Source organism: Argentina silus (assembly GCF_951799395.1).
Source record: "Argentina silus genome assembly, chromosome: 22".
NCBI lineage: Eukaryota > Metazoa > Chordata > Actinopteri > Argentiniformes > Argentinidae > Argentina > Argentina silus.
This window is the reverse complement of record NC_139676.1, coordinates 8,939,081-9,009,127: the sequence shown is the minus strand read 5'-3', so window position 1 is coordinate 9,009,127 and position 70,047 is coordinate 8,939,081. Positions and strand designations below refer to the sequence as shown.

The 70,047-nt window shown below is 43.3% G+C and overlaps 5 protein-coding genes across 6 annotated transcripts; 4 read left to right on the top strand and 1 right to left on the bottom strand.

Annotated features, from left to right (window-relative positions):
• Positions 1-15,250: 15,250 nt before the first annotated feature.
• rbm20 (RNA binding motif protein 20) lies at positions 15,251-31,502 on the top strand (the record flags this gene model as incomplete). The annotated part of the gene is made up of 13 exons (XM_083694353.1): positions 15,251-16,099; positions 16,665-16,726; positions 17,164-17,273; positions 17,885-17,976; positions 24,395-24,538; positions 25,184-25,315; positions 25,436-25,518; positions 25,855-26,653; positions 26,861-26,950; positions 27,764-28,352; positions 28,566-28,673; positions 29,630-29,751; positions 31,434-31,502. Exons 1-13 carry the CDS (start codon positions 15,266-15,268, stop codon positions 31,500-31,502), a joined length of 3,234 nt encoding a protein of 1,077 aa, XP_083550479.1. The 5' UTR covers positions 15,251-15,265.
• A 2,093-nt stretch (positions 31,503-33,595) lies between these two features.
• On the top strand, positions 33,596-43,199 carry pdcd4b (programmed cell death 4b). 2 transcript variants are annotated; one of them, XM_083693939.1, is made up of 12 exons: positions 33,596-33,636; positions 34,275-34,384; positions 35,008-35,316; positions 37,428-37,522; positions 38,286-38,399; positions 38,908-39,129; positions 40,618-40,715; positions 40,976-41,090; positions 41,555-41,662; positions 41,850-41,960; positions 42,090-42,229; positions 42,512-43,199. In XM_083693939.1, exons 2-12 carry the CDS (start codon positions 34,342-34,344, stop codon positions 42,570-42,572), a joined length of 1,416 nt encoding a protein of 471 aa, XP_083550065.1. In that variant the 5' UTR covers positions 33,596-33,636; positions 34,275-34,341; the 3' UTR covers positions 42,573-43,199. The 2 variants fall into 2 exon arrangements, with proteins under 2 accessions (XP_083550065.1, XP_083550066.1); XM_083693940.1 differs by lacking the exon at positions 33,596-33,636 and having other exon boundaries at positions 34,317-34,384.
• A 792-nt stretch (positions 43,200-43,991) lies between these two features.
• On the bottom strand, positions 43,992-45,503 carry bbip1 (BBSome interacting protein 1). Its single transcript, XM_083693593.1, has 3 exons — positions 45,441-45,503; positions 45,016-45,081; positions 43,992-44,636 (listed from the first exon to the last, which is right to left on the bottom strand). The coding sequence occupies exons 2-3, from the start codon at positions 45,059-45,061 to the stop codon at positions 44,473-44,475; spliced, it is 210 nt and encodes a 69-aa protein (XP_083549719.1). The 5' UTR covers positions 45,062-45,081; positions 45,441-45,503; the 3' UTR covers positions 43,992-44,472.
• A 609-nt stretch (positions 45,504-46,112) lies between these two features.
• shoc2 (SHOC2 leucine rich repeat scaffold protein) lies at positions 46,113-56,482 on the top strand. Its single transcript, XM_083694237.1, has 9 exons — positions 46,113-46,176; positions 49,104-50,151; positions 50,315-50,452; positions 50,705-50,835; positions 51,343-51,531; positions 52,263-52,385; positions 52,870-53,007; positions 53,231-53,348; positions 54,262-56,482. Exons 2-9 carry the CDS (start codon positions 49,455-49,457, stop codon positions 54,468-54,470), a joined length of 1,743 nt encoding a protein of 580 aa, XP_083550363.1. The 5' UTR covers positions 46,113-46,176; positions 49,104-49,454; the 3' UTR covers positions 54,471-56,482.
• Positions 56,483-62,448: 5,966 nt separating this feature from the next.
• On the top strand, positions 62,449-64,809 carry adra2a (adrenoceptor alpha 2A). The gene is made up of 2 exons (XM_083693698.1): positions 62,449-62,712; positions 62,873-64,809. Exon 2 carries the CDS (start codon positions 63,070-63,072, stop codon positions 64,327-64,329), a length of 1,260 nt encoding a protein of 419 aa, XP_083549824.1. The 5' UTR covers positions 62,449-62,712; positions 62,873-63,069; the 3' UTR covers positions 64,330-64,809.
• The last annotated feature ends 5,238 nt before the right edge of the window (positions 64,810-70,047 follow it).

The window sequence follows — 70,047 nt, the reverse complement described above, 5'->3', positions numbered from 1 at the left end:
TCCTCTCCGGATTATCTTTCCTGTACTCAAAAACGAGGGACGCCTGCCAAACTCTCCATACCATATTAGCAAGTGAATTAACGGCCACTCCTATTCTAATTCGGTTTCTACAGGGAACCCAAAACTGAAGTTATTTCACAATGCGTTAGCCGGGCGTACACTATGTTAAGAATCCTATCTGTGACATGTTAGGCTGAGGCTACAGTGTCTGTTCGCAGGGACAGATGTTGTCGTTTCTCCGTACACAGGGATGTCATCTCCGTAACACATCGACTTTTTTTAGTCAAACTTTTTGACATCCGAATCATCAATTGTCATCAATGTCACTGATAGTGTATTAGTCACGGCGAGACTGTAATGCACTCAAACACGCCATAGGATTGTTCATGCAGTCAATTGCCTTCATTAGCATATCCCTAACATCAAGGTATGTTAACTCAAAGCGGCGTTCTCCCTGCGGGTGGTTTATTAATAAGTGAGCCATCGCAGGCAGGTACATTGGAACAGTTTGTGATTGTTCCCCAGCTGACATAGTTTGATCAGTGCCAAAGTGCAAAGACCTTTTATATCCTTGTGGCTTTTAATGTCTTTGTAATTCAAATAGCAGGCGGCTCAGAATGGCACATAGTTGGGTGTAGCAGCTAGCTGGTGAATCATGTGACTGGAGTGAGCCAAGTCACAAAGCCCACAATCTTGCATAACACTGAAACACTCTTCAACTCTATAGGGGGGATGACACAATCTTATATACATAGCTTGAATCGAAGCCCACTTAAACCTTGTGTTGTTGTTGTGGTGTTTTCTTTTTGATGTGATGGGTTATGAAATGAGGCAACCTTTCAGGTCACCTTCTTTGGACCTGAGTGTTTTGAAAACGGAGCTAATCTGGAATTTGCTATTTAAGGTTTGGGTCAGTCTCAATGGATTGACGCTGGCAATGTCTTATCTAAAGTGCGGTTTCAAGTGGACTCCTCAGAATAATGTGCTTTCAAGGACTATAATTCTCCATAACAACTGAGTCATCCGTGTTTTGAAAGACAAGTGTCTTCAAAACATACAGTTTATGATTTATGATTCAGATCACTTGGCTTGGGCGAGGGGTAGCTGTCTCACAGATGGTGGTGGCCATGCCTTGCATAGAAGCCTAATGAGATATCCCTCTGCCAAACTCTGCCTCTATCCCTCAGTTCCCTAATCACTGGAAACGCTCTCTCTCTCTCTCTCTCTCTCTCTCTCTCTCTCTCTCTCTCTCTCTCTCTCTCTCTCTCTCTCTCTCACTCACTCTCTGGAAACAAAACGCCAGACCGTCAGAGTGCTATTCCTGGAGGTTGCTATCACCCGCTATCACAGAGGAGGAGTGTCAGGGACGGGACGGGACAGAGAGAGAGAGAGAGAAAGAGAGAGAGAGAGAGAGAGAATGAGAGAACAGACAAGGTGAGTCCACACATGGGAAAACTATGAGCACCGGGCCGGGGTGGGAGGTAAGGCCTTTCCAGCCTCTCCTCTCCAACCTCCCTCTACCCTGCACCCCTCTCTCTGCTCCCCCGCCACTCAAGACGCAGCAGCCCTCCTTGAAAGCGACAGCCATGCCTCTCTCACGGACGCTGAGGGGGTGCAGAGCTGCGCTGTTGTGATTTAAAATCAGCCATGTTAATGGGGCTACCCAGACAGCCCGAAGGGAGGAGCAGGGGCCCAGGACAGTGTCTGACCCAAGCTAAACAGTCTTCTGTCTATTAATCTCAGGCTAATCAATTGGCCCAGTGGGAGAGGAGCGGGACAGGAAGAAGGAGGAGCTGCTGTTGGGTCTTGATGATAGGTGGCTTAAAGCAATTTGACTGTAATTGGACCCTTGTTGTGAATTTATTCCCGCTTGTCCCACGCCCGTGCCAAGTCGCTTCCTTCTTAATGTGTTTGTTTTCGTTGGTTGGAGGGTGTGTGTGTGTGAGTGTACGTGCATGTGTGTGAGTGTGTGTGTGTGTGTGTGTGTGTGTGTGTGTGTGTGCGTGTGTGCAGATACAGCTGTCAGCAAGTCCCTTGGTGAAGATAGAGGACCAGTAACGCTCTGGCCCCCCTGTGGATCGCAGACTTGCCAGTTCCCCACTCTTGATTGTTAACTGAAGATAAAAAAACACTTTAGCGCTTTAGTTGCAGATGCTAAACACACAGGCGACACATTCTTTATTGCTCATTATCTGGCATGCATTTTAGAGGTGATCAATAGGTGACAGAATGAGCACGGAAATACAAGTCCTTGTGCTGTATTGCTTTCTCATAGCGTATGGTAATTACCATGTACAGACTGTAATGACGTAATGCACATCTGTAACAACTTGGTAACGCTTCACTTAAAGCCTTCACTTAATGGTCATAATGCATTATAACCGTACACTGGTGTACCCCCTATAGATTCTGCTGAATGTCCAGCTGATGGACCTGCAGTACTGAACGTCTGTGTAACGTCTCGTCCTGTTTCTTAGTTTATGTTTGTCTTTGTTTCATGTTATTAATTTTTTTGTCTGTGTGATTGTCTAGCCCGCCCTGGTTGGCTTCACCTGTTCCTCATCATCCTTCCCTGTGTATTTAGTCTGTGTGTTCCCCTGTCTCTGTGCCAGTTCATCTTTGTACCTTTGTGTCATACGTCCCAGCAGTTCCTAGTGATAAGTATTCCTCGGTTTCTTGATCTCCGAGTGTGTTTTTGACTTTGCCTTTTTGCCTACCCCTTTTCGGATTATCTGCCTGCCTTTTTGAACTGCCTACCTTTTGAACTGCTTTGCCTGAGTACTCCAGTCATTACAGTCTGTAGAAATGTGGTAACGATTATAATGCATTATAAACTGTCACAACCACCATCTTACAATAACACAAGCATTTGTCCCGTGAATACGTACAATCCTCTATAGTCTCCCATTATTCTTTGGACTTTGACTTTGCATGTCTCGAGCCTGACCGCTTTGATTTCCTCAACAGCCAGTTGAGTGCTGTGATTGAGGATCAATCACCCATAAGCCAACATTGGGCCTTGATATGAAGCATTGTCAAGCCTTCCCTAGGCGATGATTAGGAGGGCATATCCAACCCATTCTGTCCAGTGGCTTTCAATGAGGATTCTCAGTTACACAAGGGGTTTTTCTTCTCATTTTCCTTTTTGCCAGCCAGCTGTTAAGAAATCACTCAGTTGTCTCCATTGTTGAGGTTAATTTGCGCTAATGGCCGTTCGACTGGCCTGCAATGCCGGTCGCTTCCCGCGATGGAGACATGTGGGGCCATATGGTTCTGGCATCCACTTATAATTACTGTCAAAATCACATCTTGTGGAAGGCAGTGTGTGTGTGTGTGTGTGTCTCTGTGTGTGTGTGTGTCTCTGTGTGTGTGTGTGTGTGTGTGTCTCTGTGTGTGTGTGTGTGTGTCTCTGTGTGTGTGTGTGTGTTTCTCTGTGTGTGTGTGTGTGTGTGTGTGTGTGTGTGTGTGTGTGTGGCTGTGTGTGGCTGTTTTACAGATTTGAGGAAGCCTCATTAATCTCCATTGCCTGGCTTAGTGTGTGAAAGGCTCAACATCACAACATGATATTTCATCAGCCCAACATGTTAGACAACCATACCAATTCCCTCGCATGCTCTTTTACCATGAAACAGGGTTGGTATCCAGCCCATCTTTGTTCAGGTCAGAAACTGCATTGCACTCGTATGGAGAAATCATGCATATCCAATTCAATTCTAGAGACAGATGCTGAGGAAGAAAGGGGCTTTCTACTCATACAGTAGCTGATATCAAGTGGGCTCAGTGGGTCACTGTCACCCCAGCCCAGTGGGCATAGTTTTCCATGTGTTGACTCTCTCTCTCTCTCTCTCTCTCTCTCTCTCTCTCTCTCTCCCATCTCACCCCACCCCTCCGCCATAACTGATGCACACAAGCCTTACAGTATCCTACATATTTGTGCCCTGAGAGAAGAGAGGTATCGCAGGGTAGAGAGAGACTGGAAGGCCTTACTTCCCACCCCAGCCCGGTGGGCATAGTTTTTCCATGTGTGGACAGCGGGAGGAGGGGAGAGGGGGAGAGTGGGGGAGGGCAGGAGAAGGTGGAGGGGAGCTGAGCTCTGATTGGCCAAGGAGGCACACGTTGTTGGGGTGTGACCGGGTGTGATTGGCATTCGCAGGCGCTGACAGATGGTGAAATGCTACGCTTGCCTTGGACTGAGATGGAGGGAGAGAGAGGGAAGGAGAGAGAGAGAAAGTGAAGAAGGGAGATAGGGAGGAAAGGAGGGGTGAGGGGAGAGGGGGGAGTTAGGGAGCTGCGTCACCCTGTACACTAAAAAAGCTCTGATGTTGCTGTCCACTGTCAGGGAAGACTTAAGCTCATTCAGAGGAGAGAATAAGTCAGTGGAAAATGGGATTCTTTGTTTGAAATGATTTTGGGATTTTTGAGACTGTGGAATTTAATAAGTGCTAGTATGGGCTTGTGATCTGTCAAAGGACAGCTCAGCCAATGAAAAATACATTTATTCTACGCCTGGGAACTCGCTATAAATATCTTTTACAGCGCAGCAGAAAATATGGCTTGTCAAGACTCTCGGCTGTCATGGCCGACACAATTCACCCGCCTATTGCCTCCAGTAACCTTAGCCAAAGAGCCTTGTGACGCTCATATGCACACTCCAATTCCAAACCAACCCTTGCCTGTACCCCTAGGGTACTTTATGTCGATCGGAAAGAATTGGATATATTAAGTATATTAATTACGACACACACACACACACACACACAGACACACACACACACACACACACACACACACAGACACACACACACACACACACACACACACACACACACACACACACACACACACCTATCTATCCTATCCTGTCCTATCCAATCCAATCCAATCCTTTCAGATGTTCAAAGTGCCAAGCATGTGAGGGACTAGGGGTTATTTCCAACTGGGGCTGCTGTGATGTAACCCAACAACTCCTAGTTAGTTTTAGACTTTAACTTTAGCCTCTGGGATCACGCCTCCTGCTGCTCCTTTCACAATGCCAGGGGGTCTCTAGTGACACACACACACGCACGCGCGCACACACACACACACACACACACACAGACACACACACACACACACACACACACACACACACACACACACACACTCACACACACACACAGCCTCTAGTATCCATCTTAATGTGCTCTCAGCACCCTGTTTGAGACACTGTCAGCAGGATACAGGTAACTGGCCTGAGGTAGTTATCCCTTGTCAGCACGGCCACGTCAAAACACAACCACACAGCATTCCATACGGCAGATACTGGACACACGGGGGATATGTATTGATACTGTGAAATATTCCCTGGGGAATTTGTGCTTCATTCTTGAGTGCTTTGACCGGTGCTCGAATAAGTAGACAGACAGAATGCTATTCTTTAGGGGTTTGGGGCATGGAAGCAGGATGCCATTACAAAAATACGCTACAGTACAAAGCTTACTTGCAGGGTTGCATTACCAGTTTCCATCCACCACAATTGATATTCGTCATGCAACTATGGAGTTTGCAGTCTATTAATTGTGTATAAAACCCCGGGGTCTACTTAGTAGGAACAGCTCAACACTAATTGCAGTATTTCCTCCTTTGTGCATATTTGTTGGAATGCTCTTAGGAGTCCACAGTTGTGGGCCAGCTGTCAACCCAGAATGTCCCATTTGACCTGCATGTTTCTCAGTGACCCTGATATACTAAGTTACACCTTCGTAACGGCTGAAATAAGATCACGGAGCTGCTGTGTGTGTGTGTGTGTGTGTGTGTGTGCGTGTGCGCGTGTGTGCGTGCGCGTGTGTGTGTGTGCGTGTGTGCGTGTGTGTGTGTGTGTGTGTGCGTGTGTGTGTTTGTGCGTGTGTGTGTGCGTGTGTGTGTTTGTGCGTGTGTGTGTGCGTGTGTGTGTGCGTGTGTGTGTGTGTGTGTGCATGCGTGCGTGCGTGTGTATCAAGGTTTATTTGACAGCAAAAGACATAAGAGGAGGTCATGATACTTTGATTGCCGCCCAGTAAAGTTTACTCTATTTTTTATATTACTTAATAAAAGACCACATTTAACCAACTGTATAACATAAATTTAGACCTTTTAAAAATGTCCTGGTGGGAATGTTCCCATCACCGCCGTGGGACGTGAATCAAACACCTCCAGCCGCAGCCCCTGGATCCATGGAGGCCAGGAGGGGCCAAACCCATGTGTCTGTGGCCAAGAAGCCTCACCCGTTCCTGGGGAACTATAAATCAAAGGGCCCCCTCAGCTGTGCCAAATACCACGCGATGCCACAGACCTAGGAGAACTGACGCAGGGCCCTCACCCATGCCTCACCCCTCGTCCCAGGCCACCTGATGACTAAGCAGACCTTTACTATGTGTTGGATTCGCTGAAAAGCTTAATTAGGGTTCAGGAATGTGATTGATTGGTTTTGACTGGCTGGGAAGAGTCAAGGGGCATCGCTGCCGGTGATGGATTTACTGTAGGTCTCGGATCAGTGTCTTGGTGGGTCATGGGTTCTTATGGGGTCATGTGGTATGAGTGTGTTTGTGTGTGTGGGTGTGTGTGGGCGTGCGTGTGGGCGTGCGTGCGTGTGTGCATGTGTGCATATAGGCAAGTGTGTGTGTGTGTGTGTGTGTGTGTGTGTGTGTGTGTTCATGTGCAGGCGTGTGTGTGTGTGTGTGTGTGTGTGTGTGTGTGTGAAGGGGTGTGATTACAGTATAGAAAGTTGTAGTTCATGGGTCTTCACAAAAAAACAAGACGCCTCTAACATACACCTAGTATTAGTAGACTTCTTTGAGGTAAAAATTATTTCTGAAACACAGTTCGAAGCTATACATTTGTAGTAATATAGTAGTTATATAGTCCACAAAAGTTTAATCATAGATTCCACATAGTCTGAGTGTGAAAATGACTAATCTTTTACTGGCAAATGTAATGTAATCTAAACAACACTTACCTTACTAAATGGTGTATGGGCAGACTTGAATGAGAGCACAGATCCATCTCAAAGTGTACAGTGCCCTCATATGGCTAATTCAGAATTCATTCGACTCCCTGGAGCCAGTTAGAAACACATGTAGCGCCATCTAGTGGGTTACAATAAGCCATGGTTTAAAAGTGTACTCACCAACATAAACTATCATGGTAAACTATCGTTGTGTCACTTTGATGAATGGGCAGAGGGTAGATTAAGATATCTTAATTTTAGCATATGTATTTAGAAAGTGAGAAGGTTGATTAACATACTTTATGGTATGTATGCATTTACATTGTTTTTCTCATAATTTCAGTCGGCCTAAAACATTCTTGAAATTAAATTTTCATAAATATAAAAACATCCAAAGTTTATTTTATAATGTCCTATACCCAGGGGCAATTCTTTACTACTAAAAATAAAACACAATTTCGGGCAGAGATTTTTTACGCTCAGCAGGTGGAGATGACCGGCGAACCTTCACCAGCGCCGCTTGTCCTGAGCCAAACTCGACCGAATAAACAACGGTGTAGCCCACCTAATTTAAGTTTGGCAAATTTTGGGCAACGTTTGGCCCCGTCGTGTCCATGCGCCTAAAAAAAGGAGGAGAAAGTCTCAGATGCAAGTTCTCTCAGAAGCAACTCTGTGCTTAATGGCAACAGATGGACGTACTGTAAATCTGTCGCATTGGCACAAAGGCACAACGGTGGGAATCGGATACTTCGATGCTTAGGTAAAAAGACCGCTTATTTATGGGCCATAGAAACCAAGGCGAATGAAATGTTACAGAATACCCACTCAACGGACAGACTACGGTTCAAATTAGAAATAATTCTTATTACAGAATACATGTGTCCATGCATGGTATTATAGCCTATTATTTCTGAAAACTATGTCAGATTTAGCGTAGGCCTAATGCCCCAAAATTGCATTCTTCTTCTTTTGCATCTAATTAAATGTTTTAATAAGGATTGTGCTTTATAATGATAATGCAAATTGCACAGTGTTGACATGATATGATGATATATATATATATATTTATATTCAATATGCTAATAATAACAATAATAATAATCATAATAGTTATAATAATAGCAATAACGATAACGATTATAATGATAATGACAATGATAATGATAATCTGGTGACTAAAAGGCAGAATGCAATTTACATCCTGTACTATTTTATGCTTGAGAATAGTCAATTCCTAACCCCTATGCAACCACTAGTATTTTAATATCTTAGAAATAGATTGGATAGGCTATCATAAAAGTTTTGTGTTTTAAAACTGTTGTTGATTGAATCGAAGCACTTTACAGAACAGTATTTTAGCATCTAACAAGGTTGCATAATGCTGCATAAAAGTTGGTTTATGAATGTATGAATTCACTTGATTTTATTTTGGATTTTTATTATTTATGTCCATTCAGTAAACATGTTTTAGTGAAATTCTATATGCTGATGATAATGCTAATAATGAACATTTTTACCAGTATTGTTGGAAAGTTAGTACCACAATGTTGCAGTTGTTAAGATAATATGAGGGGCATGTTACATGAAAAGGCAGGGACGTGCACATGGGTGGGGGGGGCGCTGCCACATACAAAGTGCCCTCTTCGAGTTACTTTTAAAGTCAGTTTTGTTAACAAGGAAAGGAAAAATCCACTTTTTTTTTTTTTCATCAAATCTCTTAAATATCCCTTATCATGTTTCCACCCTGTAGCAGCCGAATAAACAGCATCATGTTTATCTGTCAAATGATTTATGTTCCCACCAGAGTCATAAAAAGAAACATGATGTCTGTTTGCATTTATTAAAGTGCTGCTAAAGTTAATTATACTTTTATTATGAATATCTCTTCTGCCTGTGTTCCTGCCGAGGGGAATTTACATGGCTGAAATTCAAACCATGTTGGAGACTCAGTATGACAAAATTAGCGCATCAGCCTATCATTTTTGCCCCTGCACCTTAAAAATGTATGAAGGTGTAGGGGCAAACATCAGTGGTTGATATGCTCGTTTTATATTTATTCTTAAAAAAAAAACTTTCCGCTTGTGACATTTCATCACTGACATCCCTCCCATCCCCATCTGGTGGCAAATAACAGAGGAGGGCAGGGGCAACCTTACAGGGAAAGGGCAGCCGGCAGTAGGCAGTAGGCAGTGGTATGGAGGTGGTGGTGTTAGCATTAATGTTAGCGACAGTGCTAGTAGGCTGAGGGGCGAGGCACACCTCAGCCATTGGGCAGAGGTCATACTATAGTCTGTCGTGTATAACAGGAGTAGTAGTAGGGCATAACGTAGAGGTGGAGACTCCTCAGGGTCCACTTTCAGGTTGGTGTGACTTTTCTGTTCCCCCCCGTGGGGTGTTTTTGATACTAGAGATGTGTGTGTGTGTGTGTGTGTGTGTGTGTGTGTGTGTGTGTGTGTGTGTGTAGGCAGGATTATGGTTGTGCTTGATGTATAGCCAATTGAAGGGTTACCGTGTGTTATAAAGTTCTAAAGACCTGTTCCCTAACTGGTGTTTTTTTCGCCACCTTGTACCAATTTGTTACCTATCATAAAACTCTGTGGATTTGGCCTGTATGGGCTGTTGTTCTGTCTGAGTACCTTTCTTTGATCTCTTTGGAAGGGAAATTGTGTGTGGGAAGAACTGTGTAAAAGCTGGTTAAACTGTCAAAACGTACTTAATTTCAAGTACAGTATGGACCAACTGCAGAGCATTGTACTGGATTTATAATTTAGTTTGTTATAAGATTTGTTGAAGAGTGTTTTTTCTAGATTAACATTTGACTTTTGAAGTTTACTTTACTCCATGTCATATTGATTAATAAATTGTGTTATTATATATAGTGACAGTGTAACTATTCAACGTGGAGGGGTACATAAGCTTTATCATTGGCATATGCACTGAATTGCTGTAAGATTTATCACGATTTATCAAGATTTATCAAATAAGACTAACCTGGTAAAAGAAAGGTAAAGTACAAAAAATAAAAATAAAAAGATGATGATTACACACAAGTAACTTATTGATTATAAAAACTAAGTATGTAAAATAATAAAGCTGTCTCTGATCATATTACATTGTTCTCCACCGAGTGCTAACTAATTATTACTTAAAAGATTAATGTTAAGAAGTTATGGTGGTTTGATTTATTTGGACATTGATTTGTAGGCATTGTTTATAGACTTTCCTAATCTAATGATTTTGGTTTTACATATATTCATGTTCATGTTAATATTTACTAAAGAGTTATGTTAATATGTTTCCGCAAGAACAATTTACAAACTTTCTTTATTAGAAATAATTTTATTAGCATAAGTGCAAATCTAGACTGAATATGTTTTAGTTCTATATTTGTATTCCTAAACTGTATCTGTATGTTAAGGACACACTTGCTATATATATATATACAATATTTCACTAGAATTATATTTCGCAACTAAAGATAATCCTTGCCTGCAGTATGTCTTCAGTATGTCCGGCTAAGGCATTGGGGTAGTGTATGTTACCCATGTCTGTACAGTATACAGATACAGATACGGCATGACCACCCTACCATCATTTGTTATAGAATCAACACTTGTTGCTTTTCAGACACTCAACATAATATATTGGGGTGGTTATGGTTTCCTGCAGTCATTTGTCAGACTGGCAGTGACTGTCTGAAGGCTGGAGAGAAGGACTGTGATCCAGACAAATAGTTTTTCATACTGAGAAAGGAGCAGGGGAGCGGGCTGCAAATGGTGTCTGGTGGTGGTAGGTTCAGGGGAGGCTGGTGGAGGTATAAATCAGAGGACAGGCTTGTTGTAATGCATGGAATGGACTGAGGAACGGCATCAAACAGGTGTGTCCCCTGTGGTAGAGGGAGAGGATGGGTATAGGGAGAAGGAACGTCGGAATGAGAGGGTTACGATTTTTAGATTTTTGTTTATCAAGAAAATAGTTTTCACTTAGTTTCAGTTTGTTAAAACTATTTATTTCTCTTTTTTATATTGCACTTTTACACTACACAAATTGTTTGCGATCATTTTATTTGGACACTACCCTGAGAAACTAGGCACTGGAGTAAATTTGCTAATTGCACTGCAAGTATAACAATCTTTGGGGATTATGAAAATATTGTTTTGTTAGATACATGTTATTAAAGATAACTTTATTTGTCATAAACTAACTGTAAGTTCTCATTTCATTTGTAGCATAGGTTAATGAAAAGAAGCCAACAACATTGTGCTAATATTGTTATTTAGATACATGGTATTAAAGATAACTTTATTTCTTCATAAACTAACTTCCATAGCACAAGGAGTGGTATCGGAGTGGGCAATTACTAGGTTTTAAGTTGTATTCTTTTTTATTATTAGTAATTATTATATGTTTTTATAATTATTAAGCTTAATTTCATTTGTAGTATAGGTTATTCAATAAAAGCCCCAACTTTGTACTAAAATTGTTATTTCAGCTGACAGATTTGAATGAGAATGCCTTGGCTCCTAGTAAACCTCACCACAAACTCTTAATTCTAGGATCCATGAAGTACCACAAATACATGTTACTGTATCATACATTTATTTAATTAATAAATACTTTTCTTTAAACGAAAATTAACAAATTAAATATTTACCAATTGCTTATCATTAACTGAATAATGTTCTTTTTGTATATTATATAAAGCAGCATTGACTCTCATAATAATGTTTAAATGAGAAATCTTTATCAAAAGGAATATGTTTAAGCACAAACATCTTTGGCTATTTGCTATTTATGGGTATTGATGGGTATGTTATGAGTTACCTACATACTATATAATGTACGTTACATTACAATGCCAGCGAGCTGTTGTTCTCACACAACCCCCTAATTATCAAACATGCTGCCCCTCTCACTCCAGGTCCACACTAGTTAAATAAGACTGAACTATAAATAAGACTAAACTATAAATAAGACTAAACTATAAATAAGACGTGCATGAAATAGTGTTACATGAGAACTTGTCAAATACAAGCAGCCAAAATTAATTAGATTCATTATACTCACATTACCGATTAGATATTGTTAGATTTTGGAATGATTGTAATGTTATTTAAAAAACCCTCAATCAACTGTTAAAATGTACACAGTGTTCCAGCATGAGCCTTATTCCTTTTTCTTAGTTTTTAATAAACAATAACAAAACAATAATAATTTATGCCTTTAGCATTACATTGACAATTTTTAATTTAGCTGTTGTGCTAATACGTATGTACTTTTTGAAAATAGTACATTGATATAGTTATAGTTGTCGTTACAGTTTTTCTAAAACGGCAAACCTCCAACTCTATCAAGGGTAAAGCTAGACGTTCTGTCGACACATAAACTCGGCCATGACGTCATTTTCTGTGTGAGAAGCTTTTTCTGGTGTACAGGGAACAGGGTCTGGCATCTATTAAATGGTTAGAGGTACATAGCAGACACCAGACAGAACACTGATCTGTGTAAGATGCCTATGCACGAGACATTCTAAACTTAGGACATCAAAGCTGTGAAATATAAAGGGCCGAAATATTCTGAATGTTACACCAATTACACTGTCTTGCATAGAGCATATATTTTCTCTCTCTCTCTCTCTCTCTCTATATATATATATATATATATCACGATCTCTCAGCACTTTGATTGGTGTTAAACATGCCAGGAACTGCATCAGTATGACAGAGCAATCTGCTGTGCTGCTCAGCTCGAGAGGAACTGGCGTGGAGCGCAATCATTGGCCAATTTTGTGCCGTGTGACTGCTATACTGACAGTAGTTTGGAACCCGGGCCTCCAAGTGCGGCATCTAATTCCGCCTATAACACCCTTATAACACTCTGTTATAAAGACTGTTATAACACTTTGACCACCTGGCTTTTAATCAGTAAGTGACTGGGACATGCCACCTGGATCCAATCTGTTTTGTATCACGAGATTTTGTCAGAAGGGCCGAGCACGCAGTCAGCTGTCTGGGAGGCCATATTAGTATATTACGGGTTAGGGTTAGGTTGTGTGTCAGGTCAGGACAAGAGAGACGTATTTATAGATGTGAATCATCGCCTGGAGCATGTACATCTCCGTCAGCATGGTTGTTCTGATAAGAGTGTGTACAACAGGGAGCAAGCGGGCTGCCAAGTGTCCGTTGAAGCGGTTTTAACAGTATGCTTGCAAGCCTTACATACCTAAACCGTGAGTCTGAACACAGAGAGAGAGAGACAGACAGACAGAGAGAGAGAGAGAGAGAGAGAGAGAGAGAGAGCAGGTGTACATAATGTTCTTATGATATCGTATGATTATATAATTCAGTCATTGTGAATTCATGATTCATGAATTCAGTCTACATTTGAATGTGCTGTGTAGCCAGCAGATAATGACCCTGAGCAACTTAAAGCAGTGTACTGTCTAACAGAGTAAGGGTTAATTCAGTTTCCACTCGATGAATCCAATTCATTGACACAATTTACTGAATTGAAAACAGAATTGATCCCTGCAGCACATATGGATAACTTTAAATATGATCATATATTTATATATGGTCATCATGTGCATGCTTAACCACCTTTGATACTTGCCTCTATGGTTTTACTGAGTGACATGTCATAAACAGGACTGCCTGGTCCGTGTCTCGTCTGGTTGAGCAGGGGGGGTCATTGTGGTAGTCTGTTATTGCAGCTCTCTAAACCTATGGGACAGAAGGACAGGGCGGTTGTTTATGTGTTTTTACAGCTTGTAAGCCGTAAAGCAGGACTTTCAAAGATGGCCACAAGGCCAGTGGGTGTGGAGGTGTTGCCAGAAACAGGCAGTTAAAGGGGCAGCTGCTGTGGGGGTCCTAAAGCTCTAGTCTGTTTGCCACAGGCCTCCCATGCTTTAATATAGCAGATGCTGGTGCCATGATCGAAACTTTTATGTGTTATAAATGTGTTATTACAATGGTATGACAATGTTATAACGACGGCAACGATCATAATTCTGACATGCTTTTCAAAACAGAGCATGACAGTGCAGAATGGCTATCATTCATTTATTTTCGTGTAAAGTGTGGGGGATTGATTTCTTGGGAAAATATATATTTTTAGGAAATACCCAACATAACACGATATGTGGCATATCACCAGTTCATAGGGCAAATAAAAACTCTGTGAACATCAATCCCAGAATCAACTTTGCTGTAAGTCAGTATAACTGGTGTTCAATTTAGCAACAGCACTGACATGATGACTTTATGATGTGGTAATGTCGCTGTAAGACCATATGATAACTCCCCAAGGCAGTAGAACCACAGACAGCCAGGTGCTAATCCCAAAGATTCAGTTGCAGAAATTCACATTGGAAAATGACCCGGATCTTTTCATGTTCGTGGTGAAACCACAGCCATTTATCGAATCTTTTGACACATCTCAACCCCGGACGATACATATGTCAAAGCTGTTCCCTTGCATTAATCAGAATACCTGCATGTGTCTGAAATCCCTGAAAAAAAATCCCTGGGTCTGTGAAAAACAACATGGCGGAGTCAATTCGTGTCAAAAACAACATTCTCTTGGATCTCAGCCATGTCTTATCCAATTGGTCTCTCAGTTTGCACTGAGAGGGAAGGAAAGGGGAGGTGGTTCAGGTTAGGTGTCGGTGCTTCCATGGATGATGTGATTGATAGTAGATGGTACTAAGTTTAGCCAGCATGTGAGAGCATTCATCACAATATAAAAGGACAGCAGGCCAGTCAAATGAGGTCGCAGGCTACAGTACGTGGCTAAGTTGTGAACCGTTAATGTAGCTTGTCAAAAAGAAGCTAGTGCTAGCTAGTTTGTTCACCTATGCATGGTGGAGTCAAGTTATTAGGCTTCTCAGGCTGGTTTCTCTAAAGTGCAATAATTTATTAACCTGAAACCTGTTTTATAGCCTGAAGATGGTTTTATGACAACAAATATTCTTCCTTTTTTTCTTTTGTTTACAGTACCAGTGCATCCCTAACTTCTGTTCTTGTGTATTTACAGAACCAGTAATTGGAATTCATCTTTGTTTGTTTAATTTACAGTAACAGTGCGTCGGACACCCACGATAAGAAGGGTCTCCCGGTGTGCGCTCAGCTGAGTGGGGGTGGGCAGAACCCCCTTGTCCTGACCCCCGCCAGCCTCCAGCTCGCCCAGCTCCAGGCCCAGCTCACCCTCCACCGCCTCAAACTGGCCCATAGCGTTGTGGGGGGCAACACCAACGCAGCCACCGCCGCCAGTGTCCTCAACCAGGTCCTCTCCAATGTGGCCATGTCTCAGCCTCTCTTCAACCAGCTCCGGACCTCCGCCATGATGGGCAACCCACAGTCCGGCTTCCCCTCTGGTGCCATCAACTTCCCTCCTCCCAACACCGCCCTTGGGAACCTGGTGGGCGGAGGCTTCAACCAGAATCACAGTAATGTGACACTGAACCACTATGGAGGAGGTGTGGGGGGGCAGCAGCAGCAGCAGCAGCAGCAACAGCAGCAACAGCAGCAGCAGGTAGCCAATCAGAAAGGAGCAGAGTACGGCAAGAAGGCTGGATCAAACTATCCGTCGGATACAGACAGACGCGTCCAGTACGGTTTCCTGGGCGGGACCTCGGTGGGGTTGAGCAAAGTAGATGGGCAGTATGTGCCGATCAACACTCAGGCAAAGACTACGAACCATGCCGGGTTTCAGAGGGAGTTCTACGGACAGGACGGTCAACAGACTGGGTTTGGTGGTAACGACCAGAACCTGAACACTTTTTCATCCACTGGCCACAAGGAGCAATGGAAAAACCCAACAAACCATCCCCACACGGGGAAAGTGGATATGGCTTCCAATGTATCCACAGTGTGGAATGCGACTGGGCAGCCATTTCGTGCCAGAGGGGAACTGTACAACCCAGAGGAGCCGACATCTGAGCCCAAATTCAATCCCGGCGGCGGAGGCACCCAAGGGTTTGTGGGATATGCACAAACCCTGCAGGGGGGCGAGGAGACCCTGTCTGCGGGTTCCGTGCCCCTGCAGTCCCACCAGGTCAACGACTATCATGCCATGACACCCTCCCACCTGCCACACCAGTGCACCATCTGTGACAAAAAGGTCTACAATCTCAAGGTGGGTGAGCCTCCCTTGATGGCCACACAGGAAGTAGGGAGCACGTCACTTCCTGTAGAGAAACATTCAAACAAGCCCTGGTGATTCTTGGTGTTTATTGAATATATTGCTCCTGTATGCATAGTAAGGATGTTAGATATGTTTAAAAGTTAGATTTCATTAATGAACATATAAAGCGTACAGTAGCTTATCCCCTTCAGTTCTCTTCGTAGATCAGTGATTAAACCAGTCCTTAGTGATTAAACCAGTCCCACTAATTGGGGCCCTTAACTCAACACCTAATAGTTCATTTAGTGTGTGTGAAATGCCCTCTCCTTTGAACAGGTGTGAAAAATAGGTGTGTTTTATTGGAGCTGGCTGACAAAACAACATGGGGCCCACCACAGTTTTCGTTCCAGTTGTGGTTGCTCTCTGCTCCAAGTTGTTGCGCCTTTAATTGTACCCACCCATGAGCCCATCAGATGGGTATGTCAGGGGGTTCAGAGGAGAGAGAGGGGGGGGGGGGGGGTGGCTGTGTCAGTGAATCAGAGCTGACCGAGAGTGTGTGTTTGTGTGTGATTCTCAGGACTGGGACCAGCACGTGAAGGGAAAACTCCACCTGCAGAACCGTTCGCTGTACACAGAGGGGTGAGTTACGAGGGGGTGGAAATCGATTAGACAGCAAAAAAAAATCTCTGTGATCTAAAACCGTACCATCTGTCAAGAGGACGACAAGTGAAGACAAATGCGTAACACGTGTTTCAGTGTTGGTGTGAGTTGTTGAGGCTACGTCTCTCAGTCAGCTTCATGTGAAATCCCTTCCTAAAACAATTATCTTTTGACCTTGTTTTGAAACAGTGCTCCTCATACAGACCTATATTAACCTTAACTTAATGTTGTGCATTATGGCTGTATGTGGCTATTTTATACGCATAAGTTCATATCCCCTGTTGAGACATTTGATTTTACACTTATGTTCCATATACAGCCTTAATGGCTTCTGAATATGAGCTGTGTCACAAGATATAGTCAGACACGCAGGGCAGAGCAGTCGAAAGCTATAACCAGTCTTCTTTCATCCAAAGCCCTGCCGTGGCAGCCGGTGCAGTTCTCTACCCCGTCCCTGGGTCGTCGTCAGAAGGATGTCTTACCCCGGTGAATAACTCCATGGTTTACTCTGCAGCTGCCAATCAAGGTATGTCACCTTACCTCGGGTGCTCCGCACAGCCGTTGTTTGTCTTGAGAGCAGAAATATGTGTTCGAGAGTGATGTATGAGGGTGTGGGCTATTTTTATAGCTGAAGAGGGGTGCTCTTTTTGGATATTGCGAAGTACGGAACAGATCGGTCTAACTTGAGATTGTATGTTCTTATGAAGGCTTTGGATATTATTGTTACCAGTGTGCATTTGTATTTATTTAGTTTTTAAAGTTTTTTTTTTAAATGTTGAAATTGTATTTCTGGAGGATAATCATTTTTTTAAATAAACAAAATTATTAAGACTGGTTTTTTTTGTGCAGTGTTTCCCTTTAAATAAATTAAGTAGACCTACCCTTTAATTTTCGTACCAGGACCAATAATAAAGGGCTGTGTAATTTGGGAAAGTACTTTTAATTGTATGGTGTGCTTGTGAACTAAACCAGCCCTTTAAATCTACACCACATAGACAGAGCCCTGATACAAACCTAGCACGCATAATTAATAGAGCGTAATAACACACAACCAAGCCTGGGTAATTATTATCAATGTCTGTTTTTCCCATATAGCCAAGAACTAACACAAAGTTGAATTCCTGTGTTGTTTTCCAGATGTTTCCTCAGGACCGAATGCCTCGTATCTAGCAGCTGGAGCTATGAAAAATTACACCATGGCAGGCGCTGGATTTACCTCTGGGTCAAAGGTCGGTCGAATGTTTGTTTTTCACTTATAAAGATTAGGGAACGCTGTGCTGGCATAAATCAGCGTTTAATGACAGATTGTAGTCTGTGTGAGTGCGTGTGTGTGCGTGTGTGTGTGTGTGTGTGCGTGTGTGTGTGTGTGTGTGTGTGATATGATAGCACTCTTTGGGACTTTATGTATCTTCTCAGACCGAATTAAGCAGATGTTGAGCGTCTTTTCTTTCCCCCGCTTTCCTGGAAAGACGGAGGCATGTGAGATGAGGGGAGGGGGGGGGGGGGGGGGGGGGGGTGCGGCAACAGGCAACACATTTCTGCTATGTAGCATTTGTTTGAGTTTTTTTGATACTTTCATTTACTTTTATTAGATTCATTTGACAATGCACATCAATCAACATTTCTCTCAATGTACCAGATTTAGCCAGAAGGCAAATTTCATCTTTTTTGAGGGGGGAATTTCAATTCACATTTTCATTATTTTAGTTTTATAACTAAATGAAACATTGAGTGTTGCTGTTAACGTCCCCACATTTGTGTGCGTGTGGCGTTGCCAACAGTTACCAACAGTTGTTTTGGTTTTTACTACTGGCCTGGCACCCATTTGAATTTTGACTTGTTGGTTTTGAGGTTCAGATATTTCAGAGGAATAGCAGCAAAGAATTTCCGAGCTACCAGCAGTGTTGTGTCACTGCATGAGATTGGTTCAGACAAAACCCTTGTTGAGAGCTGTTGAGCCCCAACACCAGTTTTTGTTCCTGCTTGACAACTCTTTTCCATTGACACTGATACGCCGGCAAAGTGCCTAATTAAATGCTGGCTTGAAAATACATGTGTGTGACAGTACGAGGGAGTTCTCTTCGCTTCTCTTTAGCGATAAAACGGGTCTAATACGCATAACAGTACCTTAAGGGGAGATGTTGCACAGCTAGGAATAGCTTACCCCTTTTCTAGGTTGTTGGTTTTTTTAATCGAAATTTATGGATTTGTGTTTGTTTGTTTTGAGTTTTGAGCTAAAATTCTATCTTTTGTATGAATCGTAAACCTGTTTAATAAGTAGTAATTCGAGTATAAGAGTTGATTTTTTCGTGTTTATTTCATTTTACGGTAGTTGTTTTTGTTCATCATCCTTTTCAACAAGAATCAAATTCTTAGTTAATCTATCTCTGTGCTCTAACGTTGGCCAACAACCAGAGATTCAGTTTAATTTAATTGACATGTGCGTAAGGGTCATCCAATACGGTTGGTATGTCCCACGTGGTTGGTATGTCCCATACAGTTGGTACAGTCCATATGCTATGTGACAGAAGACCTTGGAAGGAGGTTTAGGTGTAAACGTATCACATGGGCTGTCATGAAGGTGTTCAAGAGGTCCTCTACATCACCGTAGAGGTGACAGGGGAAAACAGATTGACACTCACAGGTTACATTCAGGCAGCTGTGACACAACTTTGTGGATGGCACTATTGTGTTCAATGTTGTTGTCTACTTTACTACTGCTACTACTACTACTACTACTACTACTACTACTACTACTTTAACTAAAACTGTAAACTGACACATGGTGTAACCTTGTGCTGCACAAGATTGAGGAGTCCTTGACAAAGGCATACATTTGTTATTCGCTTTTTTCGATTTTGACAACCTTATTTCTGATAACAAATGGATTTATGTCAATGTATTCCCATGGGCCAATCAGATCAGCTTCCCCTGCCTTCCCTCAAATTCCTCCCTCCAAAACTGTTTTCTACTCAATGCCCTTGGACTTTGACATGGGGGGGGGGGGGGGAATAGCAGCTGTTGATGGTCCATCTATAATGGAGTCCGGACGCATGTAAAGCACACTCCAGATGAGGAGGAGGGGGTGAGTGGTCCAGAATGTGCCTGAGGAAAGGAGAAGAAAACCCACAAGGTGTCCAGCTTACACACGCCTTCAAGTGCACGCACACGACATACGCCAATGTACTAACACACACACACACGCACACACGCACACACACACACACGCACACACACACACGCACGCACACACACGCACACAGACATACACACATACACACACACACACACACACACACACACACACAGACATACACACACACACACACACACACACACACACACACACACACTCACACTCACAAGAGGCGTTGATAGAGGGGGATCAACTGATCCTGGGTATAAGCACCAACTGGACCTGTCTAGCCAGAGCTGAACGCCCCCATGGGGATGCCAACGCACTCTGTCTGTGGTTCATCCCACCACCCATAGGAGGGTGACGACGGAGTCTCGGGGAAGGCGGGAGAAGGGCTGGCACCGGCTCCTCTGTGATGTTCTGGGCAGAGCCTGTGGTGTGAGGTCTTACTTGGCGAGGTGTAGAGTGTCACCTCCGCGGCTCGTCAGGCTACTTCAGCTAAACATTTACCGGTGTCATTCGGCTACTATTTATCTCTATCGATAATTGAGGGAAGTATTTGCGCTGTTTTCTGTCCAGGTTTGCGTATTTTGGAGAAGTGGGAAAGATAATTTGAGAGAGTGATATCCATCTACACTACAGCGTGTGTGTGTGTAAGCGCGTATCAATGACAGGGCCCTGCTAGCATGTGTAGCTTAGTATTCTGATCCTAACTGACATACGAATTGAAGTATGTTTATATACTCTATAAAACTCTTCCACATTTCTTCCTTCGAAGATCATAGCAGCACCACTTGTTACTGCATCAACCATGTGTTCCATTATTTATTGTTACCAGGCAACAACTTTTGGATGGAGCGGATGATCATTTGAAGTGAAACTCCTCCAGAAACTTTACGCATCCATTTGACACTGTTATTTATGAGTGCTTTCATCGAAGCAGTGGGAAACATTGTGTCCATGCGCCAACGTTAGCCCCTATAAACACACGCCTATCTGAAAACAACAGATGGAACTTTTACAGTTTGGAGAAAAATGCAAGCCTTGTAGCCGCATGAATGTGCTGGACACACAGACACACACGCACACGCACATGCACACGCACACACACACAGACACACACACACACACACACACACAGACACACAGAGACACACACACACACACACACACACACACACACAGACACACACACACACACACACACACACAGACACACACACACACACACACACACACACACACACACACACACACACAGTAAAACACATACGCACAGCACATGGCCATACCTCACTCTGCCCTTGCAATAACCAATAAAGTCTTTTATGTTAAGAATAGTTCTTCTGATTTAAATGTATTATTTACTTGTGACTGCATGGCTCGGTAATATAGTTTTACACAGTAGTTCGACATGGTGAAAATACACAAACAGAAATAAACGTGGGATTACACTTAACAGCCATCCTAAACTAAACAAGAATTGAGCCCCCTAGTGCACTCACAGCTCCACGGGAGGCCTCGGGGGTCCAGGAGTTGAGTTTCTAACTGGGGGGGAATGGTAATGCGATCCCCGGGACTACCGTGCCCTCTTTGTAGGAACATGGGGAGAAACCGTGAAACCAGTGGTCATCAGCACCTCGGTCCAAGCAACAGGGATCCCGCTTTGAATAAACATACAGGAATGTCGCTTGGTGGGGGGCCAATCAGTTAAAGTTGAGTGTAGATCTAACTGTCCCTTGCCCCTCTGAAAGAACCCCTCTCACCTACCCACCCACCTGTCGGCTCAGACCCATTTGTCTCGACGAAACAGGCCTCTGTTTAAGGGTCTATATTTGTTTCTTTTTTCTCTGTATTTGTTTCTCAGACAAAGAGTGAAAGTATACGTTTGCTTGCAAGTTAATTTCTGGTCAATGTCAAAACATACACACACACAGTATGAAGACATCCTCCAGAGAGGCTACCTCTCTTGTTTAAATGAATTGCGAAAACATTTCAAATGAACTCTGACTCTCCAAAATTCAGGGTCCACGTTGATGTAGTATAACATGCCTTTCACAAGTCATCTCAGATATGGTATCGCTGCTGTGACATTTGCAGGGGCATTCGGTAGCTTGCTGCCTCATGTACTACACTTATACAGTAACATCAGTAGCTGAGTTATAGGTCAGGCAGTGTGTCATTGTGATACAATCTTCCCTGAGAAACGTAGCCCCCGTTGCGTTTACGAGATGCGTGCAGTAAATCATCCGCCATCGGCAGGGCTGTGACTCCTAATCAACAATCACCATCCACAGCTACTACAGATCAGCTTTCAGTCCATCACTGATAGGCCAATCTTATCATTCAATCGCTGATTCTCTTTTTGCTTATTATTTGAATTATTCAAACCAAACGGTCAGAATTTGGAGTGGGCACAGTAGGTTATTCTCTTGAATGACTCATACCGCGTCAGGCATGTTCTCCATCCCGCTAATAGTGAAGGTTATCTGAGAATAGCGTAATCTGGTCCTCGATCTGCAGTTAATGGCAATATCTAACCCAAACAGTGACACTTTACAACTGTGAGGTCAGGCTGTGGATGTCAAGCTATGAAGCCGGTAGCTTGAACAAGCCCCCAAAACCCAGGGACACATTTTTTTACGAGGCAAACAGAGAGTGACTCTTGTTCTCTCCTACATTTCAAGGACATTAAGATGTTGCGGGTTATTCCTGTATCTGTTTATTGGGCCAAGCCGTCTTTGACCTTTCTTATACATTCTAGCGGAGTGGGAGAGAGATCCTGGCAATGTGCCGTTAATAGAATTATCACTCTCTCATCTGAAACTGTTAAAGTCGGGTCGCGGGCCAGAAGCAGTTAAACAGCGGTATTACGACCCCTGCAATCAGGCTTTGGGAGATTAGTGTTGGGTTAGGGCTGAGGATACAGTGGCACAGTAGCACATTCTTCCCCCAACATGTAATAGCTTACAATATAAAGTACTTAATGTTCTGATTCATTTAGTTTCACTTAGTTTCGCTGTAGTTTAAAACTCAACAAAATTCAGTCTAAAATCTCAGTGTTGTTGCCGTATTTGTGAAATACATTTTAGACGTGATTTCTATATGTTAGAGCCTGGTCTCCTATAGGCCTATGCACTAAGAAAAGCTTTGCTGACATTAATTTTTGGAAACATGGACAGCTTGTTGTCACCCCCCCCTCCACCATGTTTCAGCATCTGTGACAACTTTCGATTTCCTAACTGTCTCAACCCTCCCCTCCCAGCCTGTTGCCCTCTGCCCTCTGCCCTCTGCCCTCTGCCCTCAGAGTACCTGTTGTAACATGTCTGTTAGTGCTGGATTTACTCTGAAAAAAATCCCCAAAAAAACACGGGGCCCCCTAGGCTGCTGACCCAGGGGGGTTGAGGCCCGCCCCAGACTGTTCCACACATGGGCCTGTCCGTCAGGCTTGGCGGGCGGCCCGACTGGCCTGGGAAGTAGGAGCCCCGTTAAGGACAGTTCACTCAAACCGGGGACTACGGGACGTCTTTCACTCTGTTTGTTTGTGTTTCTCATAATCACATTGTGTCATGTTAGGGGCGGAAGGCCAGGCGGTGCGCACCCGGGCCCATGAGGGAGGGGGGGGCGGGGGATTAACAGAGTGATTAGAGAGCAGTGTTGATGCTCTCTTTATTCACTCACTTTGTCAACCATTAGTCAGAGGCCAATGGTGTTTACATCAGAGCTGCCCTGTGGTGTCAGTTACACCACTGAGGGAGGGGGGAGAGGAGGGGGGAGGAAGGGGGAGACGGGGATAGAGAGAGGGAAAGGAGGGTAGGGCGAGGGTAGGTGGGCGGGTGGGAGAGAGGGGGGAGTTGGCTTTTGAGCAGCAGGCGTGCTATACAGAGAGGGAGGCGGGCGAGAATGGGGGAGGGAGAGGGGGGAGGGAAAGGGGGAGGTTGGGGAAGAGAGGGAGGAGAACGGGGGATAAATATACTTGGCAGTCCAGGGGGATTAGTGACAAAGGGTCTGGGGTATCTGGCCCAGTCAGCTGATGTTCCCAAATTTAAACGATAAAACTCTCATTATCACTATGACAACGCTCCAGCAGGCTTATTGATAGATACATTAATGGTAGACACCAGGGGAGACTGGGGGAGGTAGACACCAGGGGAGACTGGGGGAGGTAGAAATCGGAGGACGGGCTAATTTTCTACCTCCACGAGCCCCTGGTAGACACCCTGAGAGGAAGAAATGTCCCTCTATTGAAGGACGAATGAATGAGAGACCAATAGAGACTAATACTGTAGGAGACAACAGTTTCCCACAGTCTACTGTATGTGCCTGAAGCAAGGCTTTGAATACCATCAACCATCATGTGCGATGTTAGATTATGACATGCCTGTAATTATTGACCTCTATAGCGATTTTACTGAAGAGTGTAGAGCTATTGCAGTCAAGTAAGTGTGTTCTAATGCTGTGTGTGTGGGGGCATATTTGCTAATGTGCACTTCCTGTCTCTTGTGTAACAGTTTCCTCCGAGGAAGTCCATCACAGGACGGGTGGTTCACATCTGCAACCTCCCAGAAGGCAGCTGCACCGAGAATGATGTCATCAACCTGGGACTTCCGTTCGGCAAAGTCACCAACTACATCCTCATGCGGTCCACCCATCAGGTAAAGGAGTACAGTAGTGCCAACTTGGCGCCAAAGCTTTCGGGGCGGGGGGGGGGGGAAGGATGATGATGATGATCCTGGATAGCAAAAAAGAATCCGGATCCAGGTTAAACGTTTTGAAATACTGGGCCCAGATGATTATCTGAATGAGGCGTGGGGCTCAAAAGCCTGCACACCCAGAAGCGCTCCAGGACCAGGGCTGATGGTGACCACTTGCTCTCAAATAACGATAAACTCTATTACCATAACCAGATATAGAATGATGTCCCTCCAAATGACATTGCCCTTTTCTCCAATGGTCCATCCACTATTTTATCACAGTTCATGATGTCTCACTTAGACCTACGTTTCATTTATCAGATATGTAATTAACTCCTTCATCACTGCGATCCGATTAATGGCCTTGATACTAAAATGATGGTGTTGGTTACTGGGATTAATTCAAGAATAGCAACTGTCCTGATGATTTATCATTGCTCATGAAATTTGATACCTTGTGATGAGTTTAGAAGATTTGTCCGGACCCCTGTTTGACATATGTTATTGCAAATATGTTTGCACTGACATTCTTTAAAAAAAAACTAAAACAAAAAAAAACATTAAACTGTCAGAAACAGCTGTCTAAATTTGGTTTCTCTCTCACAGGCCTTTGTGGAGATGGCATACATTGAGGCTGCCCAGGCCATGGTTCAGTACTACCAGCTGACGCCGGCCATGATCAACGATCAGAAACTGTTGATCAGAATGTCAAAGAGATACAAAGAGTTACAGCTCAAGGTGTGTTCCAACAGTTTCAATCAGTGTATTTCATACTAATTAACTTTTGTGCAATTAATGGTTAAGTTATAGTGTTAAACTGCTATTAATTTATATGAGTCTTTTTTCCCCTTTGTCCAGAAACCAGGTAAAGATGTGGACTCGATCATCCAGGATATCAACTCTCAGAGAGAAAGGGACGATGTTATGCAGGAGATCAATCAGTAAGAAAAACCTTTTTTGTCTTTTCTCTCTTTAGTCTTTCTCAGTCTGCTGGTGTGTAAACGTCTGTGCATGATCCCTTGTTTGAGAGGGAATGAAGGGGTCATTAAGTAATTGAAAGGTAAACCGGAACAAGGAACAGTCCTTATTCCACTTACGTACAGTGATAAAGCAAACTGCTCAACTTTATTATGTTATTTTACAATTTTAATATATACAACATGTTAATATGTTGTTGCTGGGATGATTTCAGTTTCACTATGCACATATAGGGGGCAACGTAATGTAAAGTGTGACCACTTCTTGAGTTTGAACAACATGTCTATTTTTCTCCTCAGCTATGTCCCAGAGAGAGCCAGGTCCCGTAGTCCCATCAGAGGTTCTGTGAGCCCCCGCTCCCACAGCCCCAGCTTCACCTCCTGCAGCTCCGCTCCCAGCCCCCAGGGGGCGCCCTGCCGAGGGCCTGAGCGTGGCAGCAACGGCCTGGGTCCCCGCCGAGGCTCCTGGGACTGGACGGCCCACCTGCGGAGGGGGGGCGAGGAGGACCGGGAGAGAGAGCGGGAGAGGGAGCGAGAGGAACCACCCTGGAGGAACGGGGGGAACGGCGTGGATGAGGACCGGCCCAACGGGAGGATGCCGGAGCGTAGGAAGATGCCCTACCTGAAACCCTCGGACCGGATCAGCCCCAGATCAGCGGAGGAGAGAGGAGGAGGGGGAGGAGGAGGTGGAGGAGGTGGAGGTGGAGGAGGAGGGGAGGGGAGGAGGGAAGGAGGGAACAGAGACTGGTACCCCCGCGGCAGCCCTCAGGGCATGCCTTTCCCCTCTTACAGGAACCTGGAGGAGGAGTTCTACAAGGAGGAGCAGATGTACAAGGGTACAAAGGAGCAGATGTACAAGTCGGAGAAGCCTTCCAGGCCACCGTACCAGAGGCATGAGGTGAAGTCTAAGAGGAGGGACGTAGGGGAATACCATCGGTCCAGTCAGAGACACTCAGAGTCAGACCTGTTGGAGCCAGAGTCTCTCCCTGCTAAGACTCCTGAGGACAGGAGGCTGGCCTCGCCGCCCAAGGGGAAGAGCAAGAAGACAGCCAGGAGACACACCCCAGAGAAACAGGAGAAAGATACGACTGAGAACAGTGTAAGCTATAATGGAGTTTTCTTTCCATTGAGTCCGAAGGTGCAATGGATTACACTTGTTAGATACACAAATAGATAGTTATAGGCATTTAAAAACCTTTGTGGGAAGCTAAACCAAATTGTATGCATAGTAATCGTTTGAATAATGGCACTTCTTAACTTATTAATATCATACACGATTCATTTGTTATAGAGAGAAGCCCCTGAGGATCAGCAACAGAAGGAGAAGTCTGTATCTCCTCAACGAAGTGTCAAGCACACAGAGGCCACAGACTGTGACAGAGACAAGGACAGTGAGGTAAATATCTAGATACTGTAGGACCTTTATGACAGGGTTAGGGTTAGGGTTAGGGTTAGGGTTAAGTGGTAGTATTAGTAGCAGTAGTATTAGTAGTAGTAGTAGTAGTAGTAGTAGTAGTAGTAGTAGTAGTATTAGTAGTAGTAGTAGTAGTAGTAGTAGTAGTGGTAGTAGTAGTAGTAGTAGTAGTAGTAGTAGTAGTAGTAGTAGTGGTAGTATTAGTAGTAGTAGTAGTAGTAGTAGTAGTAGTAGTAGTAGTATTAGTAGTAGTAGTAGTATTAGTAGTAGTAGTAGTAGTAGTGGTAGTAGTAGTAGTAGTAGTAGTAGTGGTAGTAGTAGTAGTAGTAGTAGTAGTAGTAGTAGTAGTAGTAGTAGTAGTAGTGGTAGTAGTAGTAGTAGTAGTAGTAGTAGTAGTAGTAGTAGTAGTAGTAGTAGTAGTAGTAGTAGTGGTAGTAGTAGTAGTAGTAGTAGTAGTAGTAGTAGTAGTAGTAGTAGTAGTAGTGGTAGTAGTAGTAGTAGTAGTAGTAGTAGTAGTAGTAGTAGTAGTAGTAGTAGTAGTGGTAGTAGTAGTAGTAGTAGTAGTAGTAGTAGTAGTAGTAGTAGTGGTAGTAGTAGTAGTAGTAGTATTAGTAGTAGTAGTAGTAGTAGTAGTAGTAGTAGTAGTAGTAGTAGTGGTAGTAGTAGTAGTAGTAGTAGTAGTAGTAGTAGTAGTAGTAGTATTAGTAGTAGTAGTAGTAGTATTAGTAGTAGTAGTGGTAGTAGTAGTAGTAGTGGTAGTATAGTTATTAATTCCACCCCTCCTCTCTGTCGTAGCCCGAGGAGTGGGAGAGTGGGGACGACACGGAGGGCGAGTGCTGGTACCCGAGGAACATGGAGGAGCTGGTGACGGTGGACGAGGTGGGCGGAGAGGACGACTCCATCATCGAGCCGGACCTCCCAGAGCTGCAGGAGGAGGCCTCCGTCAAGGACCCCACGGAGGAGGCCCCCCGGTGCGCCTCCACCCCCAGCCCCTGCTCTGAGATGGAGGAGACCCTCCACAGGGAAGAGATCCATGAGAACAGAGTGGTCATGGAGCCAGCTCCAGAGGAGAAACCTGAAGAGAACTCCATAGTCTCCAACTGTAAAGACCAGCCACCGGTGGTTCTGGGGCTGCCGACGTCGGACCTCAACGACTTCCCCAGCCAGGAATTCAAGGAGTCTCTAGAGGAGGCGTGTTCGGGTCAGGAGGCTAAAGCACCAAAGAGCGGGCCGCCACAGGAAAATCTGACCAATCACGTTCCTAGCGAGTGTGAGAGCAGCAAGTCCCAGGATGTACATAAGAGGGAGGACGTAGTGAAACCAGCGTCAGTCACCGAGCTGGAGAATAAGGAGATACAGAAAAAGGCTGAAACTCCAAAAAAAGGTCTAAAATATTTTGTTGTACTTTCAGAGAAATATTGCAATAATACAAACAAATATTCCTCTCCTTCATCTCCTGTACTTGATACGATTAGAAAGTACTGAGATTGTGGATACTGAAAAAATAATATAATTTGAGTTTTATTTTTTGGAGGGTAAATCATTATTATGAATGAATCAGCTAATGATATTGTGCACATTATGTTTTCTTTTACAGGCGTACAGAATTCAACACACAACCCATGTCTGAATCAGACTGACATAGAGGCTCCCTCACCTTCACGGGAGCAAGACAAGGCCATCAGTGAACACAGCATCCCACTGGGTAAGCACAGGCACCTCTATCATTATTCATTTATTTTTTAATTCCTTATTATTCGTTCATTATTTATTAGTTCATTATTATTAGTTCATTATTATCCGTTAATTATTTATTAACTCACACTTACACAGTAAGAAGCATATTTAGTCTGCCAAAAGTCTGTCACTTTTTTTTATTAACAAGCACCCCCTAGTGGAACATGATTCTGTAGTGTAGCTTTAACAACTTTAACAATGCTCCCTTTCCTGGAAAGAGGAGCATGCATTGTTGCCTACTTCTATTACCGAGAACTAGTTGTGAAATGCACCCCATTCGAGATATGTATTTATGTTATCATAAGGTCTGGAATGACACACACACACACACACACACACACACACACACACACACACAACATATGTAGTCACCTCCATATTTGGTCACCTGACACCCGCCGTCTTACATTGCATGCATGACAAACCCTGTGGTGAATGCACACACACACACACACACACACACACACACACACACACACACACACACACACACACACACACACACACACACACACTCACAGACATAATAGCGGCTATCCACCATGAGCGTTGGTGCTATTTCCATCACATGACGTCCTTTGAGTGAGTGAGTGTGTGTGTGTGTGTTTCAGGGCTGTGGCCATTAATAGCATGGCTAAGATAAGTTCACAATGGACCAGTGTCTGTTTTTCTCCCTCATCTGTCCCATAAGATAATGGACCTAATCAAATAGATTTTATTGTCCTCATATCTAAGATATGATAATAATAAAAAAAAAATACATGATATTGTAAACTGTAAATAATTGTGTAAAGTGTAAATAATTGATTATCATACAGTGAAAAGAAGGGATGGTTCTATACAGACATTAATCAGAAACATAATTGTGTCATTGGCTGGGACATGGCACGGTTCTGTTGACTGATTGGTCTGATGTTGTTCTAGGGGTGGAGTTCATCGTGCCCAGGGCGGGCTTCTACTGTAAGCTGTGTGGGCTGTTCTACACCAGCGAAGAAACAGCCAAGACCTCCCACTGCCGCAGCACCGTCCACTACAGAAACCTCCAGGTGACATACACTATTACTATACATGACTATGATCATGCTGATGATGATAATCATCATCATCATCATCATCATCATGTTCATGATGATGACATGATGACAACTTGAATTGAAAGTGATGATGATGCGCTTCATTGGGGGAAACTGTATAATTCAACCCCTACCAGAAGTGTGACATGTATTGGTTATGGCCACAAAACGTATCACTAGCATGATTCCTAAGGCCAACCCCCCCCGCCCTCCTCCACCCCCTACCCCCCAAAGAGTTGGGTTAGCATATATTACTTACATGACTCCTAAGGCATGGCATCCAATCATATGACAAAGCACGGGATACACAGATCACTCCCTAACACATTAGTCCACAACAGGGACTGAAATAACATCCCTTTGGCTTCTGATCGACTCCCACCCAGAACACAACATACAGGCGGGCAGCAAACCCCAAACTATGAGTCTGTCGGCAAGCAGCAAACCCCAAACTCTGTCTGTTGGTGAGAGGGGGAACAAGTCCACTGGCAGTATTTACATAGCGGTGTGTCAAAAAAGTTGATGTTCGATGAGTGAGCAGGAAAGAGGCTGTTGCTTAGTTTGGTCTCTTGGGAATCAGCTTACTCTAAGCGGTCCCTCCCGCTCGGATCAGTTCAGCTGGCGTGGTCATTCCTCCTGGTACCTCAGAGCCAGCCCTGAGAAAGGACGCAAAGGCCCTAATCCAATTCAATCAATTGCAGATAAAAGCAAACCTCACTATAGATTCACTCTTTCACCATTTTAAAAACCCATACACCACAACATCTCTTCCTCTCCCCCTGCGGACATGTCATTGGCTATTGATAGGAAACCACACTTTCCCTTTAAATATCGTAAAAAAAAACAAAAAAAAAAAAACATTCAGAGTGAACTTGCTGTGTAATTTGTCTTCATTCGCAACTGATTGAACTGGGGCCTCAGGGTTGTATTAGGTTTCTCATTAGTGTCCATCCAGCAGCATCCACCAACCGCCAGCCCTTCCTTCCTGAGCCGCATAGCTCAGGCTGGACAGAGGGAGAGATTCCTTCACATTTGTTGGATTAAATTCCGAGGGGAAAAAGATTCAAAAACAGTTGCTCTGTCCATCAAAGCTGGGGGGCTGCGTGGTGGTGGAGAAGGAGGAGGTGTGTGTGTGTGTGTGTGTGTGTGTGTGTGTGTGTGTCTGTGTCTGTGTCTATGTGTGTGTGTGTGTATGTGTATGTGTGTGCGTATGGTGCACTACAGTGTATTCTGCTACCCTCTGAGCTAAAAGCGGGCTGGCGATGATGGTTTTCACCTTTGACACGAGAGGGAATTACAGCGTACATGGAGGGGTTAATGGGTCTGCCTTGTACAGTATGATGCAGATTAAGCACCTGCCTCTCTGAACTCTCAGGTTTCAGCCTCCCTCCTTTATTTTGGTGTCAACCATACGGTACCTCCATACGGTACCTCCATACGGTACCTCCACACGGTACCTCCATACTGTTTGTCAGGCTTAGGAGTCGCAGATGTGAGCCGATAAAATGTGTTTAACAAAGACATTTGTTCAATTAAATTAAATTGAATTAAATGTACGTTGGATTATCTGAATTGTAAATATGCAGACATTTTAAAGTCAAATTGACCGTGCCGAAGCAGAACTCATCGTGCAAAACACTCTCCCTTTTTTCCAGAAGTACCTGACTCAACTGGCAACAGAGAGTTTACTTGGCACGCTCTCTGACCCCGAAGCTACGGAATAATCTTCATCAACTGTACCATACAGCCGACAGGAGTGGATAACGCTGTGTGTGTGTGTGTGTGTGTGTGTGTGTGTTAGTGTTTGTGTATGTGTGTGTGTATGGCTTTGGCTGACACACGGAAGTCATGCTGAAAATGCACTGGTCATGGAGAGAGAAGGATTATTTGGGAGTTGCCTGGACAACAGACTGGACTTTATTGTTGCTGAATCGTGACTTGTTTGATTTTGTACATAGTAGTGATATACTGTGATTTTTAGTAAGGTTTCAGTGTTTCGTTGGATATTGCAGTAACCCAACACTTCATATCTCTCCCCATTTTACATTGTGCTAAAAATGAAAGCTAATCACTAAAGATGTGTGTTGAATTGAGTCATTATCAGTATCATTATATCATTATCATTTATTTTAGTCTCGAAGAGTCAGGGAGATTAGATAATGTGTATTCAGTTGCAAAATGCCTTGAAAATATTGTATTCACATGAAAAATGCCTTGAAAATATCTGTCAGTGGTAGATGTTGCAAAGTTAAAAGTGATCCTCAGGTTGGTTGAAAACTTTTTGAATGTATTTTTCAATACACAATGTCTTGTGTATAACTGTAAGTTATAAAGGCCTATGCTTGTTACTGAACCTATTGTGCCTGAAATAAGGAATAACATGAATATGGTTCCATTTGAACCAAACACTGTTCTCAGCCCAAAGCGTTAGAATAATTTAATTGACAGTTTATGAGCAGTTTTTGGCATAATGGTTTAGTTTGAGTTTTTCAGTCCTGTGTTTAATTTCATTTAAAAAAAAACTAAAAAAACTAAAAAAACATTGATTCATAAATCAAGTTCAACATTTTGCCAGTAGCCTATGTAATGTATACAGTGCCTTAACAGTGTTGCGAAACTTCAACTGGACCATGCATATTATTATTTATCTGAGTTAAGTTAAAGCGTGATTATGAGTCAGTAAAAGAGATTGGAAGGGCAGGAGTTTAAACTTGCCTGCCCTCTGTTTTGTACACTGTGAATACTGATACTCAAAGTTGTAAGATGGTTATGTAATTTGTTGACCTTTTCTTATTTTTTTCTGATGCAAACACTTGAATAAACATTTTAAGAGAGAAAGTCTGTGTCATTTGTGTCTTAATTGCATTAACCACCAATGTCATGCAAAATTAGAATTGTATAAATATTTAATGACGCCTGTAATGATTTGAATAAGCTATAGTTACAGTTAGATGCTTGTCCACTGGACTCGGGGGAATATAGGATATTAATTTAAATTGAAAAATCAATCATTACATTTGTATGTGATTGAGTCATGACAGAATGTTTGAAGAGGACTCCCTCAAGTGCTGAGGCAGGATATTGCACTTGTAAGACCACACTGCTCATTGCATTATCTTTCTGAATACTCACCAACGAACTATTGGACACTTCATAAGCCAAATGCCCTCGTTTGAATTAGACAGATAGAACGTTGCAATCAAACTTTCGTGGAAAAGCACTAAAAGTACTAGATCATTTCTAATTCACACATATGCAACACATAATTTGTCAGTATGTGAAAATGAACGTTGTAAAAAAAATAAAAAAATAAAAAGACCAAAAAAAAAAAGGATTTGGGGTGGGATGTTCCTTTTTAAATGTACAGCTGTGCAAATGACGTCTACCAACAACAGAGTACTGGACACGATGTTCCTATAGAATGGCCCATATGAACAAACTGTTCCAACTTCAACTGCCAAGGCAAAGGGAGGCATTTGCTGTTTCTAATGGTGAAACACAACTATACAAGTTATCTGAACTTTTCCCCAATACATAAATGCGGTCATAATGCATGATAATGTGAAAATTAATGTGAGTTTTTTATTTATTACATTTCTATGACACATTATTACATAAAACAGTGCCTGCTGTTATGAAACCCTCAAGATAGGGGGCAGCAATGAACCAGTTACAATTCGACCATACAGAAAATGCGAGAAGCAAACTTCATTCGTCATTTTCATTGGTGCCCTTATTAAAACACCTCCCGTTTAGCCAATCAGATGTCTCCAACACAATTCTATGTGCTAGAGTTGCTGGGTAGACAACACCAAAACAACAGCATTTCACAGCACATCAACTTGTACGACAGACAAGGTCAGTGATTTTCATTTGGACCATTCAAACGCAAAGGTAGCAATGCAAGGCAATGTACACTGTTGTAGAACCGTTTTTTTTTGAAGTCGTGCATTTCTAAAATGGTGGATAAACGAGTATAATATTTACAAGATAGCTCGCAGCAGGCTTTGTTTTTGTTGTTGTCGTGCATTTTCCCGTCGCTGGGCGATGCGAGACGAAAACGAGCGAGCTTTTTAACTTTGTGAAAATGGTCAAACTGTCAATGAAATGCAAATTCTTAATCGCCTGTGCATCAACTGTACAATTAGTCGCATGTTTTAGTCACCCTAGCTAATTAATTTTACTGTAGAAATAGTTAATTCTACACAGCGATGCGCTTGTATATCGTTTTGCCTGCGTAGTGCGCAACAGAAGCTCGCTGTATTGATATAGCTTGCTTAAAACATTGATAAAAGTATACATGCGACACTAACCACAGCCAACATTTATTGACATTTGTGTTTTGCCTATAAATGTAGAGGGCTATTGTAGGTGCATGATTGTAATGCATGATTTTGGGACAGCCAGGGGGGAGGGGTGTGAGGTATTTTCCACGTTGGGGCATGTTGATTGTGTTGTGCATGGAAATTAATTGATTTTTTTTGTAATCATTTTAGGCATCGGAAGATTTTATCATTTGCAAGCATTTTTTTTTCTGCTGCAAATCACTTTACTTTTGAAAACATGGCAACTGACTGCGAGGCATGGCTGAACGCTAACCCCGTTGGTAAGTTATCTGGTTTTGGATCGGTCCTCTGTAGTTAAATGCCTCATCAGCTGTCCTTTCATCTGGGGCAGTAGGACGTGGGTGCGGAAGTAGCTCCATGCCTGATTACTGGTGAGAAATCTTGCAGCGACGACAGATTCTGTATTTACATATATTGACCTACATTCTGGCAATATTTGTGATAGTCCATTGACCGATCAATTTTTGTCAAAAGTGATGTTGAAGTGGTCCTTTGTGGCTCAGTTGGTAGAGAATGGCGCTAACAACGCTTAGGTTGGGGGTTCGATTCCCGCTGGGACCATATATGCTGAAATGTATGCACTCACTGCAATGTAAGTCGCTTTGGATAAAAGCGTCAGCTAAATGGCATATTATATTATATTAAAGTAATGTTCAAATGAAAAGATTCTTTCACAATATATTTGCAACTGATGTTACATTTCCGTGTAATAATAATAATAATAATAATAACAATAACACAATCAGTTCATTGTGAATCACCGTGCCTTATTATTTTGCTCATTAATCAACTCGTCCTGGTCAGTTTTTCAGTTTTGGATTAGGAAGTTTTCCTGCTCAGTAAGTCAATGCCAGTTTGTCTCTCACCCCGCCCCCCCCAACAGAGGCAGACGACCTCAGCGACTCCTTCCTGTCTGGCGAGGATGACAACGGGGTGGCCATCAAAAACATCAACAACGAGATCAACGGCAACTGGATCGTTGCTCCCACGTCGACCATTCACGAGGCCCGGCTTAAGGCCAAAGCCAAGAGGAGGCTGAGGAAGAACTCCTCCAGGGACTCGGGGAGGGGGGACTCCCTCAGCGACAACGGGGACCCTGCCCGGGGGTCCACCGCTCCCCCCACCAGCCCCAAGAGCAAACTGCTGGACAGAAAATCTCGTCTTGGGAAGGGCAGAGGCCTACCAAAGAAAGGTAATGGGGAGACATTGTTTTCATATAGGATGATGAATTGATGATAACATTGTTGTGATTATGTAATAAAGTGTTGACATTATAACATTGTTATGGTTATGTAGGCCTAATGTTTGTTGATAATTGTGTAATCAATTGTTGTTCGTGTACTGTTGCTTTCAAACTTGAAATTACATATGTATTTGGTAGTCATCACTCCTTTGTGGCGAGAATGTGACATATGGTGAGGTTAGGTAAGATCACAGGCACAATGTTGTTGCTGCATCCATTGATGAGGGAGGAGGTATTGTGTTTACAACGTTTTCATACCGCATGGAAATTCATGGCCTGTGGTTTTTATGGTCAGACTGTGGCCTAGTAGAGACCTACTGGTTGCCTTTCCAGCATGCAAACTAAATGGAAGGTGATCTTGAGCTGATCGCCACTTAAACACATTCTTATCTCCTTTTGGTATCGGCTTGGCTACTTCCCAGGAATAGCTTTATCTGCTGAGGTTAGAGGCTTACTTTGCAGGAGATTTTATTTTTATTTGACCTTATTCTTTGGTTTGGTTGTGAATTACAATCAATGGCCAATGATATGACAGACATTGGAAAGGTGAAACAAGCTAAGCTTCTATCAGAAGTCTTGCAAAGCAACCTCGTAGATGGAATAGCCAGGGCATGGTGGTTTGTTGAACGTAATGTAGAATATCACACCCTAGCCATGGCCTTGCAAGGCATCTTCCAAATGTAGCTTGTTTACACATAACAACAACAACAACCTACTTCTCTCAGTATCATATCAAACCAAAGATAAGCACCTTATGTTCCCACCCAACTGCCTCTCCTTAATCACCTTAGAAATACAGCTGACACCTCATTAATGTATAACAGGGGTGGACACGGTCCAGTGTCATAGGACTTTGGCCCAGCTGCCCCCTCTGCTCTCCCTGGGCCTCGTCTGATGATGTCTCTTGCATTTGCATTGCCAACAACAGTGCAGTTCATATGTTGTACAGTACAGTCAGTCCTCTTGATAGAGGCTGTGAAACTCAAGTCTCTTTGGCACAGAGTCAGTCTTGGTGGTGGTGGTTACGTAATCTAGAACTCCAATGCAAATGCCTTGGCCCTGCAGTTCGGGCCTCCTATTGTACGAAAAAGTTAACGCGTTGTCATTTTGGACCCGTAACAAAAATATTCTGAGGGGTGGATGTGGAGACTCCCCCCGTCTGGGCAGGGAAGGGTACACAGTGTTCTGCGCTGCACTGGAATCATTCGTTGGGGCCTTTGACGGAGTGGGCCTGACTAAATATAGATGAATGTACGTATAGGCTATGTAATACACTCGGGTGGGGACTTAAGCAGGGTTAAAACATTTAGACAAGCTGCTTTGGTGATGTCCTGCTTAAACAGTCTGCAATCTGTTTCTATCGAGGACACAACAGATGTTGCTTTGTGTAATGTAACACTGTGGTTGATTTTATGTCACCATAACCTTGAAGTTGCTACTGTACAAACAACTACACACAATATTGGACACTGCACTAGTTTTTCAGGTGACCTGGCTTGGAAAAATGTTGTTCCTTTAGTCACAGGCTACAACTGCAGCTAGGGCCCAGAGTTTTCCCTGCTCAGGACAAACCCCTGTCCCAGGTTATCGAATGATGGTTCCATACGTCTGCGCAGTTCCTGTTTGAGTTAATGCTACAGTTCAGCAGCTCGGTATCACTGTCGTCTCCATGGTGAGCGCCACAGTCTGTGGTATTCTGATACATGACATCATACCCTCTGCTGCTGTGTCTGTTGAAAAACCTTTAGAAGATTGTTTTCAGGATTGTGTTTCTAGGTATTGAAGACATCCTGTCGTGTGTATGTGTGTTGGCTCTGTACACTGTTAGAAGAACAGTACAGTCGGCCTCACAGGTTTTGTGCACTGTTGTTCTGCTTGCATTGTAAGACAGCTCGAGTGTCAGGTGACCAGATATGCAGGTTACTACATACGTTGAAAATGACAACAACAACAACAACAACACAACGCTCACCTTGTGTTGCACCAGGAGCCAACATGAATAGGCCCTGTTGATATTGGCAATGCTCTCCTTTTTTTCAACACACACTGTCTGTCCGTAGGTGGGGCGGGGGGAAAAGGTGTGTGGGGCCCACCTGGCGAAGTGTACGACTTGGAGGAGGTCGACGTGAAAGACCCCAACTATGATGAAGCTCAGGTAACTGCACTCGTTGTTTACAGTTTCTCTTTGTTTACCCTAAATCCCTCGTCTCTAGGATTAGATACACTGCAGTCTCTCTCTCTCTCTCGCGGGCCAGACAAGTCTAGCTGTAGGATTAGATATAGTGTAAGCCACAGGACAGTGAGGGGTCTCCAACTCCGGTCCTACAGGGCTGCTGGGTGTGCAGGCTTTTAGTCAAGACCAACACTAGCAAACCTGATTCAACGAATCGTAGTCCAGAACGAACGCTGTGATTAGTTAATAAGTTTAGGGTTAGGGTCAGGTGTGTTACTGGGACCAGTGATGGTAGAAATCGGAGTGTGTGTGTGTGTGTGTGTGTGTGTGTGTGTGTGTGTGTGTGTGTGTGTGTGTGTGTGTGTGTGTGTGTATATATCTGGGTGTATCCCATGTTCTGTCTCTCCTGTAGGTTTTCGAGAAGTCATGCCTGAGCAATGTTCACAGAACAGAACACAATGTTCCGGAATTCCATTTAGAGAGAGAAGGAAAAAACCTCCACTCAGGTTCGCCAGGCTCATTGTAATGCATGGAATGGCATGAGGAATGGTATCAAACTGCACATGAAATAGTATCAAACACGCGCGTTTGATAACATTCCTCATTCCCTTCCATTGCATCACGGCTGGATAACATAACCCTGCACACCCAGTAGCCTTTCAGGACCAGGAGTTGGAGTACTGTGGAATACAACCGATCATAGTCTCTGTCTAAAAATGCTTTCGTTGTTGTGTCGTTCTGACAGGAAAACTGTGTGTATGAGACTGTGGTCCCCCCGCTGGAAGAGGGAGACTTTGAGAAGACGGTAACTCCCATAGTGCAGGAGTACTTTGAGCACGGGGACTCCAATGAAGTAGCGGTAAGTGAGCTAGGCCACGGCTGCGGTCAGCGTGGATGACGGTGGCCACTGGAGTGGGCGGTTCTGTTCAGTGTTTTGGGGTGTTTTTTAGTTGAATAGTCAGTGGTAGCTGGGCCTGGTGGTAGTAGTGATGCATTGCTCGTTGCTGTTGACCAATCCTCTCCCTGTGGACCCGTCCCCTCACATTTCTTCTTACCAGCTCCTTTCTCTTTACTTGTTCACACCAATTGCCCTTCTTTTTTTGACCCTCAACCCTCTTACTCTCTCTCTCTCTCTCTCTCTCTCTCTCTCTCTCTCTCTCTCTCTCTCTCTCTCTCTCTCTCTCTAACCAGTGCCTTCCTCCCTTGCTCTCTCTAACCAACATTCTCTCCCTAACCCTAACCCTCTCTCACCAGTCCCTCTCTCTCTCGGTCTCTAACCAGCTCCTCTCCTCCTCTCTCTTCGGTCTCTCTCTCTCTCTAACTCCTCTCTGTCTCTCTCTCTCTCTCTCTCTCCCCCCCTGCTCCAGGAGCTGCTGGCGGGGCTGAACCTGGGCCACATGCGGAGCGGGGTTCCCATGCTGGCCGTGTCCCTGGCCCTGGAGGCCAAGGCCAGCCACAGGGAGCTGACGTCCAAGCTGCTGACGGACCTGTGCGGCCGCGTGTTGACCCGCGGAGACGTGGAGAGCTCCTTCGACAAGCTGCTCTGCGAGCTACCTGACCTGGTGCTGGACACGCCGGGGGCTCCTCAGGTACGGGGCAGGCAGGGCATCGGTGTGTGTGTGTGTCTCATATTATGTGTGCGTCAGTGTATCTGGGTGTATCCCATGTTCTGTCTCTCCTGTTTGTATGTTTTCGAGAAGTCATGCCTGACCAATGTTCACAGAACAGAACGCAATGTTCCGGAATTCCATTCATGGAGAGAAGGGGAAAAAAAAACCTACACTCACTTAGTCATATGATCTGACCGCCACTGTCTCACGGTGAACATACAACACATACTGTTTACACAGGATCGTATCATTTTAGTGTGAGTTGTGTGTGTTGGATGTTACTGCTAGCTGGTTATGGTGAGGCGGGCAGGGCTGTAAAGCTGTGCCCAGTGCGTGTGTTTGCGTGTGTGTGTGTGTGTGTGTGTGTGCGTGTGTGTGTGTGAAAGAGAGAGAGAGGGTGGTTCAGCTCTTTCCTTTCACGCTGTACAGACATGAGATCTCTCGCCATTGTCTCTCAGCCAGGCAAAATGCTAGCTCAGCGTAGGAGGCTAAAAGGGTTATTCATCCTCCCCCCCTCCTCTTTCTCACTTTCTCTCGCTCTCGCATTCTCCGTCCTACTCTCATTTCTCTCTCGCTTTCGCTTCCCCAAAAAGGACAGTCTCTCTCTGTTCATCCTTCCGCTGACTGGGTTGTCTGTCTTTCTCTTTCTCGCCCTATTTTCTCTCTGTCTGTCTATCACTCTCTCTCTGTCTCTGTCTCCCTCTCTCTCTCTGTCTAGCTCCATTGGTCTGATGAGTTGGAGCTCACTCTTGTCTGCACAGGCACAATGGCTGGCGACCACAGGCTTTGTACAAATTAGAACAGCAAGGCCAGCTTTTTCTCACACACACACACACACACACTCACACACTCTTTCTCTCTGTCTCTCTCTCTCTGAGTCATGGGTCCCTCTAATTATAAACAAACACACGTGCCATGAGGCCATTCTGTGTCACCCATCCAAACAACTATTGTTTTCTGTGTTAAAATACAAAGTTTATTATGTCCTCATTACATTGCTGTCGCCTTATTATGAAGTTACCATAGAGTTGTTATGTAATTGTTCATGAACATTAATTTGCTAGAAGGTTGCTGCTATCTCAAAGCCTTTATTTTATGGCACACTTCCAGGCCAATGCTGTTAGGTAACCTTCCCAACTCTAGCCTTTATTTTGATTCCCACATTGCAAGATGTACTTCCTGGTTGGCTAGTTTAGGGCTTCCTGGTTGGCTGGTTTTTACCCGAGAGACCTCCCATGATTGCAATGTCAAGGCCTGTGTGTCATTCAGTATGTGCCACTCCGGAAGGGGTCACTCCCTGGTTCCGAGGTTAGAATGACGATTGACCCACCCCCCCCCCCACCCCACCCCCTCAGCCTTGGCTGGCGGTTGTGTAACCCTGTTGTGATTGTGTGTGTGTGTGTGTGTGTGTGTGTGTGTGTGTGATTGTGTGTGTGTGTTTTGTTTTTCTTTCCTTTTGTCTTTCAGCTCGTCGGCCAATTCATCGCCCGGGCTGTCCGGGACCAGATCCTGTCCAAAAGCTACATGGACGGCTACAAAGGCAGGGTGGACTGTGAACACGCAAGGTACAACACCGCCGCTGCCGTTCTCTCGCCAGAGACTTTTTAACGCCCCTCTGGACATTGACTGATGTTGATGTGGTGCTGTCATGGAAATATGTGTAGCTATGTACAGATGGCGTGAATAAATATATGACAATCCCCACTGAACTCCCAAGTGTTCGTGCTCCTCCACAGAGAAAGTGGGTATGAAAGATGGAGAGAGGGATGGAGTGAATGAATAAACGACCGTTCCCACTAACCCCAGAGTGTTTGTGCATCCCCAGGGCGGCCCTGGATCGAGCGGCTGTGCTGCTGAAGATGATCATGGGCGGCCTGCGCATCGACACCCTGTGGGGAACGGGCGGGGGCCAGAGACCCGTCACTCAGCTCATCAAAGAGGTAGAAACAACTCTTATGTAGACCGAGTGGACAAGTAGAGGCCGGTGGAGGTAGAAATCGGGAGGACGGGCTCATTGTAACGAATGGAATGAGGAATGGTATCACAGCAGGTGTGTTTGATATCATTCCTCATTCCGTGCGTTGCAATGAGCCCGTCCTCTGATTTCTACCTCCACCAGCCTCCCCTGGAGCTACGATTCTGTTCTCACTTGTTACGTTTACAAAAGTAATATTATCTGTTCTCCAGCCAATGCTGTCTGTGGGCCTTGGGTATACTGTACAATCAGCATAAACAAAGATAGACAAGGCAATGTTTCTCTATAGTATACAGCCCCATGGGATTATCTATCACTGACTAGCAGGGATCTTTTTTATTGTTTTTCTAGTTGGAAGACGTGTACAACCAGTGTACATTGTTAAATAATTTTCCTTTTTATTTTTATTTTTTATACTAATTTTGTCAGATGAACTTGCTGCTGAAGGAGTTTCTTCTTTCTGGAGACACCAAGGAGGCAGAGAGGTGTCTGAAGGAACTGGAGGTGCCCCACTTCCACCATGAGTTTGTCTATGAGGTATCTGCTAATACTGGCTTCTAGTTTGCGTGTTTGTGTATTACTTAAATGCACAGTACTAGTAGTTAGTTCTGTCACTGCCTGATTTACCGAAGGGCAGAATTGTTTGATGATAACAAATTCTTAAGATATTCATCAGTATATTCAAGTATGTCAAATATTTAAATAGCTTTTCTTATATTATCAGGCAATAGTCATGGTCCTGGAATCCAAAGGAGAGAGAACCATCAAAATGGTTCTGCAGCTTCTGAAATTTCTGTGGGTGTCGTCCGTCATCACTGTGGACCAAATGAGAAGGGTAAGGTGCCACCTGGTGGTGAGACTCGTCACTGCGTCTTTTTCTTTTACCGTTGATTTACAGAGGGTCAAAACCCTTTCTTTCAGTCATTCCACTGTTTGTGACTTAAGAAAATGACTTTGTTTGCAGGGATTCGAAAGGGTTTACATGGACATAGCTGAAATCAACATTGATGTCCCTCGTGCGTACTTCATTTTGGAGCAGTTTGTAGACAAGAGTTTCAGTGCGGGAGTCATTGATGAAAAGCTGAGGGATCTATGCCCTAGTCGGTATGTATCTATTACTGTATTACTGACCACTTTTATATTCAGGACAAACCTATCTACCTATCTATCTACCTATCTACCTATCTATCTACCTATCTGTCTGTCTGTCTGTCTTTCTGTCTGTCTGTCTGTCTACCTATCTATCTCTCACTCTCTCGCTCTCTCATATATATATTCATAAATGACCATTTTATGTCTATGCACCAGTTATTGAATCTATCATACTTTCTGACTTCTTCAGGAACTGAATACTGATCCGACATTTTGATTCTCTCCCTCTTTCAGGGGCCGGAAGAGATTTGTGAGTGAGGGGGACGGCGGGCGTCTAAAACTCGAAAGCTACTGAGGAGACATTTTGTGCCAGATGTTCTGAGTACTGAAGCTACTTTTTACTATTCATATTGTCATAATGGTTGGGTACAAAACTTTCCTTTTAAACGGTGAAGAATGTACATTTGTGAAAAGGGGGTGGGGGCTCAAAATGAAAGGCACTTTTTTTTTTTTTATTGAAGAGTAGACGACACACCCCTTTTAAAGCAGGTGTTTGAAGACATAAGCTAAAACTCAGAAAGTGCCACACCTCTCGATGATGTAGTCATTCCATGTTGTTTTGTATTTGTTTAATTTCACTGCCACTCCTTTTCTGTTTTCTAGAAAGCAGTGTTTGTACAGGAATAACTGGTTTGTGTATAAAGCTTTATATGAAAAAGGGGGCACGTTGGTTCAAAGCAATACCTTCCCTTACTGGCTGCTGTTTCTATGCTTGAGTTTGTTTTTCTTCCCCTTTAAATCTCACAAAGATGTCATCATTACCGAAGGTAACTCAAAAATGAGTGTTCAGTCAGAGAAGACCAGTTGGGATAATTTCGCAAAATGGTGTCCAGAGTGTTTATTTTTATATTTGGGGAATACTGGTGTGTATGAAATGTACCAAGTCTCGCTCCGTTTGTCTAAAGCTCAATAAATTGTTATTAAAAAAAAATAAGCGTTCTGTGATTGTCAGAACTTGTGTGTGTGTGTGTGTGTGTGTGTGGATGAAGGATAACTTGTCACTTTACGGAAAACAATGAACATACAGTGCCTTCAGTAAGTATTTACCCCCTGGATTTTTTCCACATTTTGTTGTGTTACAACCTGACTTTAAAATAGATTTAATTCATGTTTTTTGTCACTGATCTACATAAAATACACCATAATGTCAGTGATATTTTTTTTTATTAATGTTTACTAATTAATTAAAAATGAAATGCTGAAATGTTTAGAGTCAATAAGTATTCACCTCCTTTGCTATCACACTCCTAAAATTAGCTTCAATGCAAAAATGTCTTCAACCAACCACTAAATAAGTCGAATTGAGTCCATCTGAGTGCAAGGATAATAGTTCATGTGATTTCTGAATGAATATCACTGTTTTTATAGGGTATCTGAATTATATAAGAACCAATTACACACTGTGTGGATATTCATTCTGAAATCACATGAACTGTAGACAGTTTTGCATTTGAGCTAATTTTAGTAGTGTCATAGCAAGAGGGGTGAATACTTATTGACTCGAAACATTTCAGCTTTACATTTTTAATTAATTAGAAAACATTTCTGAAAAATAATCTTCACTTTGACATTATAGGGTATTTTGTGTAGATCAGTCAATTTTAAAGTCAGGTTGTAACCAACATCTTGAAATGTCCAGGGGGGTGAATACTTACTGAAGGCACTGTATGGTGAGATTATCTAGGGTCATTTAAGAAAAAAAGGAAGAAACTAATTAGAAAATTATTTTTAATTGAAGAACATTAACAACAACTACATAAGACCAACTTTAACAGCAAAAAAATAAATGTTTCATTCAATTCGACTTTAAGGAATGATTTACAATATTTACACAGTTAACACTTTTCAGTCATTTGCTGTGAATTGGACCGAATACGGTATGACAAAACCTTAGCGTTTCAAACAAAAACATGTCTACATATTCAGACGTTACACACTTTCTACCACTAATGACAGTTGTTCTTGTTTCAGATTGACCATCACTTAAACTCTTTCTTTATTAGTGTGTCTGGTGAATGTATCGATGTAGTAATGAAGCTGCCCATAACGAATTCTAGCGATAGTGATGTTTCAATATTAGGTTGGAATGTTGGAACCTCTGCACTTCATCGGATCCCTCGACTGCAGCTGCTCAGGCTATCGTCCATTTTGTCTACTGAGATTGTTCCTGGAGTTGCAAATCTTCCATTGTGTGTCTACTCCTCCTGCGGCTGCTCCTTCAGTGCCAGTTCCTGCTGCTTGATGGCCTCTTGAGCCTCCAGTTGCATCTTCTCCAGCTTCTCCAGGGTCACTGACTTTAGGGGCAGCAGTTTGGGTTTGCACAGGACCATAGTGGGCACATCCTCGATTGAGAGCTGTCCTGTGACGTTGACAAAAACAACAAAAATAAGTTATTAAGTCAATAAAAAAAAAACTGTTTCCAGCAGCATAAAGGGGGAAATTATCGCAGATGTGATAAGAGAATATCCACACCGAACATGTAGATCCGCGTTATTATTGTGAAACAATGGTGCAACACTCTTGATCAACATGTACTCTGTAGTAAGCAGAAATGGGCCTATTCATGTTCAGTGTAGGAGTATGTAGGCGTTCGTGTTGGGGTCAGTGACAGTAGATCGGTATGAGGTATTTACTGTAGGAGTAAAAACCTGCAGGAACATAATCTAGGTTGACAGTGTTTTGAAATAGCCCTCCCATTTATGTTCAGTAACCTCCCAGAGCAGTACACTCTTGCTTACCTTGTTTGGGCAAAACTTCTCTGAACATCGATTTGACTTCAGGCATTGTGTCTTACGTCGGTCCAGCTGGAAACAAAGACAATAAATAGGCAGATTAGCTAGACGTTGGGACTTCAACACATCCAGCAGTGTAGGACTTTTGTTTGGTGCAGTTTCAAGTGCAAGGGGAATGTTTTAACAAACACAACAGCTGATGTTATCAAAGTATAGCCTAAAGATAGAGATTCACTGGCTACGTAGTTTAGCTAGCTACCCTAATGAGCTTACAGTAGCTTGCATCACGAGCAGCTATCAGTGCACATGCAACACACGACACAGTCAAAGGATCTTGCTTACTTTTCGATTATTAAAGCAAGTAACATTGCTAATATTCTAAACAAATTGCTTACACAAACAATAAAGATGTTATCTACATAGCCACATACCTCAAAGGGCAGGTTGCCACAACAAATCTACCCACTTCCGTGGTTGTCAGCTGGCGTTTTCTTCACCTAGTTTTAAATGGCTCGTGCTCACGTCGTGCTGTGCACTGCTGCCATCTAGTGGTATTAGTCGGAAGTTTATCTTGGGTTCATCATGAAATATTGAATACATGATAGAGAGATAAGTTGTGTTCTTTCTGGCAGAAAACGACAATGTAGCTATCTGTCTCTAATGGAGAAAATAAATAAAAAGAAGAAAGATAGTAAGATAATGTTTAATATCATCGCATCTATAACAAAGCAACTGATGCAGACAAGTACATCCCTATGTGACATACACGTGTAAATACATTCACACCCTAACTATTCTGTAGCTACCAGCTCCTTTGATAACACATTTATACACACCCTATTTAAACGGGATAAGATGTGGGTGGGGGGCTGCAATGGGGATTCTGATTCAGTGTGCACTGCTGCACTGTGGGTTCTCTCCAAAACGGACAAAGGCAAATAGTATTTTATGACAGTGCAATAAACGTTTTTTTTTTTTTTAATCTTTTCATCACTTTCACTCACTCCTTTCTAGGAGGAACACCCAAACACCTTTTCTGCTCAAGAAAGTCTCGTGATACATTGGTAATGCGTGCGTGTGACGCAATTGGTGTTAGGGGAGGGGACCTGAGCAACAGCAGTGTTGGAAAGAGGAGGAAGCTAGGATGGCGGAGTCACACCTCTGAAGGTAAAACAGCTATATTATTTCATACCTTTGAATATACCCCGATATCAAGCTCATATTCCATAACAGGGTTTATAAACGTCCCCTCTTGTCAGCTACTTGGCTTGGTGGGTGACGCAGTACTGTCCCCTCGTAGGGTGAGAACGCACTCTTTTGTTCAGCTTCGGAATGGCCGCTGTTTTGAGAATGTGTTTTCTTTTTTCTCATTCAGTATGGAAGCGAGAGAGAAGGGGCGCTGTGAAATTGTGTCAAAACGCGCAGAAACTGTCTCGGTGTCGTCATGTAAGCGGGAGAATGATTTAGCCAAGACGGTCGTCGTTGTTTGTGGCGATACAGTTGCGCACGACGAGCGAGGGGGTTGTCTGCTTGCTGCAGCTTGTTTCCCCCTGTGAAGCCCGCGATGGTCGGGTTGGCGTTCCACGTCTGACAGCTGCTTTGGTCGGGCCTGCGAGGAACCGCACAGCCAGTCGCGGGTGTGTGGGGTAGTTGGAGGTTATCCACTGTCTGAATTTATTTGTTTGAAGACCATGAAAAGTCAATGTAACCGTTTTATTTACACCCTACGTGTATTGCAAGCTACTGAGCTAGGATTTCCCGGATAACGTTTGTCATAGGCAGCTAGTTGTTGATTCTTGACTTGACTGAGTCAGTGATTGCTACAAAATTAGCTAGCTGGCTAGCTCACGTTAGCTTGCAATGTTGACGTTTATCGCCTTTTGATGTCCTGGCCTGGTGAAATGATGTAACGTCTTAAAGTTAGCAGGGCATCTGATGAAGGACATACTAAATTAAGAAATTCTATTTGTGGCAACCTTTCCATACACAATCATCAATCTCTTCTTACTGACTGTCTCAAGCCGAAGCAGATCTGCGTTTTCTGTCCGTCTGTCTTTAGGTTTGCGTCCCTTACGCAAATCTTGGAACGCGACATGACTTCCCCGAACTGTCGTCTGTCGCACCGTTTTATCGATAATCTCCCTTTCGGCGGATTTGTCAATTGGCTCGCTCGCATCCTGTGCGGCGTTTTGAGGAGTAGTGGATTCGAGCTGCCACCTCATCAATGCATTTCTTGGCATCACTATCAAATGAAAAATGACTGAATCTGTCCAGTTATTGACGACGACTTCACTTGTAATTTGTGTGTTACTTGGCTGATCCAAAAGACAATAGACACCCAGGGGGACTAAGGGCAGAATAGAACAGAATCAAAGTTCAATGTATTGGGTCATCCAGGGCAAAGGGACTTACTAAATCTACCACAAATGGGCCTAGTTATTGTTTGTACATCATATTCATATCCCATTGTTGTTATTTACATATTTACCAGCAGAGCATGGCTGCAGAGTAGGCCTAGATGTGAACGATTATGCAATCCTCCAAGGAGAGGTTCAAGATGAAGAAAACTGGCCAGTCTTGAGTGAACGCAACATTACATTGGAAGACTTGGCAGGAGTAGTATTGACTGCTTTGCTCAAGATGTCCACTGAGGCTACACATTTACCCAGTAGAGTAGAGGCTCAACAATTGTCAAATAATTTAAGGAAAGCAATGACGGGAAGAAGGTTATGCGACATGAGTCTAGGGTGTTATTGACAGCAGGCTATGGGTCTGTGAGACAGGGTTGGGTTGGTTCCAGAATAATGTTTCATCATCTGTTACACACTGCCACTCTACAAACGCTTGGCTCCATCTTCATAGTTACGAGGGTATATATGTAAGTTGCGCTGTTTGACCTCCGACCCTCTGTGCTTTTTCTACAGCATTCGCCCACAAGTTATTTTTCTGGAGTTTGAGCTTCTTCGGTCACCTGCATATTAAGCTGCGCGGTTGTTTCCAAACCTCTGGGCAAAAGATGGATTGAGAGAGAAAACACAGCACTGTTTAGGCTACTTATTAGCCTACTTTATACACTGCCGTGTGAGATTTGACACTTATGCATAGCACAGTAGATGATGACCAAAACATGATCCATCATCCGACATTTTTGCTGTTAAAACGTTCAGTATTATCTCTACTTAAGCTGTGTTTTTAGATATATATATATTTTTTCCTTTTCTTTTTCAACATCTCCTTTTCTCTCACTTGATTGTACAGTGAGTTGACAGTTAATGCAGTGGCGGAGAGTGCTACTACTAGGTGCTTAGCTGTACAGTAGTAGGGCAGTCACAGCCTGTTGCTTTGTCATTTAGGGGATCGACCCCTTTTATACCTGAAAGGTCTTATGACCTGTGGGGAGCCTGGGCTTTGAAGACTGCTCCCAAAGATTACTCTCAGCAGTGCTAACCTTTTCCCCTAGCTCTGATCTGCAGCCAAACCTGTGGGCCCGTTCAGGAGAGTGCAATGTTACAGAACATTCAGATATTAAATGGATCGTGAAGAACATGCAGCCCGTCAGCGTCCGGCATGTAGGATAGGTTCCGATGTCAGCTCTACACATAACATTTCAATGCTGAGGACGTTTAACCTCATTGAATAGGTCTAGACCCTGGTGGTCCTCCCAGGGCCTGCTAGTGCTGAAGGGGCTGCACAGACTGAAATACTAAAGCCACAACCCAAAGCCACTGAGACACAACAGAGACAGCAACAAAGACACATTGGGTTATTTATGAGGTATAATTTGGTTGTTTTTATTTATTTAAGAACTGTTGTGGTCTTTCTTGCCGTTGTTTAGACAATGAATATACAGGCATAGAATGAACTCACAGCTTTTAGCTTTTGTTTTCTATGTTGCCTCATGTATAACATTTAACAGGTGTGCTCAATATCACTAGCACAGCAAATAGGCCAAGCCTATGTCATTGTTTTTGATAGCAGCTCAGTGAACCTATCAATGCTTTTTTTCTGTCCACAGCTAATTCACGATGGTATTGAATATAAACAATGTTTAATGTTTCAACTTATTTATCTATTTGTTTTTTTTTGTTCAACAGCAAAGCCCAAAGGATGAGAACCTCTGTGACCTTTCTAGTTTGAACTCGCTTCAACCCGGTCCGAGGGATTGTGTGCCGTTCAAACAAGTATGTGGCCCATGGCTGCTGCACCAGTCAAGCTACTTCAAAGGATTTTCTCTCCCATGGCGTTTTAAACGAAAGAAGGAAAACAAAAGTAAACAAACCCTCTGGATCTACAGGGCTTTTCTGGGATACTTGTAAATGTATACACAGGTATGTTTCAAGGTAGGTGTATGTAAAGGCCTCTTGCCTGCCAGCGTCCTTTTTTTCTGAAAAGAAACCAACGAGAGAGACTCCCATGAGCGACTCTGCAGGGGGGCCGACGTCGTCATGAGTAGTACTTTAGGCAAAGACAAAGACTCGAAAGAGAAGGACCTCAAAGGTCAGGCGGGAAAAGAAAGGGAAAAAGAGGCCAAGGCTCTCGCCGGCTTCGGCAAGGATGGCAAGGAGCCCAAGACCAAAGGGAAAGACGCCAAAGAAGGAAAGAAAGACACCAGCAGCGCGCCGCCCGCCGTGGCCTTCTCCGTCGACAACACGATAAAGCGGCCTAACCCGGCGCCGGGCACACGCAAGAAGTCCAGCAACGCCGAGGTGATCAAAGAGCTCAACAAGTGCCGTGAGGAGAACTCCATGCGCCTGGACCTGTCCAAGCGCTCCATCCACATGCTGCCCACCTCCATCAAGGAGCTGACGCAGCTGGCCGAACTCTACCTCTACAGCAACAAGCTGCAGAGCCTCCCGGCGGAGGTGGGCTGCCTCTCGGGCCTGGTCACCCTGGCCCTGAGCGAGAACTCGCTGACCAGCCTGCCCGACTCGCTGGACAGCCTGAAGAAGCTGCGGATGCTGGACCTGCGGCACAACAAGCTGAGGGAGATCCCGGCGGTGGTGTACCGGGTGACGTCGCTGGCCACGCTCTACCTGCGCTTCAACCGCATCACGGCGGTGGAGAAGGACATCCGGAACCTGTCCAAGCTCACCATGCTCAGCATCCGCGAGAACAAGATCAAACAGCTGCCTGCCGAGATTGGTGAGTGAGGGTGACGTGTTGATGAGTGATCAGTGTTTTAGTGACGACTACAGGTTAGTTTGAGTTAGTTTTAAAACATAGCCGATGTTTTGTCTTTAGTAAGTTCTGATAGACAATCAAGCATCGTAACTGACTCTGGTTGTTGTTGTTTGTATGTTTGCAGGGGAGCTCTGTAACCTGATCACTCTGGACGTAGCCCACAACCAGTTGGAACACCTACCGAAGGAGATTGGGAACTGCACACAGATCACCAACCTTGATTTACAGCACAACGAGCTCTTGGACCTTCCAGAGACTATAGGTGAGTCTGATGTCCTCGTAACGTTCTCTCACTATTGTAAAACTGTATAGATTGGCTGCCTGAACAAACCGGAATTGACACTGCTGCACATGTAGAACAGTAAACTTGATTACTACTAGTTGGATGATCCCGTATGAAATGATAGCACTACACTACAGGATGCTGTCTGATTCCAAACCGAAAGGATGTTTGACGTGCAGGTTAATTGTAACATGAGTGTCATTTACACTGTGTAATCTTTTGTCTTTGCAGGCAATTTGTCAAGTATAAATCGCTTGGGTCTGCGGTACAATAGGTTATCAGCCATCCCCAGATCGTTAGCCAAGTGCAGGGAGCTGGAGGAACTAAACCTAGAAAACAACAACATTTCAGTGTTACCAGAGGTGAGTAGAGCATTTATTGATGGATATTACATTCAGATTCACATAATTCAAATGCATAATGATGTCTTTTTTTTAAAATTATTATTATTTTTTAAATGTTTTAATGAAAAATCTCTGTGGGCCAGGTTTTCCAGATGCAGGTTAAACCTTGTCTTGGACTAAATAAGAAAGGAAATCAGACCAGTGTGTACTAGTAGTAAATTCAGGGCTTATTACCAGCATCCTACTCTTGTTGCATCATTAAAGGGATGTGTATACTGCATAATGTATTGCCAAAGAGGGGTCCTCAAAGTATAAACCTATATGGGTCAGTGTATAGTGTATATTTATCTTCTGTTGGTCCATCGCTACTACGTACTTCAACATCTGATGTCCTCCCTTCCTTGCTTTTGGGAATATATATACCGTACTTGACAATGTAGTGGCAACAATGTCCTTAAAAATGTAAAGACTGAATGTTCTGTGCTATCACTGCCTAATCTGACGTCCTCTTTGTGTGCATGGCAGGGGCTCCTGTCGAGTCTGGTGAACCTGACGAGTCTAACACTGGCAAGGAACTGTTTCCAGTCGTACCCCGTCGGCGGGCCCTCCCAGTTCTCCACCATCTACAGCCTCAACATGGAGCACAACCGCATCAACAAGATCCCCTTCGGCATCTTCTCCAGGGCCAAAGTGCTGAGCAAGCTCAACATGAAGGTAAGGAGAGGTGGTGGTGTTGGCAGTGTCTGTTCTATGGTTATAGGCAGGGATCAAGCCGTCCACCCAGGTCTGGTCAGCCACCTAAAGCAGCGTGGCCTCAATTGGTTTGAGGTTAAAGGCCAAATTTAAAGGTAGACTCTGGGACATGTGATGCTGCCAGAGACTTTAAAAAAAAAAACCAGAGATGCAGCAGACTAGAGAATAGAGCAGTGTTGGCGACAGTGCGAAAATCCTAAATGACAAATCCAAACCAAAGACATTTCAGAGAAGGGAGGAAAAGATGACACTGTGGAGTTGAATGCGATTGGCACATGCGCTCTCTCCCATGTTACGTCCAGAGAGCAGTGAAACGAGTGGACGCTCACTGCTGCCGCTCACGTTCCTCTTTGATAAAAGTTGCTCTGTTTTCACGGGCTTGACGTCATATCCCAGAGTCTACCTTTAAATGTTTCATGTCTAAGGCCTTGGGTGGTATTACATTTTTTTGGGGGGGGGGTTGGAAGGGAGGGAGAGAACTGCTGCATGTTGGGTTATTTAATGCCCCTCTATCAACTGGATTCGTTGTTGAGTTTCTAATGGCAGAGGGAAATGATAACTGACTCAAGATCAGTTGCGAGGGGTAGAAGCTAGAACTCTACAATTCCAACAATGCTCACCTGATGCACTCACTGTGAATCATTGTCAATTGTTCTGTCAATCATGTTGTTGTTGTTGTTGTTGTTTATCAGGACAACCAGTTAACATCCCTCCCACTCGACTTTGGCACATGGACCAGTATGGTGGAGCTGAACCTCGCCACCAATCAGCTGACAAAGATCCCGGAGGACGTCTGCGGCCTCGTTTCTATTGAGGTAGGGCCTCGATATATTATGTCGCCATCTTTTATCGCTCTTCCGTGATTGGATGATAACGGCCAAGAGTTTTTCCTTGTTAGGTGACGAAGTCAGGGGAAAAACTCCTGGCCGTACTCATCCAATCTTGGGAGAGTGATAAGGATGCCAGTGATGAGAGTTTTCCTGACTTCATGACCTAACAAGGAAAAACTTAGTGCCCTAGTCCGAGGCAGGTCTGATATACATTTTCAGTGTCTTGATGTTCTGTACATTTACATTTACATTTATGGCATTTAGCTGACGCCTTTATCCAAAGCAACTTGCAACAAATACATTTGTCTAAGTAAGTGAATCTATTCATCAGTCATCATAAGAAAAAGTAATCTATGCCAGGAACAGGGGCTATTGGCAGTCACAATGCTAGAAGAAGGAATAATTTTTATTTTTTTTATTTATTAATTTAGTACAGTATTATAATAATGATGTGTTCTTTTGCACACAGGTCTTGGTATTGTCCAACAATCTTCTGAAGAAGTTGCCACATGGTATTGGGAACTTGAGGAAACTACGGGAGCTTGACTTGGAGGAAAACAAATTAGAATGCCTCCCAAATGAAATCGCCTACCTGAAAGACTTACAGGTTTGTCATCAATATTTCCCTCCAATGACGAAGCATTGGTTATGTAGGAAACAACGTATTTTCCTTTTCTGTCAATACCATGATACAAACGATTAACCACCGAAAAGACCTCTACCACATTATGAACCATTATGTAATTCAAGTGTTCTATCAATATAATGGCACTTCAGTGGTTCTACGATGAGTGTTAACATTTGTTGATATCCTTTTCCTCTCTCACCAGAAACTTGTGTTGACCAATAATCAGTTGACCACGTTGCCCAGAGGGATCGGTCACCTGACCAACCTGACTCACCTGGGTCTGGGCGAGAACCTTCTGCAGCACCTGCCTGAGGAGATCGGTAAGTCCCCCCCCACCCCGAGTGCCCCTACTCCGTACTTACTCATTCCTTACCTCATCCCTACTCCATGCCAGATAACGACAACCTCGCTTAATACATTTGCCTTTAAGCAATATTTTTTTGACTCCTGCCACTTAGAGCCACTTAGAACTTTAGAGATGTGATGTACCTGTCCCAGTGCCTAAAGTCAGAACATAACTCCCCCTCTCTACCCCCTCCCCTACCCCCCCCCCCCCACCCCCTCTCTCCCTTCCTCCCCTCTCTCCCTCCCTCTCCTCCCCCCTCCCCTCCCCCCTCTCTACCTCCCTCCCCTTCCTCCTCTCTCTCCCCCCTCCCCCCTCTCTCCCTCCCTTCTTCCCCCCTCTACCCCCCTGCCCTACCCCCTCTCTACCTCCCTCCCCTCCCCCCTCTCTACCTCCCTCCCCTTCCCTCTCTACCTCCCCCCCCCCTCACCCCCCCTCCCCTCCCCCCTCTCTACCTCCCTCCCCTCCCCCCTCTCTACCTCCCTCCCCTCCCCCCTCTCTACCTCCCTCCCCTCCCCCCTCTCTACCTCCCTCCCCTTCCCCCTCTCCCCCCTCTCTACCTCCCCTCCCCTCCCCCCTCTCTACCTCCCCTCCCCTCCCCCCTCTCTACCTCCCTCCCCTTCCTCCTCTCTCTCCCCCCTCCCCCCTCTCTCCCTCCCTTCTTCCCCCCTCTACCCCCCTTCTTCCCCCCTCTCTCCCTCCCTTCTTCCCCCCTCCCCTACCCCCTCTCTCCCCCCCTCCCCTCCCCCCTCTCTACCTCCCTCCCCTTCCCCCTCTCCCCCCTCTCTACCTCCCCACCCTTCCCCCCTCCCCACCCTTCCCCCTCTCTACCCCCCTCCCCTCCCCTCCCCCCCCCTCCCTCCCCCGCCCCTTCCTCCCCCCCTTCCCAGGTACACTGGAGAACCTGGAGGAGCTGTATCTCAACGACAACCCCAACCTGCACAGCCTACCATTCGAGCTGGCCCTGTGCAGCAAGCTGTCCATCATGAGCATCGAAAACTGTCCCCTCAGCCACCTGCCGCCCCAGATCGTCGCCGGAGGCCCCTCGTTCATCATCCAGTTCCTCAAAATGCAGGGCCCATACCGTGCCATGGTCTGAACGCAGGGCCACGCCATCGCCCCATCACCTCCTCCATACGTGTGTCATACACTGTAAAAAAACAAAACAACAAAAAACTAAGAAAATGTAAAAACAAAAAAGAAAGGAAAAAAAAAAAAAAGAGAGAAGCAAAAATGTCCGGTTCAAGCATTATCTATCTGAGAAAACAAGGCGAATCTATCGAGACTGTGTTACATGTTTCTGTAGAGGAATCATAGCCATTTAGAACCCCACCACCCCCCATATCCCCAATCATGTAAGAAGATGAAAATATCTCAACCTTCTTTGCCAAAACTGATTATGTATAGTGAGTAACTGTAAGCTAAGTGGCAAGTCTTTTAACATATAAATCATACTCCCAATGCCAACATATTTACAGTAATTACAAGCTTTAGGAGAGCAAGGATACAATTGTATGCAAAAACTCCAAAAAAATATTGGAAACTTCAATTTTACTGCTGCTGCCATAATCCATGTTCATTTTGTCATCTGTTATTTTTCTTTTAGATATTTTTTTTCTATTCCCACTTCTTTTTTTCTTTTTTTTTTACCACTCTTTGACTAAGAATTAATTTGTGTTATTGTGAGGATAACTTGTTTGACCGCAGAGAACAAAGGTCTAATGTCGGTGTTTTTAATTTTACATTGTGAAAAACTGTGCCTATATCCAGGATGGTCCACTGGTTTGTTTATAAACACAATAGTCCATGATTATACAAAGGTATAATTTATGTAAAGATTTCTTTTTATAATTGTCATGATGTTTTTACATTTCTTTTATATTTGTTCTCTGTTGCAGTTGAATGAATCTTCAAAAGTAAGCGATAAAGATATCAATTAATGGCTTTTGGAAGTTTCTAAACACGTAGAAGCAGTTGTCATAAAACGGTAAGCTAATAATATATACAAGAAATGCAAATTCTTAAACGCTTTAAAAAAAGAAGAAAAAAAAGTACTAAGCAAGTTGGACTTGAACTTTTTTCCAAAATGGGTGGCAGCATAACGTTGCCCTCATGTTTAAGATATGAAACTGTAAAGAAGACATGAAAGGTGACGGGATAAGTGATCTGTAATCATGTATAAATACTGATCGTTGCCTTGAGTGCAATTTTAGTTATTGTAATGTTTACTTTTTGTTGCTATATCTTCAGTGTTGGGCTGCATAGCTGTCATACTATTGTTTAAACGATCGACCAACATATCAGGAACATTGAAGGAAGGTGTCACTAATAGGTGATTTATATTGTCAGACCTGCGGTTCAGGTATGCCAAAAACATGAATCAATCCCCCCTTTCCCTCTGAAAGGTCATTTTACATCCACTTTTCTTTTAACTGCTTTACAAAATTAGTTTTGTTTAGTATTTTTCTCCTTTTTAGTCCTCTATTACTGTCTCCCCCCCCCTAACATGCTTCACAAGATCTGACAGTTCAAAAGTATTTGCTTCTTTGTCCCACACTGTCCCACACTGTCCCAGCATTGCTGCTGTTCTTATGCACTTTTTAACAACATTGGCATCCTCTCTTTTAAAATGACAATATCCTCTCATCGGTTACGTTCAATGGGAGCATTTTGTTTCATAGTGAAGTATTTTATCTGTTATTTGAACAGTTTATCATGTAAATTTAATAGTGTCAAATTAATATTAAGAATGAGTATAGTAAGTTCAAAAATTAAACTAGTAACTATCTGTGGCGGGCCAATTCATATGTTGCTGGCTTTCATCCTATCAATCTTAATGGAGCATGTTCACTTGAACTGTATCTCCGATTAAGGGTCTACGAATATGTTCAGATATATTACAATACCCATATCTTGCTCTTATTCACCACAAACAAAATATTTAATGTTGAATTATTGCAATTCAGATCCACAATATGTTCTTTTTGAATCATTTCATGTTTAGTGTTTTTTTGTTTTCTTTCCATTTTTCTAAATGATGAAATGTGTATTCAGTTAGTATTATATCAAGTGACTGTACATTAAAATCCCAACTAAGGTAATCAAACCAAACGCTTTTTATTTTTATTTTGGAAAACGTGTTGCGTCCAAGCTTTGTACTCAATCATGATTTTTTTTTAAACGTGTGGTCTACGTTTTTGGCAGCAGCTTACGATGGGTTTTTGGGGGTGTGAACTGGTCACTACCAGGATCTGAGTGAGTGAACACACCCTGCGTTGGGGGACAAATGTATTGCTGCTTCTAATCTACCAGCAGAACCTTTTGCTGCTTCGTGAACTGAAACATTTGAAACATATGCTGTAAAAGATGGGGAAAGTAAGAGATCTGAACACCGACACAGACTCAGTTGCCCGGCTGGGACAAATCCTTTGACCTTTTGAAATTGGTCTCAGGCCTGGTGGTTTTCAAACAGATCAAATCGTTTGGACCTACAACAAGGAAAACAAAGGTGCATATTTGAGCCTAACATAGTAGTTGTTACAGTTACAGACTTTTTAAAAGACGACAATGTAAAAAGGGCTTTCTCTGTTCTCGCTCAAACAATACCCCGGAGGCATTGCATTCCTGGTTTTATATAAAAGCTTCGGAAGAAAAAAACATGTAAATTTTTGGATTTGTGTATTTTACGTTAGCTGTAAACAAATGGAATTATGTGAAAATGCCTTCAACGAGTACTTAAAGTGAGATGTGCATTAGGTATGCAGCAAGAACGCTGTGTCCCCTATAATCCTGAGTTGTTTGTTTTTACTTTTTCATATTATGTGCCATTTTGCAAGTGGGTTGTGACCACGTCTGCTGACGTGGAGATGAAACATAAAGACACCTGAGTCACAGACGATCAGAAAGCATTTATCAAAAACCAGGAATGTAGTTTTAAAACATGCTTTTTGAATAATGATCATGACTTGTCCATTCAAAGTCTGTTTGGGGGTGGTCATTTTGACCTCTTATCTCACGAGGAGGAGGAGGATGATGTATTGTACTGGTGCATCCAAGTGATTGGAGACAAAGACGTGTTTCGACTGACATTTGTTGGTCGCTAGCCTGGAGTTGTGACTAAGACCAGTTGCTGAGTGACTGTAAATTGAAATGGTTGTTGGACATCTATCTTTGACAACACATTGTTGCTTACCGTCTGTTGTAGATATCATGTGGGAACAATGTACGTAGCTGGTGACCAACAAATGTCGCAGTCTAAAAAGTCTCTTAAGTGGTGTTTATTTTTCTATTGTCTGTGATTTTATGTCATAGAATGTGTCTAAAGAATCAAGGTCATTTCGTTCCTTTCTTTTTTCCTTTCTTCAATTGTAGAAATGTCGTTTTCCTTGCCTGGCTATGTTTTATAGGAAACAAGCATGTTGAAAAATTAATTGACATGGTTTTTGTCCGGGTGGGGGTTGTATAAAGAAGAACTTAGATAATATCGCTATTTGGTACCTGCAACATGTTCCTTTCGGTTTTTGTACATTGCAGAGAGTATCAAAACACATTGTGTGGCGATGCTTAACCTACCTATTCTTTGACAAGCAGCCTTAAGGGTTCTGTTATTCCTCGTGTCTATGGTCACTGACTAACTGGTGGTAGACAACTGGTCAGCAAATAGATCATCTTGGTTCTGCTTGCTTTCTTCTATCTTGCTCTGTACATGCGTAATGTTAGCCTGACCCTAATGATTGACATCACATAGGCACCCCCCCCCCCCCTCCCCAACACACACACCACATGGTTGGGTTCAATTCCATCCAATGCAGCCAATTCAAGAAGTGAACTGAAATTTAAAATAATAAAATCTGAAGGAAAAAGGAACTCATAGAGAGCAACTGACACCTTTTCAAGTCTTGAATCCTCTGCAATTTCAAATCACTGCAATTTCAATCCTCAAATTGACTGCATTTAGATGGATTTGACCTTTAACCCTGCCCCAAACACACCCTACAGTACTGTTTTGCCTCCTTCCCAGGCTTCCTTCAAATATACATTTATTTGACTGCCTTATGTGCACTGAGCATTACCTTTCCATAAACACTCTGTGTTTCTCACTTGGCCATTTTAATCATTAAAGACGGATAATCAATTGTGTTATTATCAAAGTGAGATGATGGATAGGATAATAGGATAAACTTACTGCTCGTTTTTGGTCACGTTGCCCCCCTATACCAATATGTAAGTATATGCAGACATGACTACCTCTACGTGAGTCTGCATTACTGTCTAGGGTGACCAAGGTCCATGTCAAGGTGTATATATAAAATATGTGCTTTATGTTTGTGGTGGTAAGGATTGGAAATTGGTCTTCGACAACATTTTTTGATCAGTCAAGTGATACGACAAAATTAATTTCTACTTTAACATCCTTTTGTTATGTATGAGACGTATGCCTTTACTAAGTATTACTTGGCAAATGAAAAGAAAAATGATTTTGTTTTGCTTGGTTGTAAATGACACACTTAATCAAAGCCGACCCATTGTTTAAAAAAAAAAAAGAAAAAAGAAAGAAAAAAAAAAGTTATTCAGAACCCCAACTAGTTGCAAAGAATGACATTTGCAAATAGATTGAAAACGACCATGTTTGGTGATGTTCTGTGTGTACATACATCTTTTTAACTGTAATAAACCTATAAACATTTACAAATTTAAAAAAGCGATGTGAAATAATTGTATTGTGTAGCTTTTTATTTTTTGCTTTCACCAAACAGTACTGCAAAATGAACATGGTTGTGCACACCTGAGAGCCACCTTCTCGAAAGTAATTCCTCTAAATCGAAAATGTCTCTTCACTTTATTTTTGTTTATTTTTTTTCCAGTAATTGAATTTTCCTTTTCAAACACAGAAGCCGCATTTAAGCCAAGAGATGGTGTTGTACAGTATGACCTTTTTTTGCAATGATTTGCACAAGCACAGTTGGGGCACAACAACACAATTGAAATCTTAATCACACAGAATGCACTTAGCTTAGGCCGCTCAAACATCTGAAGACATGTAGCCTGCAGCCACTTATCCAGTCAAAATGAAAAACAAGCTCCTAGATATAGAGCCTTGCATTGCTCCCGCATGGGCTTGGAATGCTTTTGGGCTACATGTAAAAGAAAAGCTCAGACACTATCTTGCCCTTGCAAGATAAATATTAGTACAGTATATCATTGTTGGAGCTGAAGTTCATTCAACCTATCCCCCCCATTGAAAACATAATCAGGTTGTGACCTCTCTGAACAGTATCTTGTATGTCAGCTTCGTGCTAGTTAACCCCCAAGCGTTTGAAAACGTCTCCCTCCCTTTTTTTAAACATACATGGTGTTGTGCCTTTTTCAATACTTTCAGACTTGGGCTGTTCTCTCAAATGTCTCTTTTGTACCTAGAAAAAGGAGTCATTTTTGTGTCAATGTCATTCAAGTGTGAACTTTATCATTTTAGGATTAATGATGTTCGTATACCCCCATGTCATGCCTGCACAATGCTTTGATTTTATATTTTGGAGGTATGTCCCACTTTGGTCAATTGTGGAAAAGCTCTGAAAAATGTATAAATGTACTTTTAATCCAATTAATTGTAATGTGCAGTTTATGTTACTTCAATATAAAGAACGCGATTGCCCTGTCTTGATTTCATAAATGCTGTTTGGATGTGTTCTTCTTTTAATTGATGGATAATTATTTACCACTTATCAATGACTATCAGTGGAGGCTGGTGGCGGTAGAAATCAGAGGACAGGCTCATAGTAATGCATGGAATGGAATAAGGAAAGGTGTCAAACACACATGGAATGGAATGAGGAACGGTATAAAACACATTACAATGAGCCAGTCCCGATTTCTGCCTCCACCAGCCTCCCCTGACAACTATATATCATACAATTAATTAAATCAATACATTATTTTATTGCGCTGGTTTCCTGGACACAGATTAAACCTAATCCTAGACTAGCATGCATCTTCAATGGAGTTTTACTGTTAAAAATGTTATTTAGTCCAGGACTAGTCTTAATCAGAGTTTGGGTTGGCCCATTCACCCATCTAATATAGGCCTATACATACTACTTATTTTCACTAATGATATATACATGTCAGGGGAGGCAGAAATCAGAGGACAGGCTCATTATAATGCATAGAATAGAAGAAGTAATAGTATCAAACATGCATGTTTAATACCATCCCTTATTCCATTCCATGCATTATTGATTTCTACCTCCAGCAGCCATATGAGTAACAGTAGATCTAAACAGCAGTGGGTGAGGAATGATATGTACCAGACATGTTGATATATCATGAATTCAGTAAACTAAGGGTAAGGGACATCATTAGTATGAGGCCTGTGTAGTTTGGTGGTAGAAATCGGAGGACGGGCTCATTGTAATGCATGGAACGTAATGAGGAACACGTGTTTGATATCATTCCTCATTCCATTCATTACAATGAGCCCGTCCTCCGATTTCCACTTCCACCAGCCTCCCTTGGTGTCGTTACAGGCAACTGGAGAATGGAGGCTCAAACACACAGTTCGTATCTGCTGCACCTGTTAGAGTACAGTGGAGCCTCCTACTGGTTAATTGATAACATGGCTTCTTAACTCCTGGTAGTGTTTCTCTTAGATGTTGTCTCAATGAGACTAACCTGGATAAATACAAATGTATATTCGGTCCACTTGTCCTTATTCGATATAATTGTATTTGAAAAGATACATTGAGTTCTTTGAGTTGCTTTTGGACGACATAAACCGTGTTTTATGTTGGTAATTAAGCCATTGCAAAATGTGGATTTTAGGAACTATACCCTTGGTCAACGGTTAGGGTACTGTCCTCTGTCACAGGTGTCGGCTGCAAGGCTGAATTTAATTACTTAATTAACTGTAATTAACTGAGTCGTCAGCAACAATGGAATAAGCGTAATAAACCTGCTACTAATAGCCAACGATATTGTACCAGAGATATTTGTTTGAAAAGGGTGTAGCTTGAAACGTCTGAGGACCATTTGTAAGGTAAGATTTAACACTGCGAATACCCTGTCAATATGTCCATGAGTCCATCTAGTTTATTTACAATAAAATCTGCTTAAGGAATAATTTGAACACAATAAATAGGGTTAGGTTATTGGTACTATAAATATGCTTTTGACTCATATTAACATTACCTGATGATACGCGGCTTCGTCGAAGCGAGAGTTGGAGAGGAAGGTCCCCGCGCGCCTGGAGCTGTTTTTTGTATTCTTTTTTGTATTGTTTTTTAAATTTATTTATTTAAATTTATTTATTTATTTTATACAGAAGACGACAGGTGTCACTGTACCCTCGCGCTAAATCCGCGCTCTGATGCATTCTCATTAACAGTTTCCCTAAACACACGAAGTAGGCCTAGGTGTCAATTTCATACGGTCAACACGTCCCTCTACTATTTGGCTACTGCCATGATAGCGCTGCATGATTCAGATGGTCAACATTGTTGAAGCAATTATGCATATTTCTGATTATGTTCTGTTTGCACAATCATAGTTGCTTTATCTCCACGGATAGGCTTATTGAACACTTATGATATGGCAAAAATGATATGGCTTAATGTAAGATTACATTTCCATTACATTTTCAAGATTATATTTTCCCCCAGTGTAAAATCTAAACTTTTGCCAACGACATTTCAATTAATGTGATATTCAATATCTAACAGCCCCGGCACATGCTCATCAAAAACGCTATGATGATTTCTCATTCAATTGTAACACACTAGTCGTGCGTAATTGTGATACTGCCATATATCTAGACTACAACTGCGTATAACTGCGTTTCATGCGTAAAAATGCACTTTCTCCTTCAGCTATCCTGTTTCTAATATTAAAGTAACCTATAAAAATTGTATAACGGTGGTTGTGATTGTGCGTAAAGCTATAGTGAATGGAGTTAAACAAAGTAATAAGCCTCAGTTAATTTCCTAGTGGTGTGGCTCTGGGGTGCTGCTAAGCAACGCTGTCTAGGAGGTAGGGGTTATAAAGAGAGGGAGTGGCGGAGCGGGCAGTACTAGGGGAGAGACTCCTCGCGCAGACGGCAATGCAGGAGCACCAGGATAACATGATTACGGCTCTATTAGCCCCATTGGTGAGGCAGACCTAGATACAGCGGAGGGATAATTCGGTGGAGAGAGAGCACAACTGTGAACGCTCAGTTCATCCATGATCTACCAAGCGATGAGCAAGAGCCAAGCTGATTGTCCAGTTATTGACGCGCGTAAAGAAGTTACGCACTCACAGTAATTTCTGTCGGGCACTCAAAGGACTTGTGACACACCAGAATGCTTGAGGTAAGTTTTTTCCTCTATCAAGTATGTGCGGTTATTATTTGCAAAAAAAAAGTGTAAAAGTAGGCTATATCATACAAGAGCTGTGTTGAATTCGTGAAGCCTAATACATGACGTCTCTCATTTCGAGCTTACAAATCTTACCTCTGCTCCCTATTTCCAGATGAAGTGACATCATATCTTCATCCAAAATTGCTCTCTCTAAACTGACATATAATGGAGCGAAAAATACACAAATACCATTGAAGAGTGCAAAAACCCTGGGCCAGTCTTTGAGCTGCACACTGCAAACAGTCTTTTGCAGACAACCTTTGACAACCTCACGTGATCTCTGTGGCGGAGGAGGGCCGATCTTCTCCAATGGGGTGCGACAACTTGACCAACGAGACCCTTCCTGGCAGACCCCCCTATGCCATCCAGATCTCCCTGCCCCTGACCGTCCTAGTGGGGATGCTGATTCTCCTAACAGTATTTGGCAATGTCCTCGTCGTCATAGCAGTGTTTACAAGTCGGGCCCTGAAGGCCCCTCAGAACTTGTTCTTGGTTTCGCTGGCGTCGGCAGACATCTTGGTCGCCACGTTGGTGATGCCCTTCTCCCTGGCCAATGAGCTGATGGGTTACTGGTACTTTGGCAAGGTGTGGTGCGAGATCTACCTGGCGCTGGACGTTCTGTTCTGCACCGCCTCCATTGCCCACCTGTGCGCCATCAGTCTGGACCGCTATTGGTCCATCACCCAGGCCATAGAGTACAACCTCAAACGGACTCCCCGCAGGATAAAATGCATCATCGTCATCGTGTGGGTCATCGCAGCGGTGATCTCATTCCCGCCACTGATAACCATGGAAAAGGAGAGCGACAAGGAGGAGGGCCCCATGTGTAAGATCAACGAGGACAAGTGGTACATCATCTCCTCCAGCATCGGCTCCTTCTTCGTCCCCTGCATCATCATGATCCTCGTTTACATCCGGATCTACCAGATCGCCAAGAAGAGGACCCGGGCGCCACCGGGCGACAGGAAAAGGAAGGAGACAACGGGGGCGGCGGCGGCGACGGCGGCGGCGGGGGAGGTGGACAAGAAGGAGAACGGCCACAGCGGGGACAGGCACTGCCACGAGAAGCTCAATGGAGCAGCGCAAGACAGAGAGGTGGAGGGAGGAAGAGAAGGAGTGGAGGAGAAGGGTGAGATCAACGGGGTGGACATGGAGGAGTCGTCATCCTCCGATCACAGAGTCAACAACCCCTGTTCTATCAAAAAGAAAAGGGCCAGGGGGAAGACCAAACACAGCCAAATCAAACCTGGGGACAACATCCCCAAAAGGGCTCAGAGCACCAAAGGGAGCCGGTGGAAGGGAAGACAGAACAGAGAGAAACGCTTCACCTTTGTTCTGGCCGTGGTCATTGGAGTGTTCGTCATATGTTGGTTCCCCTTCTTCTTCACGTACACTCTGACCGCCCTGTGCGACTCCTGTTGTGTCCCCAAAACATTGTTTAAGTTCTTCTTCTGGTTCGGGTATTGCAATAGTTCCCTGAACCCTATCATCTATACCATATTCAACAATGACTTCAGGAGGTCTTTTAAAAAGATCCTTTGCAGGGGGGAGAACAAAAGAATGGTATGATGGACATCAGTTCTTTGCAGGTTTCTTTTTTTATATATCACATTGTTCAGTGCATTGTGCATGGATCAGTGGCTTCAGATAATGTACCAGTGAAAAACATCTAAATGTATTGTGTTGTAAGGCTTTTTTTTTGGAGAGGCTATGCGTGCAGTAAAGCATTGAAATTGTGTTTTTCAGCTTGAGAACCAACTGATAATGCAAACTTTTTAAAAAGCTCAAAACCATTTCAGCCACATACAATTAACCACATTTTCTACAGTTTTGTAAATGTTTGAATCACAATGGAGACATAATGTGATAACAATCATGCTGTGTGTAGTATTTTATGATGTTATGTTGTAAAATAGAATGTTGTCTCTGAATATTTGTTCTATTTTCATTGTGATTGACAAGCACACTGCCATTTTATATGACATCATGACCTACAACAGTGATCATGACTGCAGTATGTAAAGAATAAATATATCTCTCAATGGCCAATACTCCGGTTTCTCAGCTCTCTATGAAGGTCAGATGTGTGATAACATCACACATCATATTATTAAGCATGATTGTACTCTTGAAGTGTCAGGCTACACCCACTCACACACACACACACACACACACACACACACACACACACACACACACACACAGAGTCAAAACAAATAAGAAATTCCAGTAGAGAGAGAGGAGGGATAGGCAAAGCAACAGGGAGAAGTCAGGTGCTATGAACAGTATTTTTTTTTTTTATATGGAAATGCTTTCCATGCCCACTGTGAGGATAAGCTAAAGCTAAGAGCTTTCAAACCCCCTGAGGGAGAAGAGGCAGGGTACCACTCTGACTATAGTCAAACAAAAAAAGTGCTAGTTCACCCAAACATATTTGGCTCCTTTTCATGCCCAAATCGTCTCAAATTCTCAGAAGAGACTCAATTACTTGATTTAATTGACTTTGAGATGATTTGAGCGTGACATTAGCATGACATGCTAATTTAGGGTCCATTCACTTGCATTGGGTTTTGGTAAAAAAATGCAAACAATTAGCTGTTAGTTTCAGTGCCCAGATAAACAGAAACAAAGTGTGGATTGTCCATAGACTCCTTTCAGGGTAAGAAACCAAATATGTCATTTTGTAATTTGGGTGAACGATCCCCTTTAGCGGCCTGGTTTAATTTCGACCCCTCTAGGGATTTAGGCGTTAAGCCGTGGTCGCGTATTCACGATAAAGCTTAATGAACTTTAATGAGGAAAAAACAGACAATGAATACTGAAGAGAGACATATCCTTTGTTAATAGATACAGAGGAAATCTTTCCATGCAGCCTTTGGGCCACTGCCGTCTGTTGACTTTATGCATACCTGTGATTAGCTCCTAAACCGGTTGGCGCTTGTGTGAGGATGGCTTAGCCGCAAGCAGGCACCGAAAAGTAACGGTTCATTTAGAGTTCCACGTACCACGTCGGTGTCCATCATCAAACAAGGATATGGAGCTTGTCAAACCAGAACCTGATCGACGGGTTGTAGACTCTCTTTGTCTACCGTGTCCTCCCCCTGTCCCCATATCACCCATATACCGTGCTGCTTGAAAGTATGTGAACCCCTTGTGCAATTATAGATTTTTTTTAGTTTTTACCATGACATTTTTATTTACAGGTTTATACTTACCATTTCAGGTTTATACTTACCATTTCCATATGTTGGTTTAGAGGAAATCATGCATGTAGTAGAAAAAAGAAATTATAAAGAAATTAGAGCAGGTGCAAAAATAAGTGAACTCAGGTGGGTAAATAATTGGGTACCAAATGAACCAAAGGAGAGATCTTTAGTAAAGAGTTTGGACGGGACTCTGATAAATAGAGATAAGAACCTGGTCAGTTTTGTGTTACCCATACAGATGAATGCAAAACACACCATGCCAAAAGGAAAGGAGATCTCAGAGGACATCAGGAAGAGGGTAGCAGTCTGGGGAATGCTATGAAATCATCTCAACAACATTTGAGCTCCATCAGTCCACTGTAAGGTAAATCATTTACAAATGGAGAGCATTTAACATGACAGCAACTTGGGCTAGAAGTGGACGCCCTTCCAAAATATCCCCAAGAGCCACAAGAAAAATAATAAATCAGGTAAAAGTCAACCCAAACATAACATCTAGCGATTTGCAGACCCCCCTTGCTGCATCTCAGGTAACTGTGCATGCTTAAACAATAAGAAGAACACTGAAATGGCATTCATGGGAGGGTTGCTAGGAAGAAGCCTCTGCTGTCAAAAAATAACCAAACTGTCGTCTTAACTTTGCCAGAGACCACCTGGACAAGCCTGAAGGTCTCTGGAAGTCCGTTCTCTGGACAGATGAGTCCAAAATTGGCCTTTTTTGTCATAATCAAAACCACTATGTTTGGCGAAAACCCAACACTGCCTACCACCAAAATAACTTTATCCCAACAGTCAAGCATTGTGGTGGGAATGTCAAGATCTGGGGCTGCTTTTCCTCCTCTGGACCTGGACGACTACATCATTAAAGGAACCATAAATTCTGAGGTATACCAGGAGATTCTTGAACAGAATGTCAAGCCATCAGTCAAGGAGCTAAAGCTGGGCTGAAAATGATTTTTCCAACAAGACAAAAACCCAAAGCATTCAAGCAAATCTACCAAAGAATTGCTCAGGAGAAAGAAGATTTGTGTTTTGGATTGGCTAAGTCAAAGTTCTGACCTAAATCCAGTCGAGATGCTGTGGCAGGACCTGAAGTGGGCAGTTCATGCCAGACACCCCTCAAACCTCACTCAATGAGTTCTGTAAGGAGGAGTGGGCAAAAATCCCTCAAAACAGATGGCAGAGACTGATTAGTGGCTATACGAGACGTTTACTCCAAGTTATTGACTGAAGAGGTTCACATATATTTGCACACATTAATAAAGAGTTTTTGTTCAATAAACCACTTTCGTTAAATAAACAATGGAAATATATCTGCTTTTTTTGTGTCCTTTATTTGGAATGTCTTTATTATGAATTGCGGTTTAGATAAAGATTTTACAAGTTCATTTTAAGATTTTATACAAAAATAATGACCATCCCTGTATGGTTCACAAACGTTCAAGCAGCAATGTATAACAAACAAAACAAAAACAAAAAGATATAACGGAGCGTGATGTTTTTCTTCTATGAAAATGCCAATATGGCCTGTCTGAGAATCTTGGCTTGGTTGAGTAGCATTTTCAGGTTGAGCAGACCCATCGACTGTGGCGAGTTTTCACTCAAAACAAACCACTCAGCTCTGAATTCACCTAGACACAGATCAAGAAAGCCAAAGCATATTTATGGTGTATGGTGTATAGCATTTACAGATGAACATTTACTTTGATATCCACCATCGGTACAAAGCCACAAAGGGCTGAGTTTACATTTTACAGTCTTATCTCCCATACTTTCTCACATCACAAGTAGCCCCAGTGTGCTATCATGATAGGAATCTGCTCACTGACAGGAGGCTATATAAAAAGCCAGCTGGTTAAAGTCTGCAGACCCCCTGCTGTCACACACACACACACACACACACACACACACACCACTCATGTGCGCGCGGAAGCATATGCACGCGCGCGCGCACATGCACACACAAACACTCACCTACACACACATACACACACACACACACTCTGAAGAGTTTCCTGAGGGTATGGATCAGCAGGGCTAGAGTGCACATAATGTCACAAAGGGGCTATCATTCAAAAGACAGGCAAGCGTGTCCTCCCTCCACACTACCATCGGACAGCAGCAATTGATGTGGAGGGAGTGGGCATCGGGCTAGAATTTTGCCGTATTTGCCGGCCGGCTCACTTATGATGTCACAATACTGTGGTGTACCTTTTCAGTTGCAACATCTGCATTTTCAAGTGGGTTGCGTGGCTACCTAGCAAAGTCGTCATGTGAACAAATTGTCCTTTGTGGTTTTTACTGGCATTGATGTATTGTGAAAGCTGTGACACATTACTCTTTGTTTGTATTATAGCTTGTGTTCAGTTCCTCTGGTTGTAGCCTACAATTTAAAAAAGGCCAAAAATAAGTGATTATTATTATGATTATTAATAATGATAGCACAGGCTTGATGGAAGAATTCCCTGTGAATTCCCTGAACAGAGTTTTCCTGGAAATGTCTACAGACAATCTATTTAACAGGGCTCATTAAAATCTAGAGCAATTATCTCTCATCCTCTCTCAGACAGATGCACGTTAGGGGATTTGATTATTAAACCTTGCTGTTATTCTTTTACTCTCCCATCAATGAGAGCAAATCCGATAGAAGAAACCGCAGGGCTTCATGTCTGCATTCAAAACCCACACAATTGACGTTTCCAATCGCTAACTGCAGGAATGACTTTAGAACAAAAGACAGCAAAGGCAGATGGAAAAAACCCCCCATAATATTCTTTCCCATGAAAAACGCCCCACATAAATATACACAGGAGGATATTGTGCTGTTTTGTAGAATGATAACGTATGATTATAACAATATGAATATGTGTGTGTATGTGTGTGTGTGTGTGCGTGTGTGTATGCGTGTGTGTGTATGTGTGTGTGTGTGAGAGAGGGAGGACGAGTGAGAGAGAAAGAGAGAGAGAGAGAGAGAGAGTTGGAGTGGGATGTTCCCAGAGTGTCTATAATCATCTATCTAGTGGGTGATGATGGACAGATTGTGGGAGTGAAGGGGAACATACCAAAGTACCCTGTTATTTCATCAGAGCAGTTTCTAATAGCACAAACATTTTGTTTGCACTACGTATTGTGTGCAGCCTCATTCTCATACTTCTGTGTGAAGGTGATTCTTTATCGAGGTTGTGCGCGGTTGTCCCCTACGAAAGCTACTGTGAATTGAATGAGTGAAACCACGAAGGAGTTTGAGGAAGGATTGTTGTTTTTACAGGCCAATGTACAACCACCGCTAACCAGTGAAACTCAAGTAGGAGTCTCTGCTCATCATGATATTCACTTATTAAACCGTAAAGCAATTACTGAGCAAATTCGTAGACTGGCACCAACGGTTACGCACGCATGAATCCAAATTGGTCGATTATGATATATATGTGTGGGCGGGGTGTTGATATACTGTATAACTGACCGTTTATGATAAGGGGTGAGGGCGGGTGAGGGCAGGTGAGAGAGAGAGAGAGAGAGAGAGAGAGAATGAGACTGACACCCAGGCTGATATAGTATTGCCAAAACAAACAGAGTCCCTTGCTATAATTGAAACTAGACCCCAGAGGCAGCAGGTGTGTGTGTGTGTGTGTGTGTGTGTGTGTGCGCGTGCATATATATATATACTGTGTGTGTGTGTGCGTGCGTGTGTGTGTGTAGACAGAGAGGGACATGGTGACACAGATGGCTCATTTTGTGTAATTGTTATTTTTGCAGAACAAAATGTCCTCCGAACTGTTTTGTGAAAATGGTCTTCCTACTTCACGTGGCGTAGCTTCGGATCCATTCACCTCAGACATTCCATCCACAAAACAGCCCGTCTAATTCATGCATATTGCACCACAGCACAGCACGGCTCCATTCAGTCATCCTCTCAGCAGTTGTCCGCCTGTTTGTCGAATCTGATCTGATTCTCTATTTCCATCATCCGAATAATTGTATTTCCCGAAAAAGGGCTGACCACTCTTCACATTCATACCAGCCATAAATTAGTCTGGGACCCAGACATGGACAACGGACATGGACAGCCCATATTTATGGG

What these genes read in the sequence shown, in the direction of transcription:
- pdcd4b (XM_083693939.1), top strand. Translation starts at nt 34,342, where the DNA reads ATGGCAACTGACTGCGAGGCATGGCTGAACGCTAACCCCGTTG. An exon ending in CAGAGGCCTACCAAAGAAAG is followed by an intron (nt 35,317 to 37,427) that starts GTAATGGGGAGA and finishes GTCTGTCCGTAG; the next exon opens with GTGGGGCGGGGGGAAAAGGT. An exon ending in ACACGCCGGGGGCTCCTCAG is followed by an intron (nt 39,130 to 40,617) that starts GTACGGGGCAGG and finishes TTTGTCTTTCAG; the next exon opens with CTCGTCGGCCAATTCATCGC.
- bbip1 (XM_083693593.1), bottom strand. Translation starts at nt 45,061, where the DNA reads ATGCCTGAAGTCAAATCGATGTTCAGAGAAGTTTTGCCCAAACAAG. An exon ending in AGAAGTTTTGCCCAAACAAG is followed by an intron (nt 44,637 to 45,015) that starts GTAAGCAAGAGT and finishes TCAACGTCACAG; the next exon opens with GACAGCTCTCAATCGAGGAT.
- shoc2 (XM_083694237.1), top strand. Translation starts at nt 49,455, where the DNA reads ATGAGTAGTACTTTAGGCAAAGACAAAGACTCGAAAGAGAAGGACCTC. An exon ending in CCTACCTGAAAGACTTACAG is followed by an intron (nt 53,008 to 53,230) that starts GTTTGTCATCAA and finishes CTCTCTCACCAG; the next exon opens with AAACTTGTGTTGACCAATAA. An exon ending in GCACCTGCCTGAGGAGATCG is followed by an intron (nt 53,349 to 54,261) that starts GTAAGTCCCCCC and finishes CCCCCTTCCCAG; the next exon opens with GTACACTGGAGAACCTGGAG.
- adra2a (XM_083693698.1), top strand. Translation starts at nt 63,070, where the DNA reads ATGGGGTGCGACAACTTGACCAACGAGACCCTTCCTGGCAGACCCCCC.